Raw genomic sequence first — 72,089 nt, 5'->3', positions numbered from 1 at the left:
AGGGGGTGATGCTGAACATTTTCAATTTTAGTGCTCTGGAACAGTTGAACTACTGGACCCCAAAGTGCACGGCTGCTGGTTGAACTCCCACCTTTGACGTCCTGTCCCTGAGTAAGCAGATTGTATGGTCTCTGCTCTAACCTGAGTATCCTTATCCTGTAAGTCACCTCGGCTGGTGACGTCAGCCAGATCTTCTCTAACATACACAGCTGAGTGTGTTTGTCTGTTGAAGTTCTCTCCACTAGATTTTGCAGAGATTCTCTCCTATTTGTACAGGGGGACACCACCGCCAATGTTTTTCTTTTCAAATGCTTTCATCTTGGGGGACTTCATTCAGTGAACACACTTGTGCGTTATTAGAGAAGTAGGTGGCATTTCTGGGACTTGATTTTGACCCTGGTGTACTTGCTAGTGGTTTCAGTATCTCAGAAATGGATGCCCACCTGGAGTTTTCACAAACTCCAATCTCTACAGTGATAAACAAAAAAAGTCAGGCGAGTGGAAGTTGTGGCATGACAACCCCTTGTTAATAGGAGAAGGAGATAGAGAGGAGAGGGGTTAGGAGCCTGAGCTGACCCACCATAGACCAAGCCCACCTGTCTAGGGATCTGTGCCGCCAATCGGAAGGTTGCCAGTTCAAATCCTGTAAACGCCAGGAGTGTTAATAGGAGAGGGCAGACTTGGCCAAGGTAAAAGAAAGGCCACAAATATTTATATGACAGTTCTTTACAAAAGTGGTGATCTCTTATTGAACAACATATGCAGCCTTCAAGTGGTTGGAGCAGTAGGAGGAGACCCTGCCAAGAGCTGCTCCTGTCAGCTAACAGCCGGAGGACAAGAGCATGGTGAGCATGCAGCGATCAAACTGGTCAGACAAAACTCAGCTTCAGTTGTGATGTGCACAAAGAGCAGCATTAGAAGTCAATGGTATGAACTAATGGATTCCTCCTGTATTGCTTCACAGGTACAAACTGCTGGAGGCCCTGCTGTGATGTGGGACATGCTTTCTTGGTGATAATCTGAATACCAGGTGAGCATCATTTGAATGCCCTAGCCCACCATAGCATTATTGTTGACCATGTGCCACCCTTTATGGCCACAGTCTGCCCCTTCGTAAGTCTCACAATGAGTGCATCACCTCAAGTTGATCCCACAGGAGTGATGATTGTGTCAGTTTGCTCCACTGGCCAGCATCATCCCAAGATTTCAATTCACCAGAGCGTCGTTTGGACTGATGTGGAAGAGGAGGCTCACATCCTGAATGTCTGGTCAAAGAATCTTCAGGGTGCTACTGAGACAGTATGGGCCTGCGCCTCGTTGAATCTGACAGACCTAATAGAGCCGCCATGGGGGCAACTGTGTAAAGATGTGGGTGTGTTGTTTGTTGAGTAAGTAATAACAAAATGAAATCTATTATGCACTGTTTGCTATCCAAGGTTAGATTTATGAAATGTTATTACCCAGTTGAGATGGTTGTTTCTTATGTCATCAAATACAAAAATACAGGAGTGAAACAGTGTTCACTTTCTTTTCTAAGTCACCATGCATTTATAAATTAACAGAGTGCTTTTTAATGGCAGTAAGCAATTCAGAAACAAAAAACACAGCCTTCTCTGCAGAAACTTAGGAAGATTATTTTGCTTTTAAAAATATGAGAGGGGAACTGACACTGCTTTCAATACTAGAAAGCAACAGGATATATGGGTGATAGCCAGTCACGGAGCAAGTTATTAGGACCATAGATAGATATGAAAGACACTATATAACAGATAGACAGATAGATAGATAGATAGATAGATAGATAGATAGATAGATAGATAGATAGATAGATAGATAGATAGATAGATAGATAGATAGATAGATAGATGTGAAAGGCACTATATAATAAATATTTAGATAGATAGATAGATAGATAGATAGATAGATAGATAGATAGATAGATAGATAGATAGATAGATAGATAGATAGATGTGAAAGGCACTATATAACATAGATATGAAAGGCATTATATAGCAGATGTGAAAGGCACTATATAATAGATATGAAAGGCACTATATAATATATAGATATCGATAGATAGATAGATAGATAGATAGATAGATAGATAGATAGATAGATAGATGTGAAAGGCACTATATAACATAGATATGAAAGGCATTATATAGCAGATGTGAAAGGCACTATATAATATAGATAGATAGATAGATACTATATAACAGATGTGAAGGGCACTATATAACAGATAGATAGATATGAAAGACATTATACAACATATAGATTTGAAAGGCACTATATAACAGATAGATGTGAAAGGCAATATATAATAGATATGAAAGGCATTTTATATCAGAGATAGATAGATATTATAGGGAACTATATAACAGATGTGAAAGGCTCTATATAATAAAAAGATGTGAAAAACACTATATGATTAATAGATAGATGTAAAAGGCACTATATAACAGATATGAAAGGCATTATATAACAGAAATATGAAATGCACTATATAACATAGATATTTAGGTGTGAAAGGTATATAACAGATGGATGTGAAAGGCACTTTGTAGCAGATAGATAGATAGTTGAAAGGCACTATATAACACAGATGGATGTGAAAGGCACTATATAACACAGATGGCTAGAGATCCAGACAGATATTTTCTGAGTAGGTGTGCACTGAACGTGTTGGTTTAGAACTCAGAAGAAATGCCAAATGGCCTAAATGTTATTCCATCAAAGTGCTCTGTCAGTCATTTTAAGCTGCTTTTTAGTTTTTATTTGATTTGCTGTTTTTGATCTCACTTCAAAAATTAAGCTTACATGATTTCAAATATAAAAAAATATATGTTAAGACAATTTAATAAATTCCTTTGCACTTTACTTTTAATGAGAAGCAATCATAAAATCAAAACGTTTACAAGCAAGAGGAGAGCGTTCACTCCATTGAGCTCATTTGCTTAGCTAATGGCTCCGTCGCTCCAGTCAATGTTACCATAACATTTTTTGTGTGCTTAATTGCACAAAATGCATCTCCCTTTTGACTTGGCAACCCAAAGCTCTGAAAAGTTATTGTCTTTTTGTTCGAATAAGCAGCGGCACAGACCCGCCTGACTTTGGGAGCGAGCGATCTGATTAACAGAAATGGAGCAAATTAAAAGTGCAAACCCTTTTGAGACTCGAAGCTAAGCATATTAAATTGCAGGGGGAAAAACATCACAGATTTTAAATCTTGTTGCCTTTTGAGGGGAACACAACAGAAGCCCTGTGTGAGCGCACTCAGAACAAAGACCCCTGCCTCAGACTGGCCACAGCTTCGGCCAATTAACATTCCTTCAAGCTTTACGGCCAAATTTCGGCCCGCCCCTTCACTCTCACCTCATAAAAGTCACAAACATCAATTCTTGTAAACCATAACTGTCATTATAATCCCATTAAAAACAACCCGCCGAGCAATTTACAGTGTAAATGAAGGCAAGGCTGCCAAGCGTGGATCCTTTAGTAGGACATTCAAAACATAGCACAGCAATTAAAGGAATATTCTAGAATGTAGTTTCCCACCAAGGCGTAGTTCAATTTGACATTTTTAACTTGTTTACTGTCTTTTCACTGCAGTGTCCTTAAACATGGCCAGGGTTGTTTTCATATTGTTACTTTAGAACAAAAGGTCTGGTTTTCCCGAATGAGTGTCCTTTGCAGAAAGGCACTTGTCTCACAATATCGTCTTTCCTGAGTCGACCATTACTAGCTGGTGTCGCTCACCTGGTTTCAGTTTTAACAAGCAGCAGCTGAGTACTTTCCCTTCATTTAGTTGCCCCCCCAATTGGGCCTTGCTGCATTTCACTGCATTGCTGTCTCTTTGTTTTGTTTTTGGTTGATGTGATGGAATAGAAGTGAAGCCCACTGTATGAATATTACATCAACTCTAAGAGGGCGCATTTTAACAGTCGAAAAAAGACCACGAACTGTAAGAGGGGGCTCTCTGTCCTCCTTAGGCTATTCCGTCTTTAAATGAGTATGAGAACGGGTCTTCTGTGACATCCGCACTAATTAAAAATCCTGCCTGAAATGTTTTAGGCGAGCACTCACACTGCCCACACTCTTGCCAGCTATACAGGGGGTGGGCAAAAGTAGGTTTACAGCTGTTTGCATAAAAAAAGACAAGCAGTTTATGATTATTACAATAACTTTATTAATGGCACAGTGCCACAATGCACTTACAGTAGGTACAGTCTTGTTAGTGCTCACTATGCCAGCCTTGCATACTCACAAATGTAGGCCTACTTTTGCCTACCGCTGTACTTTTCCCGTGCTTTCCTGTGATATTAGCATCCTCTAACCATGTAAAGGTACGGGTTGGCTCCACACTACAGGGTCCTTCCAGGGAGCCTCTTGAACCCGCTACCGCCGATAACGTACTCTGGGGATGAGCCAGCGGATGAGGGCACAACGCACCAACATAGCAAGGGGTAAGGTGGAACAGTACCAGTGCGTTTATTAGTGTCCAAATAAAAAGTGCAGTGCTCAAAATGTGCAATAAATAAATAAATAACCCTTTAAAAACGTTTGGTTAAAATCCAATAAATAATCCATTAGAATCAGGTTAAAAAGATAGGCAGGAAACTGTCCTTTACAATTCTGAGCTCTGGTACCTTTTACAATTGATGTCTCTCCATCTTACCCTGATTGGGACCGACAGCATAGGGAGACGACCATCCAACAGGTGCAGACAACCTTTAATTTCCGACCCCTTGGCCCTGCTGCCAATCCTGAGGTGTTCCACAGGGAGCCACCAAGCTCTGACTTTAACTGGCTCTTCCCAGCTAGAGTGTGCTGTTCTCCCATCACTGTTAATCAGTGGCCCCTCCCACCACTGCCAATCACTAGCCCATCCCTCCACTGCTAATCGCTGGTTCCTCCCACCCCTTCGAATTGCTGACTCCTCCCACCACCACCAATCGCAGATTCCTTTCACCACTGCCAATCACTGGCTCCTCCCACCACTGCTAATTAATGAATCCTCCCACCACTGCCAATCACGGCTCCTCCCACCATTGCCAATCACTTGCTCCTCCCACCACTGCAAATTGCAGACTCAACAGGAACGACCACCTCAGCTACCCCTCCTAAGCACTAGCGACACACTTCTTCCTGGGGCTCCATTTCCGTCTTCCTGCTTCCTCCCGTCTCACTCCTGCCTTTCTCTCTCCTTCCTTTAACCTCCTTTACTTTCATTTTTTCTGCTGTTCTTTTTTCATGCCAGCTCCCACTTGCATGCCTCAGTGGGCGCAGCGTTTCGATCATGCCCCGTAGAAAGCTGATGAAGCAACGAAGAAAAAGCGCACCCTCACGTGCAGGTGTGTCTCCCCTGAATTACCTCACCAACCTCCCACAGCTGCGGGAGCACGCACACCCACAGAGAACGAGCCGGTCATTGCATTATTTCTTTTTTTATTAATCCCACAAACCTGCATAGCATTCACTTGTGTGACTGTGTATCGCTGGGAAACTGGGCAGAACACTGTGGATAAAGTCTGGGCATCAACATATATGGAAAATTGAAAAACAAAATCTGATCTGCACCACACAAAATGAATGAAATGGCATATTAAACAGTGAGCTCAGAAAGTATTCAGAGGCTTTCGCTTTCCGTACACTTTGTTGTGTTGGGAGATGTAATTTCAATGGATAACTGAAATAACCCATAATGACAACATGAAGACATGCTCAGAGAAAGGATTTCAAGTTTATCTTTCATTCTTGTAAGTATTGAGACCCTTAACTTTGCCGAAGCCCCTTTAGCCACAATTGCAGCTTTGTGAAAGTCTCTACAAGCTTGGCACGCCTGGATTTGGACAGTTTATCCCGTTCTTCCTGGCAGATCCTTTCAAGCTCTGGGAGACTGGATGGAAGCGCCTGTCATGTTCAGGTCTCTTCATAAGATGTGCTCTGGGGCTTTGGCTGGGCCTCTCACGGACACTCAGACACTCGTCCTAAAGACACTCCAGCACTGTTTTAGCTGTATGCTTTGGTCATTGTTGTGATGAAAGGTGAGCTGTCACCCCAGTCTGAGTCTGTGTGCCCTCTAGAGCAGATTTTCTTCCAGGACCTCTCAGTACTTGGCTGCATTAATTCTTTCCACAATTCTGAACAACCTCTCTGTCCTTGCCACTGAGAAGTACCACCATAACATGATGCTGCCACCACCATGCTTCACCATAGGGATGGTATGAGGCAGGAGATGAGCAGTGCCTGGTCTTCAGCAGACACAGTGCTCAAAGTTCTGCACAAATTGTTTAATTATTATTATCACATCAGGTCAGAGAATCTTTTTCCTCGTGCTCTGTGAATCCAAGTTGGCTGTCAGATGCCTTTTACTTAAAAGTGGCTTCCATCTGGCCACTCTAACATAAACTCCTGATTTATGGAGTGCTGCTGAGATGGTTGTCTTTCTGACAGCTTTTCCTCTTTGCAGAGGATTTCTGAAGCTCTGTTAGATGTGACAATTGAGTTCTTGGCCACCTCCCTGATCAAGTCCCTTCTTTCCTGGTAACACACACGTGTGCTTGGGAGACAATTTCAGGGATCATCTAAAGGTAATTCCACCCCAAACCAGGGGGTTGGCACTGTTACCTAATGGCTTCTCTCTTCATCCCTCTAGAGACGTGGTGATTGACAGTGGCATTCCTAATGGTGTCACTTCCAGTTCCCAACCTCCTGAGCCTGCCTTCTCCTGTCCTCCAGAATGAGAAATGTCTCCATCGCCATCTTGGAGTCAGTCAGCCATAGGCTCAAGTCTGAAAAGACCCACACTTGCTTTTTTTCAATTGTACTTTGGACACCCCAATTTTATGAGGACCACCTACGGTGTCCCAACTCTTCATCTAGTTTCTTCTGTCTTTATTACACTGGTTTGCTCAGCTTGTCATTGCTATGCTTGTAGTTATGATCTCATAGTGCAGGACCATAAAGTGCCTAGATGGTGTTATCATCGCCTACCACTGATAATGAGCACTACCCCCAGTATTTAAACTCGGGATACTGGGTGATAATGGGAAGTATGTTTAAAGTCCCCCATATCATAAGGTGGAAGCAGAGAGATTTATATACAGTGGATTCATTTTGCTTGATGTAGAAAAAAATGAATTTGAATGATTTTGCCCAAGGCTGTAACCTAACAAAATGAGACAACACTGAGGGGATGTGAAGTCTTTCTGATTCCACTGTATCTTTCTTTATCGTCTCCCTGTTTCCAATTATGATGACCAGGTGCCCCAGGGATTGCCTGTACTTTCAACAAAAGGCTGGAGTTGAAAAGGGCTGTTCAGGGGATCTCTTACAGGAGGACCCCGGGGACTCCTTAGCCTGTTCTTGACCTTAAATGGTAGTATCTAGTGTAGGCTTTCCCTAGACGCATATCCAGAAAGGGGGTTTGTGAGGACCTCCACATCTCAGACCCGACAAACGTAGAGATACAGTTCTCTGGACTTAATGTAAAATGTAGAAAGTCGCGTATAGCAAAACACACCAGAGATGCAGTTATCAGTTTGACGTGGTTTGTCTTTTATGTTTTATTGCTCTCTTTATTCATTTTGAATGCATATTTCTCTCTCCTTATTTTATGTCTGGTGATTTTATATATGACTCGCCGTTCCCCCAGTGTCATAGCTAAACAGGACAGCGAGGAGGACCCTGCCCGGCTCCCCACTCCTGACGTCACTCTTCCCCCTCCCCTCGGCCCGCAGCCTCTGTCTCGGATTAGTGCGAATAAATCACTCCTGGAAGCAAACGTGATTCTTAGCATAATAAGAGAAGTCGCAAAATCAACTGGAATGTTCAAGAAAATTCTAGAAAAACACACAATCTAAATCCATTAAGTACTTCTCTCATGAAAAGTGGACAGGCGTTGGATTTTATATAGAGAAGACAGACAGACAGACAGACAAATGTTGGATTTTAAATATAGAGAGAAGACAGACAGACAGACAGACAGACAGATGAACATTGGATTTTATATACATAGAGAAGACAGACAGACATTGGATTTTATATACCAGTATATAGAGAAGACAGATAGACAGACAGACAGATGTTGGATTTTATATATATAGAGAAGACAGACAGACAGACAGACCGACATTGGATTTTATATATATAGAGAAGACAGACAGACAGACAGACAGACAGACGTTTGGTTTTATATATACATATACAGAGAAGACAGACAGATGTTGGATTTTCTATATATAGAGAAGACAGACAGACAGACAGACATTGGATTATATATACATAGAGATGCTAGAATTGTGTATTGTCCCTTTAACGCTACACGACGCATGAGCTTGAGGATGCTGCTGCTGTGAAAGCAGTGTGCCATCTATACAAAACCACAGATGGCAACAACAGCACAGAATGTCAAAACAGTGTGTAGGTCAGTGGTTCTCAACCTGTGGGGCCCCCTTAGGGGGGCACGAAGTAACAAAAAGGTGGTGCGAGAGGTGAAAAAAAGTCAAAAATATGAAAAATACATATATTGAAACCAAAACAAATTAACTTAAACTACATTCTGATACTAGAAAAATAAATATAGAGCTAGATAAATGTCGATAAAAGTTAAGTAGGTACAGTATAATAAAATATGCATCTATGATGTATCATTAATTAAAAAAGAACAAATTGGTATTAGTGGGCTCCTTTCAAAAGAACGTTAGGGGGGCGCGATTAAAACTGTTATGAAAACTGGGGTTGCAAATACTTAAAGGTGGAGAAACGCTGATGTAGTGTATCATGTCATTACGATGGGGGGATATGTGACACTTGTATTGCCTATGCGAGAAATGGATGAAAAAGAGCATCATGAAGACATTTACATGTCAGCATTTAACCACACGGAACCATTCATCAAACATCGACACACGCAGATTGATCCTGTTGGAGCTGCAAGCCTGCCATCACATATTGATTATAAGCAACGGCAACGATGTTGACATCACATACCAAAACTTGAACACACACGCCACCAATATTTTTTCTGGTACTGCCAACTCTTACATGTGTCACATTTATTTCTGACACGTAAAAAGGAACACTGGGAATGCGTAGTAGCCATGATGTGTGTGCGTACACGTTCTGAGCGTGAAGTATAAACCGGCCCTTAAACTTTCAAGGAAAAATGTTATCTGGTTTGGAGATTTCTAAGATTTCAGCCTGTTTAATCTAAGCAACACTTCTCCCTCGTGCTCAGAAGAAACACTGGGAATGCATGGCAGTCATGATGTGTGAAGTGTTATACTTATACTGCCTGTTCTTTTTGTGGGTGGGGCCCTAAGAGGCGGGGCCATCCTGATGTCACTACTCCTGGGCCCTCCCTCTGGCCACCACATAAGTGAGCTCAGAAGACTTTTTGTGTGGAGTGTCAGTGAGTGTTGTTAGATATTCTGGCTTTTCTTGAATTATCGTGTTTTTGAGAATTATTTATGAACACTTAGAAACCATTTCAGGCTTTTTTTTTTTTTTTTGTCCATCACCTCCTGACTTGCCAGTATGATATGATGCTCAACTCATCTTGATATCTAGCTATGCAGGACATCAGGCTTTTTGGAATTCCCACCTATTTTGGATTTCCCGAAAAGCCTTCATTTCTAGGCCATTTATTGTGCAGGAACTTGTTCCCTTATGATAAAGAGCAAACTAGTAGGCATCTTCAGCAAAAACAGCCAGAAGGACTTGAAGTTGTGCAGACCGCATTTAGCGCACCCAGGGGTTCACCCCCTTAATGGGATACAAGAAGTCAAAATAACTCTTTTTAATAAAACTTTTGAAAAAATGGGATTTGGTACTGTAGGCAGGTGGAGTGGCATTTTATGCTATTTCATGGTTACTGATCATGAATATGAGAATATTTTTGATATTTCTAACCGGTGGTCCAGCCCTCTTAGAGCCACTCGTGGAAGGTTAAAAATAACAAATGTGAAATATAAGCATGTGGGGTATTGTTTTATAGACTACCAGTGAATCCACTTGACTTGAGCATTCCTGAATTGAGCATTTTCATCCTCTTTCTCTGTACATTTTACCATTCGTTTGCTCAGAGGTTGATGCGCTTGCTGCTTCCTGAGCAGCTCTTCCATCCTCCACCCTAGCGGCCCGCTTCTTGTCTTCTTTCGTCGGCATCTTTTTGCGTTAAAACTGATTAAGTCAGTGTTTGTGTTGCAATTGCTAAGTGCCATTTCTTTAATTTTTCACTTAAGCTGGAACTTAAGTCTTCAATCTGCCTCAAGAATTATTTAAGATATGAAGAGGTAGAGGAAGTGACAGGGAAGGTGATAGGGAATGAGAACAGCTCCCATACACATGCACCGCAAGGCTGCCCTGCTGGCCTCTCAGCAGCGAGAGTTGATTCTACAATAAAATAAAAAAATAAAAAGAGTTATACAATCATCACCCCAAAAGTGGACAATATAGGTCATGTAGTATATGTGTATCAAATTTCAGGTCAATAGGTCAAATGGATTGCGAGCTACAATTGAAAATCCTGGACAAACAAACGGATAGCCACAGTAGCGTATTCTATAAGAAGATTTAAAGGTCAAGGATTGTGAGTATGGTGTTGTTTTTGACATTTGAACCTTTACTAGGGGCCTAGCCCTCTGTGGACCTCGATCATAAAATCAGACATCTTCTTGCCTCCTCCAATCTCACACCAGTTTCTCAGACACATTGAATTTTATTGCAGCAGCGTGGTTACCAATTTCTTTCACCACTTCAACAATGTTAAATTTAAAACCAGCTTCATATTTTCTTCTGATCGAATGCTCCATCGTAGATAAGGGATTCTCTTACGATAATGATGTATGAGGGTGTGAGATACAAAAAACACAAATCAGTGCAAAACCGTTGCTTCGGAATAGTCCGGGTGTTACCGTGTGGTCACTTAGGCACAATAGAGAGAGGGAGAGAGAGGTTAGGAGCACACGCTGATACAGCGCATTGCACACCCATATAGAAATAAAAGGCCGTGTGCTCCGGGGTTACTCTTTCAGGTGGGCGTTAGCATGTCATAATCTCTTGGACCAATAGTGTGAGTTTTCTGCATTCAACTTGTACGACTGACATTATAAAATACTAGAAATTATACAGTGAAATCAAGTCCCGACTTATCCACAGGAGAACTTATCCACGAGTATATACAGTAATTTCTATTACAATTGAGAATATTTAGACTTTAAACATTTCAATTGAAACATACATCTTAATATTTCAGACGTTTGATGCAACAAGAAATAAATCATTATGTTTCTTATGCACACCTTGAATTTGGGCAGCTCACACTAATTCAGACTTTTTTTTGCTACTGTTTAAATTATTCTCCTTTCTGGTTAACTTACTGAGATTGGGTTCACCTAAGATTTCCTTTTGTGCAACTGCTTCATTCTGCTCTAGGATTTGTTCTTTCTGGTCAAAGGTTTTACAGTTCCTTTTCCTAATAGAGTGTATTTTTGAGTATGTTGTAGATTTTTGGACATTATAAGAGTTTGTTTGGTTCTTATTTGAGTCCTCCCTGTAAAGGCAGGTGGACAGGCTTCTGGGGTGAGGCCTGTGTTAGGCCAGGCCTGGGCTTTGAATCCTCCTGAAAGCCTCGCATCCTACTTGCTGATGTCATAACAGACACTGACATCTAAAACTGCAGCATCATGGTGAAGACGATCTTTGTGTGTCATGAAATTTTCTCTTTGTTGTTTGTGTTTTTTTTTGTTTAATTTATACTAAACGTTTGAAAGACATTTCCTGACCTGTGCTACTTCTTGTGTTACTCACGCGTATCATTTAACTCAGTTACAATCACCATTAATTTTACTGAATCAGCCCGGAATCTAGGAGTTATCTTTGACTCTAGCATGTCATTTAAAGCGCACATTCCAAAGTTGTCCAAATCATGTTTCTTCCATCTTAAAAATGTTGGGAAATTAAGACGCTTTCTAAATAAACAGGATTCTGAGAAATTAATTCATGCATTTATTTCTGGTAGGATTGACTACTGCAATGTGGTGTTCACTCCAGTTAATCCAAAATGCTGCTGCAAGAATTATTACAAGAACAAGAAAATACGAACACATAACTCCAGTTCTTAAATCCTTACACTGGCTCCCGGTTAAGTTTTTCCTTGTCTTCTTAGAGAGTCAAAGCTGGGGGGCTATCAAGAGGCACGGCCCGTTAAAGCCCACTAGCCAACCCGCGGCGTAGCATACGCCGCATAATCAGGCCGCTTTTTAAATGATTTTTAAGCACAGAGGAAAAAATAAACATTTGAAAAATCCGTAATTTAATAAACCACCAAGAAAAGTAACATTGCAACAATGCACGCTACGAACCAACATACAATTGTCCGTGACTGAAAACCGGAGGAGCGCGCCGCGCTTTCTCCTTCCAAAGCGAAGGACGGGGTGAACGGCGCTCGTTCAGTACGCACTGCCCGCTTATGTGCCCGCCCCAACTCCCTACCTGAGTCGCTTTCGTCTGTGTACAGTCCACACGCACCTGTGAGTCACGTTGACTGTTAATTTTCCAAACACCGCCTCAGTCGGTTTCCACGTTGATTTTTCATTGTTCTTTGCGGTTCCGGCTGCTTTTTTTTATATATATAATCCACCAAGTCACCCGACCATGGGGGGCTTTACAAAGGGCAGGGACCTAATCAGTGCGAGCGTATAACCCGCACGTACCGGGAATTTCGTTCGTGGGGAACAATTGGAAGCCACGGTCTCCATCACGAATGGGGTTCAACGGCTTACCCACGCCTCCCCGCGCCGGGTAGACACACATTGATCCATTCAGTGTAGCGCGTGTGCAGAACCGGACATACAAGTGCATCACAGACCTGTTAATGCTCAATCTCACGTGGCTGAAAGCCACTTGTCCCTCTAAGAATTTGGACACTGACTGCTGTTGGGTCGTGTAACTATTTAGCAGGCGAGAGTGTCGTTCGTTTTCGGAAATAACCAGCCAAATCGCTCCACCAACTAAGAACTGCCATGCACCACCACCCACAGAATCGAGAAAGAGCTATCAATCTGTCAATCCTGTCCGTGTCCGGGCCGGGTGAGGTTTCCTGTGTTGAGTCAAATGAAGCGAAAGGCTCCACACCTGGTGGTGCCCTTCCGTCAATTCTTTTAAATTTCACCTTTGTAACCATACTCCCCCCTGAACCCAAAGACTTTGGTTACCCGGTTGGCTGCCCGGTGGGTCATGGGAATGACGCCGCCGGATCGCCTGTTGCGGGGCCTGCATTGGTGAAGCTGGTGAGACGGTAATGAAACAGAGGCACAGGGCTTATTGGTTTTTAAAGACTGCTTCCTTCATTGGGTTTTAACCAATGCACGGAACAAACCAACACACAATCGTCTGTGCGGCGCTCAGGGTGGAACGGGAGGAGAGGAGAAGGACATCCACTCCGCTTCCTCCGTCACGCTAGTCTGCTGATTTCTCGTTCAGTATGCACTGCTTGCTCATGTGCCCACCTTCAACTCGTCACTCGAGTCGTTGTCGTCTTTGCACAGTCCAGATGCACCTGTGACTCACGTTGACTTTTCATTGCTCTGTGCAGTTTTGGCTGCCTTTCTATATATAATCCACCAAGACACCCGACCACGATAATAGTGAGGTGGGAGGGGGGGTGTGTACAAAGTGCAGGAGTATTTAAGAAGACGCATGTTTGTCGCGGATGCGAATTGCTGTATGTAGCGTGTAAAACAGTTTGCTATAGTGCACACGGTCGTGCGTCGTAACCGAAAACTCGTTTTTTAAAGACTGCTCACTTCATTGTGTTTTAACCTCAGTTGTAAAGGAACGTTTTAAGGATCCCATGGGATACCCCTCGCAAACAGTTTTGCACGCCGCATATGGCGATTCACCTCCGAGAAACATGCCTCTATTAACAGTCAACGTGGGTCGGAGCTGCATGTGACCTCTACGACAGACGAATATAAATGATGCCGGTTTTTCTGTGTCGTCGCATCCGAGTTGGTGGGCGTGGCTCTGTGAGTTGTCGTCGTATCCAATGGTCTTGGAGTTGGTGGGTGTGGCTCCTTCCTGCATGCGCCATAGGTGTCTCACTTGTTTAGTGCTTAGTGTCATGGTTGTCTTGCCTTAGTAAATTATATATATAGATTGTGGCACTCCTTGTGTGATTTTGGGCTAAACAAAAATAAATTGTATTGTGTTGTATTGTACTCCTGAACCTTTGCCGTTCTAGTAACTATAATTTAGGAAACATCGAAGGTACACAGCCACAGTTCAATAAACCAAGAAAATAAGAATAATAAACAGAAAACTGCACTAACAGAAACAAGAAAAAAGCAATTCCCCAGAAATAAAAAGGTAATATGAACAGACGTAAACAAAAAGAACAAATAACTTTAACAATATCAAAGAAAAGAGCAGCACCAGAGCCAATCATGAAATTCAATACTCAAAGTCCAAAGACTCCCAAAACTGAGAAGAGCACATAAACCTTTAAACAAAGGGAAAGTGTTACGTATCAGTGTGACTTTATGTGCTTCAATATTTAGTGTTGATTATTGTTCCTCATTTCTTTATTGCATTTCTCTTGGTTTCAGTTGTAATTTTTCAAATTACGCTCTGACCCTTTGAATGTTCTTATTTTCCTTGTTCTTTGTAGAGAGAGCCCCAGGAGGCGGGGCCACCAAGATGCTACTCCTCCTGACCCCGTCCTCTGGCTATGTATGTCTGCTGAGAAGGCTCAGGAGCTGGAGGTCATTCTTTTATACTAGAGTTTGTAAGTATTCTTGCTTTATGTTCATTCCAGTGTGTTTAGACCAAGGTGTTATTTGTTTGTTTGTTTATTTACTTAACCACCAATTTCTGTATTTATTTATTTAAAGAGCTTCTATAAAAAGCCAAATTTCTCCCTATCTATCGTTTTCTATTTCAATGTATTGTTTAGCTATTTTTTTTTCGGGGGTCTTTTCATTACGATCTTTCTATCCATCATTAAAGACATCGTTACAAAGCATTGCACTCCCCTTTCCCATGGTGTCTTCATCCCACTTCCAATCTGGCACAAAGCTCTGTAGCCTTCAAACTCTTTTTGCCAGGTTCTGAAACAGCTTGTACCTGTCTCTGTTAGTGAATCGAGAGAATCGGGGTCATCAGGTGCTATTGATAAGTACAGCTGTGTGTCCTCAGCATAGCTGTGGTAGATCACGTTGTAACCTGAGATAATCTGACCTAACGGAAGCATGTAGATTGAGAAGAGCAGCGGACCCAGCATAGAGCCTTGTGGAACACCATATCGGATATCATGTGTCAGGTAGGATTCAAACCAATTTAAGACACTGCCAGAGAGGCCCACCCATTGACTAAGGCGATTTCTAAGAATATTATGATCAATGGTGTCAAATGCAGCACTCAGATCTAAGAAGATGAGAACAGATAAATGGCCTCTGTCTGCATTTACCTGCAAGTCATTTACTACTTTAACGAGTGCAGTTTCTGTGCTGTGATTTGTTCTGAAGCCTGACTGAAATGTATCAAGAATAGCATGTTTATTTAGGTGGTCATTTAACTGCATAATGACTGCCTTCTCTAGAATTTTACTTAAGAAGGGCAGGTTGGAGATGGGTCTAAAATTTTCAAAGGCAGAGGGTCAAGATTATTTTTCTTGAGCAGGGGTTTAACTACAGCAGTCTTAAGACAGTCTGGAAAGACCCCCGTATCTAATGACGAATTTACTATGTCCAGAATATTGTCAATTAGCACGCCTGATATTTCTTTGAAAAACCTGGTTGGTATTGGGTCGAGGACGCAGGTGGAGGGTTTCAGTTGAGAGATTATACTATGTAATTCAGGTAAATCTATCCTGGTGAAAGCACTTAATTTGTTTATAATGGAGTACCGGGGCTTTGGAGGTTCTGCAGTGTTGAGGAGATGTTGAGGACTATGTTATCTCTAATATCATTAGAGTATTGACCTGGTATTGATCACAGTGTTATAAATCTCACAGCAGCGAGTGTTGTGTTCTGCAGTGCAGTGAGAGAAGACAACTGCTGCGCTGACTTCTCTGACCTGCCACGGTGTTGTGGAGAGGGTGACTGCTATTGTCACGGATGGCCTGTACCTTCTTCCCCACACACCTTTCCACCAAAATTCCCAGTGAGTCCACAGTCCTTTCCAGCACCAAGCCAGACATCCTCACCAGCTTGTCCAGCCTCTTAGTGTGCCTTTCTGTCATACTGCCTCCCCAACAAATATAAAAAGAACCCAATTACCCCCAAAAAACCTGAGAACATGGGTAGGAAAGAGAAAGTTCACAGAGGCAGTGACCAGGTCAGGATTTGACCCAAGAGCCCCAACCCGCACTCTGCTCCACCCAGTCTACAACAGAGACGTTCCTATAATTTTTGAGTACAGTGGCAGATTCTGAGGGGCCCACCTCACGCCATCCAAGAAAGCACTCAGAAAGCCCACCTAGGTATGCCCCGACACCATACTGTGTCTTAGAAATGCTGCTGCTTTCTGTCAAGAGACACTTTTATATGCCGCCCACTAGTCATCCGTCGACCTCCCACTCACTTTAAAATCACTGAGGCCCGCGGAGGCCATCGTATTGTAAAGCTGTTAATTGGCTTGTAAAGCATCTTATGGCTGTACTTGCTGAGAAAGGCACTACATTAGATAACAAATGCAGGATTTCCCATAATCTTAGGGCTAGGCTCGCATATCACTCCCATTCTTTTTATGCTAGAAACAAAAGGTGAGACTGTGTTTGACAAATGAAATACAAAGGGTCACTACGGAGGCGGCCAGCTTGTCGTGTCTCTAGTTACACTTTGTCTGAGTGGTTCCAGAGATGCCTGCTACTTTATTCAAATAGAAATCGTCACACAGCACGTACACGTACTGTACATTTGGGATGATCGGGTCTTGTTGTACACTCTGCTCGCACATTGAGGCCTCTAGCATCCGCTCTTGTGATGCTTGCTGGCCATTTTTCAGCCCTCAGAATTTGCCTTCCTAACTTCCAGTTTTGGTTCAGTTTTTCTGTACTAGTGAAACACACAGACCTACAATCCTAAAATAAAACGCAGATACAAACCAAGTTAAAGTGAAGGAGCTGTTGAAACATCCTATGTTTTCTGCATAGCTCCTTCTTTCATTTCCTCGAGAAGTCACAATGTATTTTATTACTTCTGGTGGCTAAGCTGCAGCAAACAGAGCTTTCTATTTTAGCAGCACATTTCTTTTGATTTCAACATTAAAAAGTGTGGCTTGACGTTGATCCCATCGCTGATGTCACTTTGCTCTCACCACCACCTTTTAGAAGGTAATTTGTAATACTTGTAGTAAAAATAAAATGCATTTCATTTGTCATTCCAACAGGTGGCACATCATTTGTAGCAATAAAATGCATTACTGCAAATGTTTGTGATGCACCATCTGTTGGAATGACAAAAGCATTGCCTGTGTCTCTGTTATATGCCATTTGGTAGGAGAATCATAAACACAGTGTTGATGTTTGTGATGTGCTCTTCAAAGAAACATTATGTAAGGATGTAAAAGCAATGCTTTCATATGGTTGGAAGTTTTGACTATGAGCAGATCTTCTTGATTATCACCTTGCATTTCTGTCTCCTTCCCATTCTTGCATTCTGTATCCTGGATTTTGCCCTACATGTCTAAGATCCATCGTGTTTATCTGCTGCACAGTTACTTCATATTCAGGATTACGTCTCGCTTGGCAGTGTGCTTCATCGTCATGTCTTCTTATTCTCTCTGGCTCTTGGTCACTTCTGCGATTTGCCTGACGCTCAGCAGATGTTGCTGTTCCTTTTTTTCTATCATTATGGTGTTTATCACTTGGTTTTGCAATCACATCGCCGTAAACACCCAGCCACAGGTCACTTTGCTGTCCTTTATGTTGCCACTACTTAAAATCTGATTTGCAGGATTACTCTGTGCTTGTCTATGTCTTTCTGTGTCTTGTTTTCTAATTCTTTCTTGCTCATCATCACAAGCAATGTGCGTGATGCTCAGGTAATGTTTCTGTTCTTCTTCTTTCTGCCATTATGGTGGCCATCGCTTGGTTTCTCAATCACTTTAATATTAACACACAACCACAAGATTTGAATTTCCAAAACATATCAGGTCATAAACATTTGATTAAGACCAGAATCATGATTCTTGCCCCAGTAGTTCATGAGTAGGCACGTGACATGTAGACCTTAGCATTTTATATATTATACAGGGTGGTCCACGAAAAAGTGGCCTGCCTTCACGGAGACGACTGCATTATGTGATGAAGAGAAAAATGGTCATGTTTGGTGCTCACATTTACAGAAGTAGTTTCCAGGGGTCAGACGGCAAGGAAACAAGGCAGACGACACGACTCCAGCTGCCTACCCGGTGGCAGACGAGATGGGAGTCATCTCAGTGGAGGCTGGCCACCCAGTACTAACTGTACTACCTGTCTAAGACAGGATGAAATCTAAGTAATTAACGTAGACCTCAGTGCTAAGATTTGCAGTGAACTATCTATCAGAAGGTATTGTGTAATGCTTGTAGTAAAAATCAAATAAAATACATCGCATTTGTCACTCCAACAGGTGGCACATCATAAGCATTTGTAGCAATAAAATGCATTACTACAAATGGCTGTGATGCACCATCTGTTGGAATGACAAATGCAACGCCTGTGTCTCTGTTATATGCCATTTGGTAGGAGAATCATAAACACAGTGTTGATGTTTGAGATGTGCCATCTGTTGGAAGGACAAATCCAATGCATTTTATTACTACAAATGTTTGTGGTATGCCATCTGTTGGAATGACAAATGCAGTGCCCGTGTCTGTTATATGCCATTCGATTGGAGAATTGTCAATGCAATGCGTATGTGTGTGATGTGCCATCTGTTGGAATGACAGAGACATAGTAACTGGATGGTCAGGCAGATATACAGACACGTGCTTTTGTTAAGGTGGAAGTAGCTTGTGTTACTCTACTTTGAAAGCAAAAAAAACACTGAAATACGTCACTTAAGAGTAGAAAGAGCTCAGTGTTTATTAAATTACAGATTTTTGGTTGACAGTAGAGTGGGCAGAACTTCTGCTTCACAAATCTCACAACATTACTTGCTCAAGTCTAGAGCCTGAACATTGCCTGTCTGGAGCTTGCATGTTCTCCCTGTGTGTTTGTGGGCTCTCCTTCAGATATTATGTTTATTTTTTTCACTCTAACTCCCAGAAATATAAAGGTAAGCTGAACTGACAACTCTACATTGGTTGTGTGTGAGTCTTGTGATGGACTGGTGCCCCTCCAGTTCTGGACCCCTGCAATCCTGAATTGGAATAAACAGAATGAAATGCATTTATTGATTGCCTCCACTGTAGGAACTGAAATGAGTGATCAGTCAGCCCAAAGAGAAGTCCATGTGAAACTCAAATGCATAGACAGAGGTGCATAATCAGGTGGCACCAGATCTTTCAGAAAATGCCTAAAAAGAATGATTGCAATTGTTTTTGTGGGAAGCCCAAAGTGTTGCTCTTTAGATATCAAACTGTAACCAATAAAATAATATTTTTAAACCTGCAGATTACAATTCTGGATTGTGATGATCCAACTCTGGACACTCATTTCTTTGGTGACCCGGGACCAGGATACCTTAAGAATAAGCCACTTAAACATGGGGTGAACAAGCACAGTGCCCAGGAGCAGGACTCTAACCCAGGACCCCAAATCTATGAGGCAGAAATGTGAAGAGCTACAGTGTACCACCCTGTGTGGCTCCTACGTGCTCCAATGTTTAGCATTCATCATATATATATAAATGATATAAGACCTTGTATATTTTAGTGACAATTTATCCATCAAAAGTAAATCAAAAAACTGACAGCATTGCATTTATTTTCTGCAATGTGAATCTTGAACCACTGAGCAGTGCTGACTGACATGAATTTAAAACCCAAACCGTTGCACTTTTCATAATAATTAAGCAGCAGAAAATAGGAGATAAAACAATACAAACTTTTAAGATATCACTGTGTTCAGATGTGCATATTAAAAGCTCTCAAAGTTTTCCACCCTCATGAAGTCACATCCTGATTGCAAAGGTAAGGGGAATGTGTAGGTAAAAAAAATGAGGAAACAAATCCACTTAAGTGACATTCTAGTGGCCTCTAGTGGTAAATAAAAGCAATCACAAACTTTCCCTCTGTGTCCTTTTTTCTTTCTATCTATCTATCTATCTATCTATTGTGGCAGGCAGTGACTGGGTCGAGTATGAGGCAATTGTCCCAGTTGAGCAACTGTGCTGCCCGGTCCTACATGCATTCTAAAGAAATACAAATAAAGGCATTGTGTATTGACATAGCTATATAAAACACAAGCAGATGTATATATTTGTCACTGACACTTGTATATTGATATTAAAATAACTTTTACTAAAAAGAAATAGATGTGAAAGGCACTATATAACTGATAGATAAAAGACACTATATAATAGATAGATATTAAAGGTGCTAGATAGATAGATAGATAGATAGATAGATAGATAGATAGATAGATAGATAGATAGATAGATAGATAGATAGATAGATAGAAAAGACAATATATAATAGATAGATAGATAGATAGATAGATAGATAGATAGATAGATAGATAGATAGATAGATAGATAGATAGATAGATAGATAAAAGACACTATATAATCTGCGGTAGACTGTCACCCCACTCAGAGTTTGTTCCTACCTAGTACGCTGTGTTAGCTGGGATTGGCTCCAGCAGACCCCGTGACCCTGTGTCAGGAAATAGTGGGTTGGATAATGACTGACTGACTGACACTATATAATAGATATTTAACTTTTTACAAGAGTTCTATAATTAAATAAATATATAAATACATAGAAAAAAAGAAAAGTTCTGAACTGGTGGTCCCAGTCCCAGTGAGGCATTATGCAGGTGTATTGCTGTTGGTATAAAGGAGCCCCCCATCGTGTTTCCTGACACCCTTCTGCTGAACCATTCATTAGCTACAAGTCCTGTGTTGGTGGGTCAGAGAGAGGATGTCCAGCATTTTTCATAATGGCACACACATTTGTCTTCTTCCTCTCCTACTCTGCTACCTCCAGAGGGCCCAGAGTGTGTCCCATAACTGAGCCTGCCCTTTTAATTAGCTTGTTGATTCGTTGGGCCTCTCTTGAAGGGATGTCACCAGTTCAGTACACCATAGTGTAGTAAACCACACTGGCCATCACAGAGTTCTCACATGCAATGGAAATCCCTAGTAAGTGCCATTTTTTTCAAGATTGAGTTGTTTTTAGCTTTTTGAGTTTCTAGGTCTTTCCTGATGTTTTCTGGTAGTGGTGATGGCCAAATACGTCTTCATTATGGTCACAGCATGATGGAAGAAGCTCGTATGTACACAGTATTTTATGTACTACAAGACAAAAACCTAGTAACTCCACTAACCAACGAGGAAAGACCACCTACCAATGAAAACATTGGGTTACTATCATGTCATTTAAATGCTGTGATTGTGTAAATTAAATGGCAGGTGTTGTTGATTTATGAAAAAAATATATATATATTTTGTATATGAAGCTCAGGAAAATGAAATCTAGAGATTGTTAATTATAGGGGTGACAATATGTGACATACTAGGCTTTTCCATAGCTGGTGAGAGTTCTTGAAGATGTGAAGGATGTCACTTCCCACATTAAAGGAACACAGTCTAAAGAAGAAGAGCCTGCTCTACCCTTTCTTATTTAGTTCCTTTGTGTTCTGAGAGCAGTCCAACCTGTCATTAACGTGGACACCATTAACTGTGGATCACCTCTATATCTACATCCTAAATAGTGACGGACATTGGGGTTCTCTGGTGCGGTGTAAGTGAATCCCACTGGCCGTCACAGAATTATAGAAGATGTGAGGGATGTCGCTTCCCACATTAAAGGAACTCAGTCTCCTAAACTGGGCCTGCTCTGCCATTTCTTATAAAGTTTCTCTGGATTCTGAGACCAGTCCAGCTTGTCATTGACGTGGACCACCAAGTACTTGTAGGAGCTGGACCACCTCTATGTCAACTCCATGAAAGCTGTTTGGTGATTTGAAAGCCAATAACCTGTTCCTTGCTTTTGTGTTTTGGAATATATAGCATAACACGTTGTTATTATTTTAAAAGATGAACTGATGAGTAAAGAGTGTTAGGTTTGAATTAAGGAATGAGAACGTTGAGCAGAAGGTTGTGTTTTGAGGTAGGACATTAATGAGCATCAATTTGTACAGTCACAGAGATGCTGTTGAAGACTATTTCAGAGCATAGCGGGCAGCGACTCTGAATGATCTGTCAAATCCCACAGGAGACAGACGTGCAAGAGGTAAGAGGAGGAGAGATTGTCTGTTAAACCCAGGTAACACAAAGGAATGCCCCCAGAATACTTCCAGTGAAACCTGTGAGAACATTGCTGTATTTTTCAATCAAAAAATTAATGATATTAGAGATAACATAGTATATCTCCCCAACACTGCAGAACCTCCAAAGCCCCGGTACTCCATTATAAACAAATTAAATGCTTTCACCAGGATAGATTTACCTGAATTACATAGTATAATCTCTCAACTGAAACCCTCCACCTGCGTCCTTGACCCAATACCAACAAGGTTTTTCAAAGAAATATCAGGCGTGCTAATTGACAATATTCTGGACATAGTTAATTGTCATTAGATACGGGGGTCTTTCCAGACTGTCTTAAGACTGCTGTAGTTAAACCCCTGCTCAAGAAAAATAATCTTGACCCCTCTGCCTTTGAAAATTTTAGACCCATCTCCAACCTGCCCTTCTTAAGTAAAATTCTAGAGAAGGCAGTCATTTTGCAATTAAATGACCACCTCAATAAACATGCTATTCTTGATACATTTCAGTCAGGCTTCAGAACAAATCACAGTACAGAAACTGCACTCGTTAAAGTAGTAAATGACTTGCAGGTAAATGCAGACAGAGGCCATTTATCTGTTCTCATCTTCTTAGATCTGAGTGCTGCATTTGACACCATTGATCACAATATTCTTAGAAATCGCCTTAGTCAATGGGTGGGCCTCTCTGGCAGTGTCTTAAATTGGTTTGAATCCTACCTGGCAGGGAGAAAATTCTTTGTGAGTTGTGGTAATCAAATCTCAAAGACACATGATATCCAATATGGTGTTCCACAAGGCTCTATGCTGGGTCCGCTGCTCTTCTCAATCTACATGCTTCCATTAGGTCAGATTATCTCAGGGCACAACGTGAGCTACCACAGCTATGCTGATGACACACAGCTGTACTTATCAATAGCACCTGATGACTCCGACTCTCTCGATTCACTAACACAATGTCTTACTGGTATTTCTGAATGGATGAATAGTAATTTTCTCAAACTAAATAAAGAGAAAACTGAAATTTTAGTAATTGGCAATAATGGATTCAATGAGGTTATCAGAAATAAACTTGATGCACTAGGATTAAAAGTTAAGATGGAAGTAAAAACTTAGGGGTAACCGTTGACTGTAATCTGAATTTTAAATCGCATATTCATCAGATCACTAGGACAGCATTTTTTCACTTAAGAAACATAGCAAAAGTTAGACCTCTTATATCTTTGAAAGATGCTGAGAAATTAATTCACGCGTTTGTTTTCAGTAGACTAGATTACTGTAACGCACTCCTCTCAGGACCACCCAAAAAAGATATAAATCATTTGCAACGAGTGCAGAATGCAGCTGCTAGAATCCTAACTGGGAAAAGAAAATCCGAACACATTTCTCCAGTTTTGATGTCACTACACTGGTTGCCTGTGTCATTCAGGATTGACTTTAAAATTCTACTTATGGTTTATAAAGCCTTAAATAATCTCGCCCCATCTTATATATCGGAATGCCTGACACGTTATATTCCAAATCGTAACCTTAGATCTTCAAATGAGTGTCTCCTTAGAATTCCAAAAGCTAAACTTAAAAGAAGTGGTGAGGCGGCCTTCTGCTACTATGCACCTAAAATCTGGAATAGCCTGCAATAGAAATTCGCCAGGCTGATACAGTAGAGCACTTTAAAACACTGCTGAAAACATAACTTTTTATAACTTCACTTTAACTTAATCCTGATACTCTGTATGCTCAATTCATCACAATAACTATTCATAGTGGCTCTAAAATCCATACTGACCCCAACTCTCTCTTCTGTTTCTTTTTCCGTTTTCTTTGTGATGGCGGCCTGCACCACCACCACCTACTCAAAGCATCATGATGCTCCAACATTGATGGACTGAAAGCCAGAAGTCTACATGATCATCATCATCAGGTCCTTCCATGAAAACCCTAAATCCAAAGAGGACTGTTTGACTTATGTTAGGTGGATTGCCCAGAGGGGACTGGGCGGTCTCATGGTCTGGAATCCCTACAGATTTTATTTTTTCTCCAGCCTTTGGAGTTTTTTTTTCTGTTTTTTCTGTCCACCCTGGCCATTGGACCTTACTTATTCTATGTTAATTAATGTTGACTTATGTTTATTTTTTATTGTGTCTTCTATTTTTCTATTCTTCATTTTGTAAAGCACTTTGAGCTACATTTTTTTGTATGAAAATGTGCTATATAAATAAATGTTGTTGTTGTTGAGAGTAGAGCAGTGCCCGAAGATCTGAGTGAGCCGTGGCAGAGAAGTTCAGAAGTGTAAGAAGGAGCGAGGCCTTTTAGAGCTGTCAAGGTAAGGATTAGGACTTTATATTCTATATGAGGTGCAATAGGAAGCCAGTGGAACTAAAATAGTACGGGTGTGGTGAGGATCAGTGGTGTAGCCTGGGGCGGGCGGATGGGGCGCCATTATTGGCCAAAAGGCTCAGTACAATTCGCATGTAAGCAGCTGGGTTCGGAAAAATATCACTCATGAATGAAAAAAGTCAAATTCTCTGATTTTTATTCACAAATGATTCAAAAATAATTTTCAGACCGTCCTTCTGTGACAGCATCAGACAGAGCAGTTGAAATTTACTAATTTAAGTAAAGCTTTAAGTCTAATTTACAATTTATAATTTTGTTTCGTTATCAATCCGAATGTGTTCTTACTCTGCACAGAAAACATCCCCACCTATCACTTGTACACTACATTGGTTCAGGTTTTTCAACCATAATTATATTAAACTATACATCATAACACGGCTTCTCAGTGCGTCTATACTATATTCTTGTCTAGTTGATGCTTATAAATAATTATATGTGAAAAATTATTGCTGTTTCTCTATATATGAATAAATCTCTGCAAAATTTATTTTAATTTTTCTCTATACGTCATTGTAAGAGCCAATCTTAGAAAGTTAAAGTTTTGAATTAGACTCATATTAATGTTTGCTTAATTTGAATAAAATATAAATTCTTTTCATAGTCATAACTTATGGTATAGTCTTTTTCCCCTATTAGTTAGCAAGAGATAGAACCTTCTTACTATAACTGAGTAACAGTGTGATAATATGCTCAGTTTGTTAAGTTTGTCCCAGTAAAGAGGGACTTGAAAGACCCATTTAAGCTTAGAAATGGGATAAGCATACAGTTTTCTGACCGTTTTGAAATGGTTCAGAAATGTTAAGTAAGAAGTAACGATTTGAGATGTAACAAGATTAAGCTTAGAACTGAACTTTTCTTGACATTAACTTTTCCTTTTTTGTTATTTTAATTTTCCTTTTTGTGTGAACTGTTTTACTTCAAAACTTAACTAAACTTTCAAAAACCAAGATATTTTGTCTGTGGAGTCATTTCTGAGCGTCAGGCTTTTGTTGAATCCCATTTTTTTGAGTTGAAGCTGCAGAACTTTGGTCATTTTGGGAAAACGCAGCTATACTTCGTCAGAAAACTTGCGCTCTAAGGCCTGAACTGGAATCTACCATTCGAGAACAGAAGATACTTCTGCTACAGAACTCGTCAACGAAGGAAAAGAACTGAATCATTCAGAAGGTACTGTGATATTATCTACTATCTTCGCATGATCATAAATGAAAGCAAGGTCGCCGTACCTTAAAAAGATTTGAGAGACTGTGATATTATTAAAGGACGTCTTGGAAAAAGACATTTTGGATGATTGGATGTGCCTTTGCCTGAGTCATTGGAGCCTTGTTTCAAGAAAGTAATCTGCCTTGTTGGAACGTCCCTATTGTGACGAAATTGCTGTCAGGAAACGTCCTGTCATTTGCTTGAACTGTTGTCATGGCAAAGTCTAAACAGAGCTCAAGTGAGATCGGCAGTGATCTGAGTACAGACTCGAAGTCAGAAAATATAATTAGGGATCTTAAAGATCACATAAGTCAGAGGAAAGATAAGCTTTTCGTGTTCATAACTGAAATAGAAAGCCTTAAAGACATTCCAGGAAACCGCTTAATTGTAGTAGAAAGATTTCGCGATTTTTGTGCAACGCACAGAGAGATAGAGGAGTTAAACGAAAAGCTACTAGCTACTTTAAATAAATAAGGAGCGATTAAGAAACAGAAAAAGACATTCGCGGAAAGCTCTAAGAAATGGAATGAATTTGCTGCCGCTACAACGGCATGGCTGAAAGATGCAAATAACAGCTAGTTAATCAATTCGAAGAAATGCAATTTCAAGAACGAGATCACTCAAAGTCAAAGGCACGAAAGGCTTCTCCTCAGTTAAAGCGCGCCCTTGATATTAAATGTGATTCTTTACAACAGAAAGGTGCAGTAGCATCAGCATCCTCTTCGACTGTCACACTTGAGCGGACGGAACTCGATGGAATCCTACAAAAACTTCATGTGCTTGAGTTTATAGTAAAAAAACAGGAACGATCGGAACAACCTTCGACTAGCGCAGTAACAGGAACGCAGAGTTCTAAAAATAATATAATAGACATATTAGCACAGAATCAAGCTGAATTTCAGAAAGCGTTCGCCGAAATGGCTAGAGCGTTAACTGAACAAAAAACAACACCTGCTCAAACACCAATAGTACCTCCGGCGCCGCGTGGCGAAGTACCACACAGACAGGTCCCTTTATTTTCAGGCGACCCACTGACTTATGCAAAACTTATCAGAACCTTTGATCACGCTGTAGGTGACATATTAGTAGACCCACAAGATAAATTAGATTATTTGATTCAATATACAAGAAGACCAGCTCAAGAAATGATTGAAGGATGTGCGCGATTGCCACCAGATGAAGGATATGAAAAGGCTAGAAAACAGCTAGAAAGTTACTATGGCAACCAAGCGTTCGTAATAGATACATATGTAAACAAAGCTTTGAAGTGGCCTCAAATAAAACAAAATGACGCGGAAGCCTTGGGAGATTATGCAACCTTTCTTGATAACTGTATGGATTCCATGACCAAAACAAGAAATCGAACAGCATTCAATAGCAATGAAAATATCCGTCTATTCTCTTGAAGCTCCCATATTCTATACGAGTGGAGAGACGCAGCTTATGAAATTGAAGATGAAGAAGAAAGAGAGATCGACATTCACGATTTAACTGTCTTTTTACATAAACAGGCTAAGAAATGTATGCACCCCGTTTATGGCGACATAGAGAAAAAAGAAAAAATCGACAAAATTAGATCCCCTCTTAAGTACGGACAAAAATCAGGAAACATTTTTACTACAAATATATCTGATACTGCTGAAAAGGAGACTCAAGAAATCTCTGTCTTAACAAATGTTAACGATATATGTGCATTTAACAAACGCCGAATGTGGAAAAATCAAAGAACTGCCACATAAAGAAAGAATTGACTTTTTAAAATCTAAAGGTTTATGTTTTCACTGTCTCAAACAGGGTCATCTAAGTAAGAATTGTAAAGAGAGAATGAAATGTCAGACATGTTCCTTACAGCACCCAGATATCCTGCACATTGAAGGGGACAGTGGAGCAGTATTTAAAGCTATAAGGCTAGTGTGGCAACATCTACAGTGGGATGCAAAAGTTTGGGCAACCTTGTTAATAGTCATTATTTTCCTGTTTAAATCGTTGGTTGTTACGATAAAAAATGTCAGTTAAATATATCATATAGGAGACACACACAGTGATATTTGAGAAGTGAAATGAAGTTTATTGGATTTACAGAAAGTGTGCAGTAATTGTTTAAACAAAATCAGGCAGGTGCATAAATTTGGGCACCGTTGTCATTTTATTGATTCCAAAACTTTTAGAACTAATTATTGGAACTCAAATTGGCTTGGTAAGCTCAGTGACCCCTGACCTACATACACAGGTGAATCCTATAATGAGAAAGAGTATTTAAGGGGGTCAATTGTAAGTTTCCCTCCTCCTTTAATTTTCTCTGAGGAGTAGCAACATGGGGGTCACAAAACAACTCTCAAATGACCTGAAGACAAAGATTGTTCACCATCATGGTTTAGGGGAAGGATACAGAAAGCTGTCCCAGAGATTTAAGCTGTCTGTTTCCACAGTTAGGAACATATTAAGGAAATGGAAGACCACAGGCTCAGTTCAAGTTAAGGCTCAAAGTGGCAGACCAAGAAAGATTTCGGATAGACAGAAGCGACGAATGGTGAGAACAGTCAGAGTCAACCCACAGACCAGCACCAAAGACCTACAACATCATCTTGCAGCAGATGGAGTCACTGTGCATCGTTCAACCATTCGGCACACTTTACACAAGGAGATGCTGTATGCGAGAGTGATGCAGAGAAAGCACAAACAGAGCCGCTTGAGGTCTGCTCAAGCACATTTGGACAAGCCAGCTTCATTTTGGAATAAGGTGCTGTGGACTGATGAAACTAAAATTGAGTTATTTGGGCATAACAAGGGGCGTTATGCATGGAGGAAAAAGAACACAGCATTCCAAGAAAAACAACTGCTACCTACAGTAAGATACGGTGGTGGTTCCATCATGCTGTGGGGCTGTGTGGGCAGTGCAGGGACTGGGAATCTTGTCAAAGTTGAGGGACGCATGGATTCCACTCAGTATCAGCAGATTCTGGAGACCAATGTCCAGGAATCAGTGACAAAGCTGAAGCTGCGCCAGGGCTGGATCTTTCAACAAGACAACGACCCGAAACACTGCTCAAAATCCACTAAGGCATTCATGCAGAGGAACAAGTACAATGTTCTGGGATGGCCATCTCAGTCCCCAGACCTGAATATAATTAAAAATCTGTGGTGTGAGTTAAAGAGAGCTGTCCATGCTCGGAAGCCATCAAACCTGAATGAACTAGAGATGTTTTGTAAGAGGAATGGTCCAAAATACCTTCAACCACAATCCAGACTCTCATTGGAACCTACAGGAAGCATTTAGAGGCTGTAATTTCTGCAAAAGGCGGATCTACTAAATATTGATTTCATTTCTTTTTTGTGGTGCCCATTTTTATGCACCTGCCTGATTTTGTTTGAACAATTACTGCACACTTTCTGTAAATCCCATAAACTTCATTTCACTTCTCAAATATCACTGTGTGTGTCTCCTATATGATATATTTAACTGACATTTTTTATCGTAACAACCAACGATTTATACAGGAAAATAATGACTATTAACAAGGTTGCCCAAACTTTTGCATCCCACTGTACCTTTACAGGGGCCGGAGAAGAATGTGCACTGCAAGTAGTTCCTGTTAAGGTAAAATCCAAGAAAAGTGAAAGGTATGTAGAAACATACGCCTTTATCGACCTCGGGAGTACAGTAACAATTTGTACTGAAAGGCTCCAGAGACAACTGAGCCTTCAAGGGAGAAGGACGCAAGTATTCCTCAAAACTATGAATAATTACGATGATGATTCAAAAATGCTAACCCAATGTTCTGTTTTATCAGATTTACAAGTCTGTGGTCTCAATGATGTTGAATATATTGATTTGCCAAAGGTCTTCACACAGGTCTCCATTCCAGTGAACAGAGAAAGTATTCCACTACAAGAAGATATCGATAAGTGGGCATATCTTAAAGAGGTACGTCTGTCTCATATTGACTCTGAAGTTGATCTTTTAATAGGAATCAACTATCCAGAAATCTTCAAGCAGTCACGAATCATACCAAGCCAAGGAGGTGGACCTCACGCCATGAAGACTGCACTTGGATGGGTAGTTGGTGGACCATACAAAGAGATAGATGACCTTGCAAAACAAAGTGGTAAGATGTCTAAACATTCAATCAATCATGTGTCGATAACAGAAATTGAAGATATGCTGCTGCAACAGTATAACACAGATTTTCCAGAGCGCAACTGTGAAGAAAAGGAGGAGATGTCACCGGAGGACATCAAGTTCATGTGCATAGCTTCAGAATCTGCAAGACTGGTAGGTGGCCACTATTGTTTAAATTTGCCTTTGAAGGATGAAACACTTAAAATGCGAATAACCGCTGCATTGCTGAACAGCGTGCTATTGGACTCAAAAGAAAATTGAGCAAAATTCAGGTTTCCACGAAGACTATAAAGCCTTCATGAAAGACATTATAGACAATGGTTATGCTGTTAAAGTACCCAAAAAAAGCCTGAATTGCAATGAAGGCAGAGTGTGGTACATCCCACATCACGGTGTGTATCATCCAAAGAAAAATAAGATTCGAGTGGTCTTTGACTGCACTGCCACCTACCAGGGGATTTCACTTAATGAACAATTACTAAAAGGCCCTGACCTAACTAACACACTCATTGGCGTCCTTACAAGATTCAGAAAGGAGCCAGTAGCCTTAATGGCAGACATTAAGTCAATGTTCTACCAAGTTAAGATACCAGACAAAGACACAGATCTTTTACGTTTTCTATGGTGGCCTGAAGGTAATCTAAGTAAAGACCTAGAAGAATTCAAAATGACAGTACATCTTTTGGTGCTACTTCTTCACCCAGTTGCGCTTCTTATGCTTAACGTAGAACAGCCGAAGATGCCAGAGATACATTTCCTGAGGAAGCTGTTAACACCGTTCTCAACAACTTCTATGTGGATGACTGTTTAAGGTCAGTGACAACAGAAGAACAAGCAATAAAGCTGGCAAAGGACCTCCAAGCTCTATGCCTCAAAGGGGGATTCCATTTGACTAAGTGGGTGAGTAACAACAGAGCAGTTTTATTGTCCATACCTGAAGAAGACAGAGCTCATGAACAAAAGGACTTAGATTTGAGCCACAGTCTCCTTCCCACAGAGCGTGCCCTGGGCATCCAGTGGTGCACAGAAACTGACAGTTTCAAATTTCAGATTAAGTTGCAAAACAAGCCCGCTACAAGGCGTGGTATCTGTCTGTTGTTAGCTCAGTTTATGATCCACTTGGTTTCTAGCACCTGCCTTACTGCCAGCAAAGCTTATTCTAAGAGACTTATGTAAAGAGAAATTGGGTGGGATGAAGAAGTAGAAGTCAAACACATTCAGAAATGGAAAAATGGATGGATGATTTGAAGTTACTTACAGACTATAAAGTGAACAGATGCTTCAAACCTACTGGGTTTGGAACCATAAAGACAGCACAAATGCACCATTTTGCAGATGCTAGTGAAGATGGATATGGCACTGTCACTTACCTCGTTTTAACCGATGAAGAGGGCAAAAAGCATTGTTCATTCCTGATGGGCAAGTCAAGAGTTGCACCATTGAAGCAGGTCACATTCCAAGAATGGAGCTGACAGCAGCCGTCATGGCAGTAAAATGGACAAAATGCTTAAAGGTGAGCTTCAAATGCCCTTACAGAATCTACATTTTGGACTGACAGCACCACGGTGCTAAAATACATCTCAAATGAAAGCACTCGATTCAAGACCTTTGTTGCCAACAGAATCTCCGTGATCAGAGATCATTCACAACCTTCACAGTGGAGGTATGTCACATCTGTCCTTAATCCGCTGATCAAGCTCTAGAGGGCTAAGCATAGAAAACTTTCTCAAGAACACCACATGGTCACATGGTCCAAGTTTCTTATTGAAGTCAGAACGTGAGTGGCCAAAAAGACCAGATCAACTGAATGATTCACTTTTGAAGATGATCCAGAAATTAAAATTTGTGTAGTTAACATGACAAAATAGAAGAGACAACTGAACCCATCAACAAACTAATCACTTACTTTTCAGATTGGCATCGCTTGAAGAAAGCAGTAGCTTGGTTTCTCAAATTTAAAGACATACTGTTACATTTAAGAAATGAAAGAAAAACATTTCAACTAGAAGCCAGTCAGACTAAAGGTAATCCAAAGAACAAAATCACTCATCACAAAGCACATGAAAAGTATAAACGGACTTTAAAACCAAGTCAATTTCTCTAGATGACTTAGTTAAAGCTGAAACAGAGCTTATCCGTCTAAGTCAACAGCAAGAATTTCCAGAAGAATTAAAAGCTCTAAAGAAAAGACTTGCGTTAAAAAGAACAGTCAAATCTATAAACTTGACCCGATCATACAAGATGGAATATTAAGAGTTGGAGGAAGACTCTGCAAAGCTGCAATGCCCGAAGAAGCTAAACATCCCGCAATTCTACACAAACATTCACATGTTGCTTCTCTCATATTGCAGCACATTCATAAAATCGGACATTGTGGGCAATTATGTGCTCGCACAATTACGCCAGAAATACTGGATACCTCAAGCAAATTCAGCTATCAGAAAAATAATTTCAAAGTGCACAACATGCAGAAGATACAATGCGAAAGCAGGTGAGCAAAAAATGGCAGATTTGCCAGAAGATCGCCTAGCATCAAACCAACCACCGTTCACTAATGTTGGAGTTGATTATTTTGGCCCTTCCTAGTCAAAAGAGGAAGAAGTCTAGTCAAGAGGTACGGAGTAATCTTCACATGTCTTAACAACAAGAGCTGCCCACATAGAGATCGCACATAGCTTAGACACTGATTCTTGTATTCAAGCCATTCACGGATAGAAGAGGACAAGTTAAAATCATGCGCTCAGACAATGGAACAAGTTTCGTTGGAGCATAAAGAGAGCTACGAGAAGCTATTAAAAAATTGGAACACAAAAAAATCAGTGACGCTATGATGCAAGAACAAATCAAATGGATTTTAATCCACCATCAGCCTCTCACCAAGGTGGAGTGTGGGAAAGACAAATCAGAAGCATAAGAAAGATTTTAAATTCAACACTAAACCAACAAACACTTGATGACGAAAACCTTCCTACAATGATGTGTAGAGTGGAATCAATACTCAATAACAGACCCCTTACGAAGACATCAGATGACCCAAATGATTTGGAACCACTCACACCCAATCACTTGTTATTATTGAAGACAAAACCTGAAATACCACCTAAACTCATTTCAGAAAATGAACCATACCCAAGAAGACGCTGGAAACAAATTCAATACATGGCGATTTGTTTTGGAAAAGATGGACAAAAGAGTATTTGCCAATACTTCAAAACGTCAAAATGGCTTGCACCAAGAAGAAATTTTGAACCAGGGGACGTTGTTCTAATTGTAGATAAAGCTACACCTCGCAATTCCTGGGTAATGGGTCGAGTCATCAAGACAATGCCAGATGCCAAAGGTGCAGTCAGAAGAGTTTGTGTGCAAACCAAAACCAGCACACTGGACAGACCCGTGAATAAACTGTGCCTGCTTCAAGAAACAGCCAATGTTTGAAATATGAAATTTTAAAATGTTTGTTTGCAGTGTTATTGCTAATGATTTGAAAAGAATAGTTAATATAAAGGTAATTGGCTCATATTGAATTAAAGTAAAGTAATTGTCTTAGCTCCTGCATAGCCAATTAGGGGCCGGAAATGTAAGAGCCAATCTTAGAAAGTTAAAGTTTTGAATTAGACTCATATTAATGTTTGCTTAATTTGAATAAAATATAATTTTTTCATAGTCATAACTTATGGTATAGTCTTTTTCCCCTATTAGTTAGCAAGAGATAGAACCTTCTTACTATAACTGAGTAACTGTGATAATAAGCTCAGTTTGTTTAGTTTGTCCCAGTAAAGAGGACTTGAAAGACCCATTTAAGCTTAGAAATGGGATAAGCATACAGTTTTCTGACCGTTTTGAAATGGTTCAGAAATGTTAAGTAAGAAGTAACGATTTGAGATGTAACAAGATTAAGCTTAGAACTGAACTTTTCTTAACGTTAACTTTTCCTTTTTTATTTTAATTTTCCTTTTTATGTGAACTGTTTTACTTCAAAACTTAACCAAACTTTCAAAAACCAAGATATTTTGTCTGTGGAGTCATTTCTGCACGTCAGGCTTTTGTTGAATCCCATTTTTATTGAGTTGAAGCTGCAGAACTTTTGGTAATTTTGGGAAAACGCAGCTATAGTCATTTTAATTTTATATTTAAATAGGTTAACATGGGCGGCACAGTGGTAGCGCTGCTGCCTCGCAGTAAGGAGTCCGGGGTTCGCTTCCCGTGTCCTCCCTGAGTGGAGTTTGCATGTTCTCCCCGTGTCTGTGTGGGTTTCCTCTGGGTACTCCGGTTTCCGTCCAAAGACATGCAGGTTAGGTGCATTGGCGATCCTAAATTGTCCCTAGTGGGTGTGTGTGTGTGCCCTGTGGCGGTTCCTGGGTTTTGTTCCTGCCTTGTGCCCTGTGTTGGCTGGGATTGGCTCCAACAGACCCCTGTGACCCTGCCTGTGTTAGGATATAGCGGGTTGGATAATGGATGGATAGGTTGGCATATTCAGATATGTTGGAGGGCAGCAAATTGAGACGCCACAGAACGTGCAGAATGCCCAGCGTGACTGAGTAACGTGGATGCAGAACTGTGTGATATATTGCAGCTTATTTAGAGATTTGGCAGGCAGACCTGAAAACAGTGAATTACAGGAATCTTCATGAGAAGTGAGAAAGGCACAACATGTTTGGTAGCTCTTTCCATTAAAATACCCCATAGTAGTCACTTACAAGTCCTTTCTTATCTTCATGCACATTTAAGAAAAGTTACTAAACTCCATAAAAATAACATAGAAATGTAACCTCCTATATGTAATAAATACGAATACATTTGACCAAAGGCTTTTTAATCATCTTCTCTTCTCAAATCAGTGCAAATATCACAGAATGCTACTCTATGTGCTCCTGGATTTTCAGTTTATCCTCCATATTTCCTGGGCTCCACCATCAGTAGTTGTTTTCTAAAATCAATTTTTTTCTTGCACCATTTCACATTCATCAAACTCAGTGCCTACAAACGTACAGCAGTACAGATCTCTAAAATAGGAAGCATGCATTATGTGTATCTGTTGGAACTGAATGGGATGGAAGAAAAACAAATATACTGCAGCAAAAGAATATTAAAGATGTTTTTATTACCAGCAAGGACCCCATAGAGACTAGGGGTACGTGAACATCATTCGTATTACAAACGGGTGTCAATCTGGTGCACGTCTACTGCAGGTTTCTAGGACCTCCCATGTGGTAGTCCTGCCGTCTAATCAATCAGAGCATTTTTCATCCTTTAAACCAAGAAAAACAGAAAGTAAATATCAACATGTAATTACGCCGGGTGGGTTATTTTCAATTGCCACAAACAAGTCTTTGGATTACTTGGAAATGTCCATATAATGGGCTCCACCGTTCTTCATGATGTGTAGGACGGCTCCATTCTTGCTCTTGTCTGTCACCAGTTGCAGAAAACTTTCAGCCACTTCTGAAGGTCTAAAGTAGGGATGAGATTGGTAATAGGGCATGTCAGTAGAATATCCATCCCGATATTAACCGTACAAATCATAAATAATAATCTTAAAAACTGCATAATCCAATCCAATGTCAATGTCAATGTGAAATTTATTTCTATAGCACATTTAAAACAACATAGGAATGCTGTGGCCAAAGTGCTTTACAATAACAGAACAAAAGAAAACATACAATCTATATATATAATTCACTAAGGCAAGACACCCATGGAAAGCACGCCGGAAGGGACGTGGATTCACTAAGCCGCCGACAAGTAAGACACCTGTGGCGTACGCAGGATGGAGCCACGCCCACCAACTCCAAGACCATTGGATACGACGACAACTCGCAGAGCCACGCCCACCAACTCAGACGCGACGACACAGAAAAAACGGCGTCATTTATATTCGTCTGTTGTAGAGGCCACATGCAGCTCTGACCCACGTTGACTGTTCATAGAGGCATATTTCTGGCGGAGGTGAATCGCCATATGCAGCGTGTAAAACGGTTTCCGAAAGGTATCCCATGGGATCCTTAAAACATTCCTTTACAACTGAGGTTAAAACACAATGATGTAAGCAGTCTTTAAAAAAAATCTTAAAAATAAAATAAATAATAAATAAAAGTAATGTTACATAATCACAATGAGGAAACCATCAGTATTACTGAAGGTCATGGAATGCATAGAAGCAAGTCTTTAATCTCGTTTTGAACAGTTCAATTGTAGACGACTCCTTTATGTGACGAGGTAAAGAGTTCCACAGGCGAGGAGCAGCAGCAGCAGCACAAGCCGTGTCTGTCCCCCTTAGTTTTACACTTACTACGAGGGACAACAAGAGACAACTGACCAGAAGATCTAAGCACTCTGGATGGCTGGTGTAAAACACACAATTTGGATAAATAGGCAGGAGCAAGACCATGTAAAGATTTAAAAACTTAGCAACAAGGTTTTAAAATCAATTCGAAAACTGACGGACAGCCAGTTTAAAGAAGCTAATATTGGAGAAACAGAATCAGACTTTCTTGCCCCAACCGGAAAGCGAGTGGCAGCATTCTGGACCAACTGTAACCTGCATATCAGGGATTTACTAATTCCAGAATACAGAGAGTTGCAGTAATCCAGTCGAGAAAAGATAAAAGCATTTCGCAGCTTTCTCAAGATCCCTAGAAGATAAAAAAGGCTTGATCTTACCTAATAGACGAAGCTGGAAAAAGCAACTCTTGACTACAGAATTAATCTGTTTCTCAAAAGAGAGGTTACTGTCAAAGATAACACCAAGATTGTGGACTTGAGGTTTGCAAAAGACAGAGAAAGAGCCGACATGTCCAAGACCCTTTCCAAGTTGGAAATCCGACCTAAGGGCTCATTTCAGTTAAAAATTCTGACTCTCCATTCAAATGGAACACAGCATAAAACAGCAAACCAAAAAATATCACGCAGGAACTTTTTGTTGTTTATCCACAGTAGTGATGACTGAACTCAGTTGAATTCACTTTATCTTTTGTGGAAATGTTTGGGAATTTCACCAAACTTGGCAAAATATGTTGAAGTCAATTGGCAAAGAGGGACTGAACGAGTTCTGATTGGATTATAACTGTGCAATGGTCTTTCAAGTATCCCTGAGGGTGACAGAAACGTCTGCCAACTATGCCAGCCCAACCATTATAACCAAAAATGTGACCAGACCTGAGAGGCAGCAAAGCTAACTACTGCACCACCCTACCTCAAACAACAAAACGCTGAAAAATGATAACCACAAACAAAATACAACAAATGGCCATAAATTAGCAAATAAGTAAAAAAAATGACATGTTATTTATGTATGTATACAAACATATACAAAATCTAAACTCTACTTAATTATAATAATAACAAAAGATTTATTGTTATTTACAAGCCATTTCTATCTTTTTTGATGGAAGAAAAAAATGCAAAGCATCTGCTCAGATTAATCGGACACAGCTGGCAAAGCTGGCACATTTTCTTTGTTTCCAGTCTATGTGTGCAGATGTTTTGCATTTCTTTTCTAACCATCAAAAAGGTAGAAACACCATGGAAATAGCAATGCATCTGTCATTATTATTATTAATATTATTTTACAGGGTCTCATACGCTCTCTGACTCTGACTGAGGTCTCCTTTAATGTTTGTTTTGACTTGGTGCCACGTCGCATTGATAATTGCGTTTCTATTCTGTCTACACCCTCTCCCTTCATATGGACTCGGTGCATGGCTACCAGGACTCACTTGGTCTGCACTGCTTTGTACTGGCACTTCGCTGTTTGAGCTTCATAGTACCGGGAGATAATATATAATATATGATAGATAATCTACGTGTACTGGCACAACCACAGTGCCGGTGATGCAAGGACTCAGTGTTATATATTCAGGCGCTGTGCCTGTTCACTACCCAATCTGTGCTACATAGTGGGGAGCATAACAAGCATGATCCAGCAGTGAAGATATAATAAAAAATGAATCTATGCAGACATTCTCATTATGATCAGCTAATGTACTCCTCAAATGAAAACAGTGCAAGTTTTCCTTTTTCTTTTTGTTTTTTTTTAATGCATGCAGAACACAATTCCGTCTAAACTGGTGACCTCACACAAGTGCAAAGCACATCAGGCAGCAATGTAAAATGCATGAAAGTTCTGTACACAGATGCTACACCTCTGTGATGCCACAATGGGCTCACAAAGCATCATGGGGCTCTGGGAAAAATTGTTCATCTAAGCTGGCTGCACAATACATTTTCAGGAAAATATTTGGCAATCATGGTCACAGCAAACGTTTGTAATTTTGACGGTCAGCTCTAATCCACAATTTTGGGTCCCGTCAAGCAAGTGGTAGTACCTTATAAAGCACTGCGCCAGTTACAACATGTTGTGTGACTTCTGGAAAACCTCCATAACTGTGCAACACATTATGGCAACAGGACTACAATATGATAAAGATAATAATATTTACACAACTCCAGAAAAGAATAGAGAGAGAGAAATTATAGAGACAGAAACCCTGATAACTCAAACCACTAAAAGTGTGAAAGAACATCCCAGACAAAAACGTATTCTAAGAGCAAGAAACGTCTCACTTTGTTTGCATCATAACAGGTGGGGTCAAAGGGAAGCATCCTGTTAGAGGAGAGGAGCCACGGATGGAGTTTAGAATACAAACTGACAAGGGGAAGGTTGGCCACATGAAATTTTCATGGGGGCTACCTTTGGTCCTAAATTTGTGACATCCTGGAGTTGACATTTCTCGACTTGTCATCACTAAGCCCATAGCGCTGCTGTCACAAGTGCTAATTAGTTAGAAACGGCTTAAATCAGTGGTTCTCAAGCTCAATCCAATGGACCACCATAAACAAAAGTGTTCATCCCAACAATCTTCTGCTTTAATTGGTCTCCTGTCTTCATTGAGCACACTGTTGTTCTGCAGATTCTGTATCCTTTGTGTCAATCCAGAAATTTGCAATATTTTTGTAGACTGTAGCAAGCATGTGTGTGGGATATGGAATATGTGTTTTTCTTTGTCTTGCATTTTAAGACTTTGCTTTTTTTAATGTTCTGGGTATTTAAGTCTTTTTTTATTAATTGGGCTGCACTGAACTAGTTGTTCCCCTTTAGTGTTTTGTGTCATTTGCACCTGTGTCTGCACTGCTCATCAATAAAAGTCAAATATTGGGTACAATAAAGGAAGCAAATGCCACTGGAAAAGGTGATTTGGGAAAAGAAAGTTAATAATTTAAAGCTATGGCCAAAAAAAATATTCTTAATTTCTTCTGAATGTAAATATACTGGCACATTCTTCTGAATCCAAAAAGAATAAAGACTAAAAGCTGTCTAATTAAACCATCAGATTGATTTGAATTAAGCCTGAGCCATTAAATTGGGAAGCTGGTTGGAATGCAAACCTTCAGCCACATTGTAGGTAGGACTAAACCTGAGCAAACCCCGGACTACAACACATCATAAATTACCTCCAAGACGTTCCACTAATGCTAAATGTGAAATAGCAGTTTGTCACGTCACTTTATAAAACACTAGACACGCACAAGGGAAATGCAGCAAAAATTCTGAAGAAAAGAATAAAAAAAAAAGTCTGAATTGACAAAAGTTGCCCTAATTCAGGGTATCCTTGAGAAATGTAATGATTGACTTGATGATGCAGAAATGCAAACACTCAAAAGAATTAACTATTGGGGATGTTCAATTTATGCATTTAATTTAGAATACTTTAATTTAAAATAGTTATGTTTGCTGCTGTTACTAAACTTTTTCTAGTTACACTGACTTAAGTTTCTTAGATGTCATACTAACACAATTCCTTTGTGTTTGAACAAATCAGTCAGGAGATTTTCTTTCAGCAGAATCATAATCTGTCACTGGGACTGCTGTCGCTACTCACTTATTTTGTGTGATTTTTCCCTTTTCCCTCTACACCACGGGTGTCAAACTCCGGGCCTGGAGGGCCGCTGTGGCTGCAGGTTTTCATTCTAACCCTTTCCCTAATCAGTGAACAGTTCTTACTGCTAATTATCTTGTTTTCCCTTCATTTTAATAGCCCTATTTTTAAGGATTTGGTGCTCTGAATTGATTCTTTTCTTCATTAAATGGCAGCCAAACAGAAATGAGATGTGTTTATTCAGATGTCATGGAAACACATCTAGTTGGACAGTACCATGTGTGCAACTGATTTAATGACACACAAATAGACAGAAGTGCTAATAAACAGTATAATACTACAGCTTTCACTAAAGGTCCAAGTTTCCAAGTTGGAAATCCGACTTAAGGGCTCATTCCAGTTAAAAATTCTGACTCTCCATTCAAATGGAACACAGCATAAAACAGCAAACCAAAAAATATCACGCAGGAACTTTTTGTTGTTTATCCACAGTAGTGATGACTGAACTCAGTTGAATTCACTTTATCTTTTGTGGAAATGTTTGGGAATTTCACCAAACTTGGCAAAATATGTTGAAGTCAATTGGCAAAGAGGGACTGAACGAGTTCTGATTGGATTATAACTGTGCAATGGTCTTTCAAGTGTCCCTGAGGGTGACAGAAACGTCTGGCAACTATGCCAGCCTGACCATTATAACCAAAAATGTGATTAAATGGCAGCCAAACAGAAATGAGATGTGGAACAAAAGATGACCAGCTAAACTGGGGCTTCAAACTCCGGCCAATTTCACTCCAACCAGTTCTTTAATGAGAAGCCAATTTTAATTAAAATTAAACCAATTGCTTAATGCCACGGCTTGTTGCTGCTCTTATTCTGCCACAGCAGACATTTCCAAAACTGTTGATTTACTTTTTTTTCTAAGAACACCGTCAAGATGTTTTGGTGACCTGACAGATCACCCTTACTGAGGCCCTCACCTTTCTTTATGTTCAGATAATGTGGCTAGCTGGTGATGTGGCAGCTTGTTTTGTGTCTCATTATTGTTTGGCTCCTCATCAAGGAAAAAGAAAACTTAGGGGTCTGAGTCAAGTTAATTAAAACAAAGGCAAAAGAAGTTAATTGGCAGGAAAAACTGGTCACTAATGAAGAAGATGGTTAGAATGAAAACCTGCAGCCACTGGAGTTCGACACCCCTGCTTTACACAGTCAAATTAAGTTGATTTAACTCAAAATAATAAAGTTTTAAGTACACGACTGTCCCAGATTTGCATAAAATGTGATATTTTGCATAAAGTACTGCCCCCCCTTTTTTGACAACACATTCTGAGGGATCTTCACGTCTTTGTATACTTGGAAAGACAGTTAAAGACTTTTAGTAAATTGATTTTTTCCAAATGTCGTGGGTTTTGTGGGGTTATAGAAGCCAATTTATGAGACCTTGGATACTCGTCACTCACCCTATGTCAGAAAAGCATTTTTTTCTTTGTTTCCAATTCAGCAATTCAATTAATGTTCAGATTGCATGAAAAATGCAATCAACCAAAATGTAACTTGATTACCTTATGTAGCAATAATTGAATGACTGCACTCTTAATAAAGTGAACAATGTTGATATACTGTAGTTTGAATATTTATTACACAAGATATAATTCATTTGCATTGCGGTGTAGTATTGTTTTACTGTTTGAGTTAGACGTGTGCATAATCATTCGGTGCAATGTCACAGTTCCAACAACGTGCAAATTTGGGAAATCAGCTTCGGATACGCTAGCAGCACCGCAGCACTATGAGTCTCCAATCTGTAAATGAACTTGATGTTAGCATGTTGTGTGAACTGCGACATTGCGGCGAATGACTATGCACACGTCTAACTCAGACGGTAATTAAAACAATACTACAAGCCGAAACCAATCCAGACCTGTTGAAACTGGTCTACAGACGTGCTGCGCTCCCTCCACAACACTGTGTGCGTAATCTGCTCTCTCGCTCTCCCGCTATATCACAATTCTGAGAACTTGTTGAATGCCCCTTGTATATCAGATTTACCCTAAGAATCAGTAGATTAAGATGAAAGGTAACTTACTGCAAAACACCAAACTGGTGGAAAAGTTTATTCCTAGCATCCTGAATGGCAGCCAAAGTTTCATTAATTTCAGATTTAAAGAAGTGGGTGTCCACAAAAGCTGGACATAAGACATTAATCCGAATCCCAAGGCCCAAAAGGCTAGATCCATCCTGAAAAAAATAACATGTATATTACAGTTCCACAGGTATTAGGTTTTGTACTTGAAAAATATGCCAAAAAGTTTAAATTAATTGGTGAGTTAATGGCAGTAACAATTGTGAGGTCATTTTGCATCCTCTCCTAAATGCTTACCCTTATCTTTAGTTGGACATTTAGGCTTAGGTATGTCACGAGTTTTTGGTTTGGGCCTCTTAGAAATTGTTTCTGCACTTTTATGTACGTTGTTACAAGTATTTCTAGTCAGACCGCCATATTTACTAGGAAAACAGAGAAGAAGATGAGATGGTGAAATGAGAGATTTCTAGTTGTAAATTGTTTTTATGTGGTTTTGTGCAATGCTCTTTGACACAGCTTCTCAAACTATAAGCCGCAGTCAAAGATGAGTCACACGATGCCACCATTGGGTTGTTACTCACCATGTATTGTATTCAAAAATGGGGTCCGTATGGTTTGTGTCTCGAGATGGGTTGCAGTGGCTTGTTTTAAGCATTGCTCCTCTGTGACGTCAGTGGCAATTCTGCAAGTGCGAAGACCCATCGCCCCCTGCTATGACTATCGGCAGCAATTACCTAGGGGGGAAGCTTTCTCCAAGGGGGGCAATCTGATGGTCATCATGGACTGGATTGTGAGAAAAAAGGGTGTGAGAAACCCAGCTGTTTTAGATTTAGATTTCTTCATGGATGCCGGGCCCTGTTTTTGTTTTTAATGTCTGCTGCCATATTATTTACTGTTGTGAAGCTCGTAGTTTGACATGCAAGTTTGGAAAAATATGTTACACTTTATTAAATATGAGAGGGTTCCCCCCTGCTCGCTTCATTCGCCAGACACTTTGCGTCTCTGCCGCTTGTGTTGTGAAGAGGGGGTCTCAACGCACCCCAAGTAGACAGGGTCACTCCTCAGAAACCCCCTCTTAAATGGTAACACATTGGGAAACAAATAACAGTTTTTTTTTTACCTCCTCTTTGCACAATCAGCTGCTGGGTTGCTGCTGCCGTGCTGCGTGATCTGCATCTCACGCGGTGCTTTGAACATTTAAAAGCCTGTACAGCAGCTGTCCTACTCTTTGTCTTTTATTTCCAGCCCCAGGTGTGCTTAAATCTGATGGCACAAAGTCGGGATGTGAGTCCTTGATATTTTTTAGTTTATAATTTAAAAACGGAATAAGAGTCTGAAAATCTAACATCACATTAAAGTTCGATAAATTCTGAAAAGAATGATACCAAACATACATATGTAGGTTTTAAAAGAAGCCAGATTTAAAGCGTGACATAAAAACGTCACCGTTGCACTTTTAGGCTTAGGATTTTATGTATAGAGAGTAGATTTTTCAGGTAGTCTGTGCACTGTGTACATCTTTGGTTATGTTATAATTTAAAAATGCCATTTTCAAATGTAAATGATCGCTGTCTTCACTAGTGTTTTCTCATAATTTACGAAAAGCATCTCCATCGCCACTAAAATGACCAAAACCCAAATGACGTAGGTGTTCGCTTACATTGGACACACTTGCATTGGGGGGAAAATGACTTCCATGAAGGGTCGGCAGTAAGGCAATGAAAAGTTTTTAATGAGCAGAATTATAATAAACACAAACAAATCAGTGTCTTCTTTTTTGAATGTCACACTTTGTAACACAGAGGCTGAGTTTTCAGAAGTGTACGACTCTGGAGGTCATTTTCAAAAGTCTTCGTTTTTTGGGAATAGAAAATGCTGGGGTAGTGTAGATGAAAGGTAAAAACGGAAATTAATGTCTGCATTTTTAAATGAAAATGTTCTGTGCATGTAGCCTTAGTAAAGCGAGATTGGTCACATTCTGTAAACTTTTTCTTTGCTTTGTACTTCATTCTAAAATTTACTTGAGCTTTTATTGATCAAGTTATTTACTGCCCTTCTCAGGACACACCTTGCAGGCTCGTAAAACTTTGACAAATATGGAAAATATTTTGTAATTAAAAAAGGAAATGTTAATACTGCCATTTCACCTAAGCACAGGACTTTTCATGAAATGGCATGGGTTGAACTATAAAGATCACTTCTGTCAAAATTTGATTTTCATTCATTGTAAGGTGAATAGACCTCCTGTGAGCTTTTAAGTAAACGCTGGCAACATTCGCTTGAACAAAGAGTGAAACTTTTCTTTTTTTATAAGTGTTTTGGGGTGAAAAATCCTGCTTTTTTATAGTTTGTTAAATAAGACTCATAATATGTAATTTGTGTGATGTGTTAATAGAGGAATATGGGATTATATAGATAAGAGGCAGCTTCTAGGTGAATAAACTGTGTAAACAAGACTATGATTGTTCAGTTCATGGGGGAAAGTCGGCATTATTTTTGATTGTGAGTTTTTAAACAGAAGTTTAACAGGCAAGGAGTTCTTTGGACAAAAGGTTTGGTCAGATAACACAGAACAAGAATGAGCTCATAGGAATAAGTAAGTGTTCTTCAAGATGAACAGGGTAATGACTGATGAATATAAGGATATATGCTAATATAGTGTGATAACTATTATGTTGTATAGTTGTAGGTTGTATTAGTTCTTATTTTCCTTCTTCTTTGTGGCTGGAGCCCTAGGAGGCGGGGCCACCAAGATGCTACTCCTCTTGACCCCGTCCTCTGGCTATGTATGTCTGCTGAGAAGGCTCAGGAGCTGGAGGTCATTCTTTTATACTAGAGTTTGTAAGTAATCTTGCTTTATGTTCATTCCAGTGTGTTTAGGGGTGTCAAACTCAATTGCACAGGGGGCCAAAACCCACACACTTTAGGTCGCGGGCCGAACAGGATAAACATTTATTGAACACATTAAAACTAAACTTTTAAAACTTTAAACCTTTTAAAACTTAACATTTTTTAACATAAATATGAATAAAAACAGACAGGAATATTATTCCGGAATAAATCAACTCAAACCTTAAATAAAATAAAACCATAAAATTTTGCTCTCCATATAAATATATCCTGTCTAAATTATACAAGTTAGAAATAAAGTAAACGATAAAAGAACAAACGTTCAAATTTCTTTACTCTTATGTCATTTTATATAAAAAATAAACTTAAATTTTAAATATCCCAAAAGATTTTGCTCTCCATAGAAATAGATCCTGTCAAAATTATACAAATTCAAAATAAGAACATGCTGCATAACAAAACCTGGAAATATAAATAAAATTTGTGCTTTTCAGCAATAACAAATCAAATCATTCAGTTGTCTTTGCTCATATGTCATTTTAGAGCTGGACGCCTGGCTTTTTTTTGGGCAACAAGTTCATTTCTGTTTGGTGTGAGGTTCTGTGTTGTGGAGATTCTCAGGATGGACAGCAGGTGCTCATCAGTGAGGCGACTCCTGTGTGCTGTTTTGTTAGCCTTCATCACTGAGAAGAGCTTCTCACACAGATATGTGCTACCAAACATGCACAAGGTTCGAGCCGCATGTAGACGGAGCTGAGCATTTCTGCGGGAATGGAGTGAATAAACTGTGCGGGCCCTGCAGTATCGTACTTTGCCTTCAGTGTGCCATTACACTGCAGCTCAATCACCTCCATCTGAATCTGCACAGGTGCAGTTTCCACATCGACGGCAAATGGGTTGTGAAACAACTCAAAATTCTTTTTATTTGTTCTTCAAAGTCACCAAAGCGCAGTGTGCTCAGTTTATCAGCAAAGTGCGTATTTGGGAACACCGTAGTGACGACTTGGTTCAACATTACTTGGCAACAGGGAAAGTGGGGCAAGTTGCACTGGTGCATTTGTGTCTCCCATAAAAGCAGCTTCACTTGAAATCACTTTGTGATTGTGCACGGGTAAAAACGTCTGCTGAAGTGTCAGATTCTTCTTTAACTCTTCTGCTTTCTGTATCTTGTGCATTGCATTCAGGTCTTTGAGTTTATCTTGATGTTTGTCTCATAGTGCCGTCTTAGATTAAATTCTGTAATTACAGCCACATTAGCTCCACAAATGAGACACACGGGTTTACCGGCAATGTCAGTAAACATATACTCAGCCTCCCATCGGTTTTTAAAGGCTCTATTTTCAGAATCAACTTTTCTCTTCGGCATTGTAAGGGCTAGCTTCGCAATAACTTGCAGCATCATAAGCTAGACTTGATTAACGCGGTAAGTGTTCGGCAAGGCAGCTGAAGCGCTGCATTATGGGATCTGTAGTTTATTGTGTTACCAGCGCTTCATATCGCCGGGCCATTAATAACAACAATTAATAAAATGATCTCATGGGCCGGATATAATTACACGCCGGGCCAGATGTGGCCCGCGGGCCTTGAGTTTGACACATATGGTTTAGACCAAAGTTTTATTTGTTTGTTTGTTTATTTACTTACGTAACTATCGACTTATGGCTTTATTTATTTATTTATTTAAAGAGCTTCTGTAAGAAGCCAGATTTCTCCCAATCTATCTTTTGCTCTCTATTTCAATTTATTGTTTAGTTTTTTTGTTTTTTTTTGGGGGTGGAGGGGGGGTTCATTAGGACTGTCTTCATTCCACTTCCATCTGGCACAAGGCCCTGTAGCCTTCAAACTCTTTTTGCCAGGTTCTGAAAACAGCTTCTACCACTGGGCATCTGAACTCTGTGCTGCTCCCTGCCTGTAGAGCTGCTTTTATACTCTATTTATATACAGTACATGTACTGCCACTGTTGTCTTTGTTATTAGTTGTTGTTATCATCGGTAATAGAGTATACTAGAGGTCTTGACTTGTCTTGCACTTCTCCTGTGTTTATATCTGCTGCACTGCAGTCCTGGAGAAAAAATTACTTAGTGCCACTGTATGCTGCAGTAAGGTGTAAGGATGGTATGACAATAAAGTCACTTGATTTGAGATCACAGGGCACTCACTCTGACGCTAATGTGCACATCTTTGTGAAGTGGATAGATAGATAGATAGATAGATAGATAGATAGATAGATAGATAGATAGATAGATAGATAGATAGATAGATAGATAGATAGATGTGAATGGCACTATACAACAGATATATATGAAAAGCAATATATAATAGATAGATAGATAGCAACCTATCTATCAGTTATATAGTGCCTTTCACATCTATCTATCTATCTATCTATCTGCTATACAGTATAGTGACTTTCACATCTATCTATCTATCTATCTATCTATCTTCAGGACCTAATTATCTCTGTGTAGAATTGCTACCATTCTACAAACTCTGTGTGTTTTCAAGCATCAGCCACTCATCATAGGTCCATGCAGAACATCTCAGTGTGGTTCAGGTCAGGATTTTGACACACTTGTTTCAGAGCTGTACATTTATTTTTCTTCATACATTCAGAATCAGACTTCTTTGCGTGATGTAGTGGTTAAGGCTTTGGACTTCAATCCCTGAGGTTTTGGTTTCAGATCCCACTACTGACATGTGTGACCCTGATCAAGTCACTTGAGCAGCCTGTGCTTCAATTGGAAAACCAAAGGAAATGGAAACAATTGCACCATAAAGGTTGTAAGTTGCCTTGGGTGAATTCGTCAGCCAAATAAGTAGATGTGTGTTTTGTATTGTATTATTGCATCACCCAGCTGGGATTCAGGTTTGGCTCATCAGTGGGTAACCTGACAAATTCCATGATATCAAGAATCAAACATGGGACAAATACTTTTGCACTGCACTGTATAAATTCTGGAGTTAGGTATCTTTCTTTTGCTGTTCTGTTTATGATCTTAAACCAATGTTCATCCCTTACAAACTGATTTATTATTTGGGTTTGGAGTGTACAGCACACACACAAACACACATTTATAATACTTCTTTAGTAAGAAATACATAGTCAGACAGAATAAACCTTCAAATATGATGGGAGCACCGGCCTGGATACTTACAGCTAAAGCACGACTGAATCCAACAACGCCATGTTTAGTTGCTGTGTAGACAGGTGCGGAAGGGAGAGGCCCAAGTCCTAAAAGAAGAAGTTTAAAATAATTAGACTAAGAATGGCAGAATGCTAAAGTTTTTTGTGGAGAGAGGTAAGCACTGGGTAACATTACAGTTTATTAAGGACAAGGAGGATGAGACCGAGAGTAGGAGTCAAGTGGAGAACTTTGTTCTTTGGTGGAAAGAGAATTGTCAACAACTCAGCATCAGCAAAACCAAGGGATTGCTCATTGATTTTACATGCACCAAAAGCCTTGATGTCCGGTCAGTATTCAGGGAGTGGATGTGGAGGTGGTACACTCCTTACAAGTACTTCGGGGTCTATTATCAATGACAGGCTTGAATGGTCTTGTAAAACAGAGGAACAGAATGAGAAAGAACAGAGCAGTCTATCTTCTTGTAGGAAACTGCATTCCTTTTAGGTGAGCAATGACATCCTTCACATCTTCTACAACTCTGATGGCCAGTGGGATTTTCGGTGCTGTGGTGCACTGGGCTGGTAACCTGACTTCAAGAAAGGGCCATTAAATCAACAACCTTAATTAAGAGGGCAGGTTCAGTTACGGGACACGCTCTGGACAAGCTACAAGATACGCTCTGTAGATAGTAGAGGAGCAGAGAATGAAGACAGAACCGAGTGCCATTATGAACAATTCTGCACACCTTGTCTCTGGCACACTAACACTTGAGGACTTTCAGGTAACACATTATTCAGCAGAAGTGTGTCAGGAAACACAACTAGGGCTGTTAACTGCAGTAGGCCTGCATAATGCCTCACGGCGACTGCTCTTTATATCTTTAGCCAAGTTGGATTTTTATTTTTAGTAATTCTGCTGTATAATCCTTAACAGTAACCTGGTTAAGGGTTTACATGGCCACATAACTGGGAAATCTATCTCTGTATACATTCTGAATCCAGCGTATGTTTTTAGCTCACTTACAATGTCATTGTCTTCTTAACAAACTGAAATGTCACAAGAGAAGCATTCTGCATTTGTTTCTGACACCAGGTCAATGATCAGGTTATCTGGGATTTACACCTTGGAGTAGCTGTAATGCTTTATAAAGATAATTTGAATAAAATATTGTTGTATTTGGGTGGAAATGGGGTTCACTAACACACATTTGTTCATTTAATTTAATTAGAAAGAAAGAAAAAACAGCAATTGGAATTTGTTTCATCAAATTAAAATATAAATTCACACAAACCTGCCAAGGACGAAACATTGACTATTACGCCACCTTCTTCTTTCTTCATGTGCTTCAGGCCCAAAAGCGTACCTCTGATAACTCCATTCTGAGAAAAGAAAAGTGGAACATTTTTACTTCACTTTTTCTAATTTAAACATAGTCTGCGATTCAAATGAAACAGGAAATAAGACGAGATAAGCTCAGTGGCTCTTAGTGTCGAAAGAATGTGTAGCTATCATTTTAGAGTACCCCTTTGAAACGACCCTCGCTGCAGACTATGGAATCTTTTAAAATTTACACAGAAAACTTTGGGCCACCCCACAGCACGATTAACCCAAATTCTTAAATATGAGAAAAATTAAAATGCCTCCCCAATAAAAGCATCTTGAGGAAGCCCAAGACAGAATGCAGCTCTGCAGACTTAAACTCAAGAACATAACACACACAGTTCTGAATGTTACACACATACACTCACTCAGCGCACTCCAGTACACCTGCTTATTTATGCAGTTATGCAATCAGCCAATCATGTGGCAGCAGCGCAGTGCAGACAGTCATACAGATACACGTCAGGAGCTTCAGTTAATGTTCACGTCAAACACCAGAGTGGGGAAAAATGTGATTTGGACCGCGTCATGAGACGGGCTACTTTGAGTATTTCTGTAACTGCTGACCTACTGGGATTTTCACACACAGCACTCTCTAAAGTTTACTCAGAATGGTGCGAGAAAACAAAACAGCAACCAGTGGGCAGTTTTTCTGTGGACAGAAGTGCCTCGTGGATGAGAAAGGTCAGAGGAGAACGACCAGACTGATTCAAGCTGACAGAAAGGCTACAGTAGCTCGGCTATCTACTCTCTACAACTGTGGTGAGCAGAAAAGCATCTCAGAATGCACAACATGTCAGACTTTGAAGCGGATGGGCTACAACTGCAGAAGACAATTTAGGTTCCACTCCTGCTATCCAAGAACAGAAATCTGAAGCTGCAGTGGGCGCAGGCGCACCAAAACCAGACAGCTGAAGACCAGAAAAGCGTAGCCTGGACTGATGAATCTCAATTTCTGCTGAAGCACACAGATGGTAGGGCCAGAATTTGGCAACAATAGCATGAATTTATGCACCCAACCTGCATTGTGTCAACAGTCCAGGCTGGTCAGGTCAGGTCAGGTTGGAGTGCATGCACTAGTACAGCATGTTGCTGCACCCTCCACACGATAAAAAAGCTCAGGATCTTGGTTGACAAACAACTAGGCAGCCACGCAGTCCAGTCCCACCCACCCAGTCCCATGATCCTCTATTTTCCACAGCCAGGTGTTATGTGGGTGTCCTCTTGGCCTGATCCAGCTACTCGGGGCCTCAACAATGTGGATCCTGTGAGCACATGGCCATAGTGCCGTAACTGACGCTCTCTCACAATGCAGGTAATGTGCCTCATTCTGGACTCCATCAGCAACACAAAGTCAAACCAGCAGTACCCAATGATTTTCCGAAGAGACACAGTACCAAAGGAGTCCAGTGTTCGTCTCAGGTCACTGGATAGCGTCCATGTCTCGCAGCCATATAGCAAAACAGGAAGCACCAGGACTCTGAAGACTTAGACCTTCGTCCTTTTGCATAGATATCGGGAGCGCCACACACCCCTTTCCAGTGACCTCATGACCCCAGGTTGGTGGTGTGGGGATTGTTTTCTTGCTGCACGTTCAGCCCATTAATACCAATCAGTCACATCTTGAATGTCATCTTCTTGTTGACTGCGTGCATCCCTTAATGGCCACAGTCTTCTATCGGCTACTTCCAACATGATAATGCACCAAGTCGCAAAACAAAACCTGCCTCAAAATGGTTTGATAAACATAACATTCAGGTGTTATTCAGTGGCCTTCCCAGTCGCTGGATCTGAATTCAATAGGACACCTTTGGGTTGGTAGAACAGGAGATTCACAGCATGAACGTGCAGCTGAGAAACCTGCCGTAATTGTGTGATGCAATCATGTCAGCATGGATCAGAATCTCCAAGGAGTGTTCCCATCATCTTGTGGAATCCATGCCATGAAGAACTAAGGCTGATTTGAGAACAGAAGGAGGCCCTCTCCAGTATTAGTGTTGTGGTCCTAAGAATTTGCCCAGTCAGTGAGTGTATAATAACAATTAAACACATAATATTTGAAAAAGTCACAACCCTCGAGTAGATTAAGAGGGTTAATGAAAATACTGAATCCTGCCTGTGAGCTTTTTTACAAGGAAGACTTCAGGCATCATGTATGTAATGTGTGACGTGCTAAACGAAAATTTCAAGACTCCTAGAACAACAACAACAACATTTATTTCTATAGCACGTTTTCATACAAATGATATAGCTCAAAGTGCTTTACAAGATGAAGAAAAAAAGGTTTATAAAAAGTAAAAATAAGATTAGGCAATAATAAAGAGCGAAGAATAAAGTAAGGTCCGATGGCTGGGAGGACAGAAAAAACAAACAAAAAAAAAAAAACCTGCAGAGGGCTAGAGAAAAAAAACAAAACAAAATCTGCAGGGGTTCCAAGGCCATGAGACCAGCCAGCCACCAGAAAGCCACAACTGCACCAGAGGCCAATCCAAACCAGGACACCAGTCCACTTTTGGGGTTCATTCACATGCATTAATGAACACACCCTCACTCACTTGGGGCCAGTTATAACAATTCATTTCAGACATATTAAAATGATTTCTAATCTATAAATGTCAGATATCTACAAAACAAGGTACAGAAAGGCTGAAACGGGGCAGGTGCTGAAATTCATTCTATATTTGCTGCTTTGATTTTATAGTCAGCATGTTATATTTCACAATAAGGCATTTAATTAACACTGGATAACAAATATTTTGCTTCCTGAATGCTTTTGGGTGTATCTTACATGTTTTGATCCACTGACACACCACAAAAATCACCTTTACCTTTTCCTATCTCAGGGCCGTCTTAAGAGCATCATAGGTCCCCGGGCAAAGTACCGTGCTGGGGCTCCTGCTTTGATAACAAAACAGAAACATACATAAGCATCAGACAAATTGTGGACTCCTATGCTTCTGGGGAACTCGGCCAGTGCCCATAGATTAAGATGGCAGTGTTCGTGTACCAGTCAGCAGCCATACCATCTGCATTTCAGAGCAGGCAATCCACCTGCAGCTGAGTGCACTTGGACCAACCAGTACTTGGACGGGAGACCTTGTAGGGAAAGGTAGGCTTGGTGCTGGAAGACGTGTTGGTGAGACCATCATGGGCCTCTAACCCAGTTGTCTGTGTGTGCATGTTACAGTGCTGTAAAAACTGCAGCCGTTCTTCGGGTGATACATGAGCTCCTGACTCTCTGTGGTCATAAAAGCATCTTTCAAAAAGAGTGTTCCCTGACTAAATTACCCAGCACAGCCTGACCACTCTGGTCCCCTAATCACTCACTGCCCCTTATTGGCTAACTATCTCTCTTGACCCTTCACCACCTAACAGACGATGTGTGGTGAGCGTACTGGCACTAAGATGGCTGCCATCACATCGTCCAGGTGGATTCTACACAGTGGTTCTGGTTGAAGTGATTCCTCCTCGTCTATGTAAAGCAGTTTGAATAGTGAGAAAAGATTTGCTGTATAAATGTAATGTTTTGTTATTAGTATTATTATTGTTACTTTTATTAGTAGTATTATAATTCAAATGCCTATTTTTGTAATTTCCTGTCATATTTTAAGTATAAATACAGTTTGTTTTTTTTCTTTCCTCCTGGCCATCAGACCTTACTTTATTCTATATAATTTAGTATTGCCTAATCTTATTTTTATATTTCTATTTTTTATAAACTTTTCTTTCCTCCTATCTCATAACGCACTGTGAGTTAGATAATTTGTAGGAAAATGTGCTATATAAATAAATGCTGTCATTGTTGTTATTACGACAGCTAAAACTGGAACATTTGTAATGATCTAAAAGTAGTGCCACTGCTACTAGGAGTGTAGCTCGGATATCCCAAGTGCCACTGTTTCATTTGCAAATGGAGACTGCCATGCTAACCATTAAGCCCAAAGACAGAAAAGTTATACACCCCTTTCATATAAATCACTAATGAAAGAATTAGTCCAAGGAAGATGAAGGATTTTGAGGTTTGAGACAGATGTTACCACGAATAGAGGATGACAAGATTCAGAAAGGCATTCTTGTTCATCCACAAATCAGACACGTCATCAGTGACAAGCAGTTTGAAGATCTGCTACTTGGGAGGCATTCAGAGGGGTTGTTGGGAATTTTCTTGGCATCTATAGAGCATCAAACTATGTCCAGCTGTGGACAACATGCTTCAAGCATTCACAGCCACGAAGTGAAACATGCCACTAACCTTTGTTTTCTGTATTCCCACTTGAACTGTTTCCATGAGAATCTTGGTGTAGTCCATGAGAAACATGGTAAAAGGTTTCACCAGGACATTGCAACAATAGAAAAGTGGCATCCATCAGAGCTAGCTGACTATTGTTTGACACCAAAATGAGAAGATTCAGATACTGACTACAAAAGAAAACTCAACTCAATTGAGCTAATGCAATGTGTCAGCATCATTAAGTGATTAAACACACTAAACTTGATCAAAGTTAATTCTGTGTTTCTTTAAACTCCTATGTGATACAATTAGTCTGAAATTAAATTTATATTTAGCTTGAAACAGTCTTATCATAACCACCACATCTTTTTTAGGGAGCAAAACTTTTGAAAAAACAATAGTCCAGTGTTACCAGTCCACATTAGCCACTGTTATTGTAAAGTCAGCAGCTTCTCGAAAGCAGCAGTGCAAAGGTGGCAGTTACTCAGGGAGCGTGTGTCTGAAGATAGTGGCGCCTCATATTTTACAATTTTTTAGTTATTTCCTACATGAATATTTCATTTCTGATCAGACAGCTCAGCTGAGCATTTTGAAAGGCTGGTATTATAAAGACGTGCTTTTTGGTTAATTCATCCCTGAAATGTCAATTCTTTGTATTCATTTTCCTCTTAATACATTTTGACAAGACATAATTTGCAAGCTAGCTAGCTTTGCAACATGAATTTTAAATGTTAGTTTCAATCTAATTTTAATTTGATTGAGTACACTGTTGATTTGCTTGAGAAAACTAAAATGATAAGCGCACCAAAATGAATTTAGTGCAATATATGCTAGATCAGGGGTGCCCACACTTTTTTCGGCTTGCGAGCTACTTTTAAAATGACCAGATTGAAATGATCTACCTACATTAAAAATGATATACTGTATATATATATATATATATATATATATATATATATATATATATATATATATATATATATATATATATATATAAAGAGAGAGAGTATACTTTATACATAAAATATATGTTGTTGTACTTTGCCTAACTGAATAACCTTTATGGCACAATAACAATTCATTACATTTATGTCACTACTCTATTTGGATTTAATAATCGTCATGTGGGAAAAGGTTGACTCGCATAAATAAGTAGAGTCGAATAATGCAGTCAAGGAGCTTTTGAATTCAGCCGAGTGAAAAATGACGGCTGTCCGATTAACTGCGATTTTAGTTCCCTCTCCTTTCTCTTTCTCAGATCGCTTTTCGGAAGGAAGTCAGTTTCGTACTTTTTATGAACAGTTCAAAAGTTCCTTTCCACATTTTCCTTTTTTGGAATAGCAATGATAGATTGACAGATCAGACAAACGCACTTCGATTGTGACATTGTAAGAAAAAAATTGCTCTTCCAATTCCACATCCAGCCCATACCCTCCCCAAACTATTTTTTTAAATCCCTTCTTTAGTCAATATGAATTGGAAGACTAACTAGATCACAGCCGGAGTTTTGCAGTAGCTGGTGCGTTTGATCGAGCGTGCGGGATGGCCAGTGTGTTAGAAGAAAAGAGATCTCAGACTGGCCACCCTGTATGCCAATCAAGTTACAATTGCCATAGGCAGGATATATAATAGACTAACGTTTAAAAAAATTTTTTTTGGAATGCAACGCGATCTACCTGCACCACCTTTGCGATCTACCGGTCGATCGTGATCGACGCATTGGGCATCCCTGTGCCAGATCATTTCTTACTTTATGCGGTGTCACGTTCGTGTGCATTGGAGACAGCTTAAGTGCTCTGGTGATGCTAGTTACCCGCTAAACCAGAGGTCGGCGCTGTGTTCTACGAGTTCTCTTAATGTGTTCTTGTAATGCCTTCTCTTTCACTCCCTATGCAGAACAGATGATTGACGGCCGTTCCACCACTGACGTCACTTCTGTTATCCATCCTCCTGGACCCGCCCCTTTCTGCCTGGATCCCATATGACTGGAGGTTCGGCCATTTTCAGGCAATTCAATTCTGAGCTCCCACCTGAAAAGATATTATCCACAACCTTTTGTGTGTTTTTCATGGTTGCCTTCTTTCAGTGGGTGGTGCCCCAACCCCCTGACGTTGCTTAGTCTTCTCCTTACAGTAGATATAATTTTGACATGTCTGAGTTGACTTAATGTGTGTGAAATACCACATTAATACCACAATTGAAAGAGTGTGGTATTGGATGTCAGTGTCCAGGAGTAAATGAGCGTGCACTCAGTTATGGCAGGGGCCTGGCCCAAGTATGGCACTCGGTCAAATCTGTGTGAAGCCCCTGATGTACAGCATGTCCTCCAGTAATTTCCCACACAAGTGTAATCCATTACCAAGCAGTGAGAATTCTTAAGGTGGCATATTGAATGGTGGATTCAGAAAGTATTTAGACTCCTTCACTTTTTGCACATTTTGCTATGTTGAAGCCTGATGCTAACATCATTTAAATTCATTTTTCCTAATATCAAGCAACACTCAATACTCCAGAATGACAAAGTGAAATCAGAATTTCAGGACTTCTGATTAAAAATAAAAAAAAAACCTGAAATCTCACATTAACACAAGTATTCAGACCCTTTACTATGACACTTGAAATCTGGCTCAGGTGGATCCCATTCTCTTTATCAGTGTTGATGTTCCTTGTTTGGAGTCCACCTGTGGTCAATTCAATTGATTGCATATGATAAGGAAAATCACACAACTGTCTATAGAAGGTCACACAGTTGCCAATGTGTGTCAGAGCTAAAGCCAAATCTTCTAGGCCTAAGGAATTGCCTGCAGAGCTTAGAGACGAGATTGTGTCAAGGCACGGATCTGAGGAAGGCTACAAAAATCCCTGCAGCATTGAAGGTCCAAGAGAGCACACTGTGGACCCCATAATTCTTAAATGGAAGAACCACAAGTTTTTCTAGAACAGACCACCTGGCCAAACTGAGCAATCATGGAAGAAAATCCATATTAGGGTAGGTATTAAAGAAGGATTTTATAAGAGAGTGGCCAGACAGAAGCCTCTCCTCAGAAAACATGCCTGGAAAGCCTGCTTGGAGTTTGCAAAACAATTGTGAGAAGATTCTCTGGTCTGATAAAATCAAGCTTAGTGTTATGTCTGTTGGAAACCAAGCAGTACACCTCACATATGCAGTCCCTGTCCAACTGTGAAGCATGGTGGTGGCAGCATCACGCTATGGGGTTGTTATTCATTGGCAGGGATTGGAAGAGTAGACAAAGTTGAGGGAAAGCTGATCAGACCAAAGTTAGGAGATATCCTTAAAGAAAACCTACTTTAGAGTCCTCTGGGACTCAGACTGAGCCAAAGGTCCTCCATCCAGCAGTGCAAGGACCCTAAACACAAAGCAGAGATGACGCAGGAGTGACTTAGGGACAACTCTGGGAATGTCCTTGAGTTGAGCAGCCAGAGCCTGGACTTGAATGTAATCAAACGTCTCTGGAGTAACCTGAAAATGACGGTCCACCAACAAGCTCCACCCAATACTTGTGATAATGTAATATTTCACTTTTTGCTTTGCCCCCTCTCCCACCATAATCTATCAAAAGCTTTAGATTCGTCTCCGTTTTAGGGTCCCCTGATACCGAAAACATCAATATCTCAATGATGTGTGTGTGTGTGTGTGTATGTGTGTATCACAGTTTCTTGAAGATGGTCTAGAGCTAAAATTGTTGGGTGGAAAAGTACCAAACTCGAAACTTAAGCATGTTATGAGATGGCAATGTGCTGATTCATTTTTGAGCTAAATTGTGCAAGAGAAAGAGACACTCTAGAGGAACCCTTAAATACCGTAATTCTGCAATTAATTATGAATTCTTCTCATCAATTACTGTCATAATGACCTATTTTATGACCAGAAAGATCAGAATCAGAGCAGTAAATAATTACTGAAATGTTATCAAACAGTTAGGGTAACATGGCTCCTAGGGCTCAAAGCCTACTGATGCTCACATCCAGATTTTTTATGATTAATAATTAAATACAAATTCTAAAATCTTGTTTTTGTCATTCTAGGGTATTCATTGTTTTTGATAAGGTAAAATTTTAATTTAAATTATTTGAGCACACGGCTGCAGCATAGCATGATGTGAAAAAGTGAAGGCATTTGAATGCTTTGTGAACCCACTGTACAGTATGCAAGCAAAGTCCATCTTGTAGTCATTGATGGAAAGAGCCAAATTGTTTTATCTGGAAATTTCTTTATTCATTTATTACATTTCTCTTTGATTAAACATCAAGTGCATAGCGTTGTAGATTACGGAGGACAAAGTGTTAAATTGGTATATTTCATGTTAAATATCTGAGAAAATGTGCAAAAATTATTTTTTATGCATGCAGGCAGTGTGGTGTAGTGGTTAAGGTTTTGGACTTCAGCCCTTGAGGTTGTGGGTTCAAATGCCGCTACTGACACCATGTGACCCTGAGCAAGTCACATGACCTCCCTGTGCTCCAATTGGAAGACCAAAAGAGATGTAAATGATTGTATTAGAAATGTTGGAAGTTGCCTTGGATAAAGGTGTCAGCCAAGTAAGTAAAGTAATGAATGCTTTGTCAAGTGCATATGTGTGTGAAGGGGTCTGCTGAATAACACAGGAGTCCCCATTAGGAGACACTGGCACTATTTACTTAAAGGAAACTTTCAGCCATCCTCGCTAATCTTTTGCCTAACATAACACAGTAAAGTGCACTGTCTTATCAATGATAAAGCCAAATTGTCTACATTTTGCTGCAGGACTTTGGGATTTCATTATTATTTAAACAAACTGACATTTATTTTAAGATATAAAGTGTCCAAATCCACAGCAGCATTTTACCAATGTCCAAAAATACTGAATGATCTGCTACAGGATTTTGGATATCAGTGAAGAAATTGTCAAGAAGCACAGTACCAGATTGACAGAAACCATTTTTTCCCAGTCCTTTTCATCCAGTATGCCAGCATTATTGCAGATGATGTCCAGCCTTCCAAATGTCTCTATTGTCTTCTGAAATGCGTCTGGAAATGTCAACAAGAAGGAATAAGTATAAAGTAATTTTTACATTCAATCAGTCCATCTTCTAAATATGCTTATCCGCCAATTATATTGATATCAATCAAATAGCAAATTCTATTTATTTATTTATAAAGCACTTTAAAAATAACATTAAGGCCGACCAAAGTACTGTACATTAAAACCCAAAGTATTAGAAAAATAATAACCAAAGGGTAAAAGAAACTGAAACATAAAAAGATAAGGGCTAAAGAAATTCATGATAAAAAGTACACAGATAGTCAACATATCATATTGGGTTAAAAGGCCAGTGAGTAAAAGAATGGATTTTAAATAGGATTTAAAGACAAGTGAAGGAGGCTGCCTAACGTGCAACGGCAAATCGTTCCCAAGTTTTGGAACTGCAGCTGAAAAAGCCCAAACACATCGGAGTTTGCATCATGTCTGAGGAACACGTAAAAACATCTGGTCTGTTGACCTCAGAGATCGAGACTTGCAATAAGAAGCCAGCAGTTCTGACAAATAAAATGGGGCACGACCATTAAAGGATTTAAAAACAAATACAGGGATCCCTCACTTTCGCGCTTCGACTTTCGCGGCTTCACTCTATCAGGGATTTTAAATGTAAGCATATCTAAATATATATCACAGATTTTTCGCTGGTTCACGGATTTCTGCGGACAATGGGTCTTTTAATTTATGGTATATGCTTCCTCAGTTTGTTTGCCCAGTTGATTTCATACAAGGGACGCTATTGGCTGATGGCTTAGAAGCTACCCAATCAGAGCATGTATTACGTATTAAATGAAACTCCTCAATGATATGCGATGTGCTTCCCAAGCGGTGCTTGATTGTTTGCTTTTCTCGGTCTCTCTCACTCTCTCTGACGTTCTCTGTGCCTGACGGAGGGGGTGTGAGCAGAGGGGCTGTTTGCACAGAGGCTGTTTGCCTAGCAGAAACGGACGCTATTCTAAAAATGCTGAAAGACTAACTTCACATTGCTCCCTTCTGTTGCGGCTGCTTTATCGCGGTGCGCATATCTAAAAGCCCAACAGCACGTATTGATTTTTTGATTGTTTGCTTTTCTCTCGCGCTCGCTCGCTCTCTCTCTCTCTGACATTCTCTGCTCCTGACGGCGCTCCTTTGAAGAGAAGATATGTTTGCATTCTTTTACTTGTGAGAAAGAACTGCCATCTCTGTCTTGTCATGGAGCACAGTTTAAACTTTTGACTAAAGGAGGTTACTTCATGTCTAGAGGGCTATAATAATGTTAACAGTGTGGTAGAGTTTATAATGGCTTAAAATATATAAAAATAACCATACAAACATATGGTTTCTACTTCGCGGGTTTTCACCTATCGCGGGGGGTTCTGGAACGCAACCCCGGCAATCGAAGAGGGATTACTGTACAAGGATCTTAAAATGGATTCGAAAACGAACTGGAAGCCAGGGAAGGGAAGCCAAAATTGGGGTAACATGCTCATGCTTGCTTGTACCAGTTAAAAATTGAGCAGCAACATTTTGTACCAGCTGTAGGCGAGCGATGGAGGCCTGGCTAATTCCATAAAGAAGCGCAATGCAATGGTCTAGACGAGAGGTTATAAAAGCATGTATTGTTGTTTCAAGGTTGCATTTGGACTCAAGAGGCTTGATTTTTGAAAGTCACCTCAACTGGAAAAAGCAGGATTTTACCACTGCGTTTACATGGCTATCAAGTTTTAAAGTCGAATCCATTTTGACACCTAAATTTGTGATCATGGATTTCTCATATTGAGCCACAGTGGAAAGGTCGATGAAGGGGGTCTTGCTGGTGCCATTGGGTCTAAATAGCATGACTTCTGTCTTGTTCTCATTAAAATTTTGAAAGTTTAATGCCATCCAACTCCTGATGTCAATAAGGCAATCAAGCAGGGGCTGGACAGAACACGGACCAGGGTGCTTCAGAGGGAAATAAACCTGATAGTCGTCCACATAAAGATGAAAGGAAATACTGTGTTTCCGGAAAATAGCACCGAGTGGCAGCAGGTACAAGGAGAACAGAAGTGGTCCCAGGATGGAGCAATGTGGTATCCCCTGAGGAGAGGGCAACAGGGGTGGAAGTAAAATCATCAATGCTGACACAAAAACATCTATCTGAGAGATAGAACCTAAACCACTGGAGAGCCGAACCTGTGATGCCCACCCACTGCTCCAGCCTGGAGATAAGGACTTCATGGTCTATCGTGTCAAAGGCAGAAGAATGAGTAGTACACAGTCACCAGAGTCCACTGTTAAAAGAATATCATTAAAAACCCTTAACAAAGTGGACTCAGTGCTGTGGTGAGTTTTAAACCCAGACTGGAACACTTCCAGAATTGCATGTTCGTCCAGGAAGGACTTCAGTTGGGTGTAGATGACTTTTTCCAAGAGTTTGGACAAAAAAGGTAGCTTGGAAATAGGCCCAAAGTTTGACATAACAGAGTAGTCTAGACCTTTTTTTTCAGCAGAGGTTGCACAACAGCATGTTTTTAAATTTTTTAGGCACCACACTAGAGGTTAAACTACTATTAATAATAGTAAGACTAGAAGGACCCAAGGTAGAAAAGACCTCCTTAAGAAGTCAATGAGGGACAACATCAAGAGGGGAGTCAGATGGCTTCATACTGGAAACCAGCTGCTTTAAAAAGGGGAGAGTGTGGTGTGTGGTCAAGCAGAGCCAAACAGGGTATTAAAATGGATGGATCATGAGAAGGTGTTTACAACCTTCTTCATTCTTTCAACCTTCTGTAAGCATATTGTGCTCCTGTTGAAGTTCTGCTGGGCGGTTAGCCACTGTGCAGTATGCGTCAGACCATCCGTCTAGCAGACAAAGTGTGGACTGGAAACCACAGGGTCACAAGGTTACTCTCTGACTCGCTGAGTGACTCATTTGTTCTGAACAGGCCTCACTTGTAGAATTACGCAAATTAGAGAACTTTACATATAAATTGTTTCACAATTGTGTTTACTACAAAAACTGTGGTAAGTGAAAATATAAAGAACGTTTAAAAGGAACATTTATTTTAAATATTGCATATAGAAACAAAACAAATAGTTCCCTTCAATTTCAACTCATTTTACAGGTTACAGTATTTCATTTTCTCAATCAAGAAATGTTTTTTGGTAGCTTGTTTCATCAGTATTGCATGCCACCAGCGATCCTTTCATCACATTGCTATCTTCTATCATTAATTAGTTCTTTAAAATGAGCGCAATTGTAAAATACAAAAGAAAATCTCCATTACCATTTAGTTCAGTTTCAGATGAAACATCACATCGGATGAAGCATGTCCTGCCTTCACCATAGGCACTATCAAACAATGTTTTAAGTTCATTTCCTTCTGATGTATTTATATCCAAAAGACTCACCTGAAAAAAAGGTAAGGAATATCCTGAGTTAGCACAGACATTTGTTTGCTAAAAAGTGGATTAGTGGATATTTGAAAGAAATAAAATATGATGATTAAAACCTGGGAGAACTCATCCCATTCACCAAATGTCCCCTCTAAATCCCTAGAAAACCTCTTATTAATGTCATTGTGCTCATTTTCTGTGATAACGACTATCAAAATGTCAATCTTTGTTCTTTATTCTCGACTAGTGGAACACTCTGACCTCCGGTCCTTGAATGAAAAGGGGTGAAGTCTACCAAAAGAATGTTAAACGTGATTATGAATTTTGAACAAGAAGGCACTTGTGTTTCCATCCTTGGAGAGTCGAGCGCAGTGACACTTTAACTTTCGATCGAGAAGCTAGCTGTTCTGCTATGCAGTGAGGGTGAAAGTTGTAATTGCTGAAAGCTGGATATCGTGTGTCTGTGTCTGTAGTTTTACTTCTTCCTCAATGTGCCTTGTACTTGTAAAAGGGTTGGGTGAAGGGACTGTTTGTGTTAAGGAAATCAGGCACTTCTGCAAGGAAATGAGGAGAAAAGTACTTGCTTAAGCTCATCATCTGAACAGTTTTGCAGATGCTAATTTAGTGAAGCTGTCACGTGTCGGTGTGTGGAGTTTCATTTTTTTTCATCCTTAACTGATTTGATTGCACGTGTATGTCTTGGATGTGAAACATATGGAGCTGTTCATACTGTGAATGTGATACTGTGTATTATCTTGCACTTCCTGTGTAAGTTATGGCTGTGCTTTCAGTTTGGTATATGTAGCAGTGCCCCGCTGTCGTATCGTGACAAGGATCGTGCTGTGTCTCGCAATCAAACAAGGTGTATGACATTTTTAGCGAGTGGAGTTCGTATAGGCAGCTGTCAGTATTTCTTTCATGTATCTGGTGTCCCATAGTCGTCGCACATATCACTGGTGTGTGGAATGTGCTTCACTGTTTGCGACATTCACAGGTGTATTTCATCTTAAACTTAAGGCGCATCGCTGTGCGTTTCCCGAAGCGGCTCTTGGTGTGTGTTCCACAAAGTTGTTTGCATGTATTTGGATTTGTTCTGTGTGTGTGCTACACGTGTGGCATCCTCGTAGTTTTCAGGCCCAATATGTCATGCGTGCATGTGCTGCTCTGCATTTCCTGTCATGGGATTCACTCCAATGCATCTTCATTGACCGTGAGAAGAACTCTAAGCCAAATGTCGGGGCATCCATGAGCTACACGTCAAATTCATGGGTGGTATTGCCTGAGTCATGCCATAATCTGTCAGATAAGGCCAAGATCAACTTTCAAAGGCCAGGGGTGTGTTGAGTTTTAGAGTGACAGACAGAAACCCCTTACAATTTTATATATAAAGACTAGCCATTCCCCATGGCTATGATTCTTAGCAAAATTTGAGAAGTCGCAAAATCAACCGGAATGGTCAAGCAAATTATAGAAAAAAAAAAGATCTTAATGCATTCAGTAGTTCTCTCGTTCGTTAACTATGCGAAGTTAAGTTTACACCCCAAGGCAAACGCGTGAGTGAGGAGGTCCCCGCCCACCTCCCCACAGCCCAATGAGTCTCTCTCGGATTCAAACTAATAAATTGGCACCGCAAGCGAACTGTGATACTTAGCACAATGAGAAAGTCGCAAAATCAACAGAATGTTCAAGCAAATTATAGAAAAAAACACAATCTACATCCGTTAAGTAGATATCTCGTGAAAAGCCGGACAGACGTACAAACGGGTCTAAAAAAGTGCAAGAAATTTCATGCTTGGACCATGAAATTTTTAAAAACGTTTCTTAGTGAGCACCTATGGATCAAGGGTAACCTACATTCCAAATTTCAAGAATTTACAAGATTATACTGAATGATATCAAAGTTGACTCCAAAGACACAAACAATGCAAAAATGGGCACCCAAAGGTCCAGTGTATTGTAAGGTATTAACTGTCCCTGATTAAATGAAATAACAGTCATTTATAAAACACATTAGGGGTAATGTCAGCAGCATAATATAAATAATAGCAAAGAAAAGCTTCATAAAGAGAGCCGCATTTGGTAGGAGGCACATGCTGTCTGGAGTATAGGTTTTAGACCTCATAATGCTAACAGCACAACACACACACACACTTCATAACAGTGCTTGAGCTAACCTGCATTAACGTCTTGAAACAAACAGCTGTGGAGATACTAAATTCACATCAACAAATAAGAATCTGAGCTACAACAGGATTATGGGTGAGGTTCAAGCCTGTGGTTGAGGTCTTGGTTCTTCAGTTGTGCACAGGCAGGTGGCTTTTTGGAGAGAAAGTCCAGGGGCCAGTTACCTCGATGACTTCTAACAAGACAGCATGTAGACAGACAGAGAGCAAGTAAATGAGCAGGATCTGCAGGCCCCCTAATCTTATTCAAGATATTATTCATAATTGTGACCCGACATTTGCGTGATAGACATATGGACGGCGACAAAATAGCGCCGATTAAAACGCGCCGTCAAAATCGCGCCGACAAAACCGCGAAAGTTTCATTAAATATGAATTAATAGTTTAAAGCATATATAATAATGTTTATTTTAGAAGTCAATATTATGAGACGCGGCATGCCATCAGCACGGCACGCAGATAGTCCTTAAGATCACCCCAGCATATGTAGGAAGAATTGCCTTCAAGGGCGTCCCACTCTCTTGGCCTCTCTCGCGATTTTGTCGGCGTTCATTTGTCAAAAAACAGTTAGCGGTTTTGTCGGCGCTCATTTGTCGGTCGCGGTTTTGTTGGGGCGCATATGTCTATCGCGCTTTAATAATTATTATTGTAGCGCTATAAATTTAATGTAAATATGGTTATCCAATAAAATTTTATAAAAAAAAACAGTTTCAACTCAGTTAACACCATTATTGTTGTTAGGCAAAAATAGATGACAAAAGGAAAGTGACCAGCTGATGAGATGAAGTCATTTAACAAAGCTAGAGTGAGAACCAAAGAAAATCAATATGTCAAAACCAGAACATTAAGCAAAGTTTGAAGTCACAAGTACAAAAGAAGGGGTTCAAAACCAGAGAGATAATTTTAGTACACAAAGGTCCAGATAATCTGTAAATCACATTAATTCCTGACGTTTTAATGAGTCAGAAGGTCCATGATCCCTAGAAACTGGAAGCCTAAAAGAGACTAGTTGCTATTTAATTAAACAGCAAACCAAACTGCATGCTTATAGGCCTACCTCTCAGTTTGTAAAGCGAAAACCCAAAGAAGGCTCTAGTTGCAGCCCGCAGCTCTACACAACAAGAGACAGTCTTACTAAATGGCACACCAACGGCCAACAGGGACGCTGATTTTCAGCCCATTACCTTAGCACCATTTTTCAGAAGTATTTCTGAAAAGGCTCTTCCTATTCCTTTAACAGCTCCAGTTATGAGAGCAATCTTTCCATCCAGAGACATTTCTGTTAAAACACAAAATAAAGAACAGTGTTACTGTAAATGTTCATTCCTCTTTCTAACATGTTAAACCAGAATTATTCCACATAGACAGTACAGTAAATTACATTAAAATCTGTCTGAACCCATCGAATGCTGTCATGTTGCTTACGAATTCACTCTCAATAGCGACTGTTTACTTAATAATAGAGGTATATAAACATTTATTTGTTGGTTTGTATTATTATCAACTATTTTTAGGAGACATGCAAGTAAAAATTTCCTTGTACTCTGTACACAGTACTATATAATATGTAGGCAGTCTGCTCATGTCTGTTGCACACTCTTCACCAACACGTGTTAGCTTTGCAAACGCTTTCAGCAGACACGGGTAAAAGTGTCCACAAGATAAATTTCCGGAAGCAAATGCTCAGGTGATCACATTATTCCTCCTCCTAACTAAAGGAATTCTGTCTCAGTATTTCAGAAATCACTAAATTTATGTTGATCAGCTGAAAGTACAATGCTAAGCTCAGCAGCACAATCTCAGGAGCTGTGTTGGGGGTATCATGTGTGTTATGCGTTATGTAGTCAGATTACTTTTTAAAGTAGAGAGTAGTCTAATGCATTACTTATTTTACTGAAGTTAAAACACCTGCATTATTATTATTATTATCCGAGCAGCACTAGGTTGTAAGGCAAAAGGCACACATACCAGAATGGCGATCCTATGCAGGGCTCAGTCACACAGCCAAGCAGAAAAGAGAAGCCTATAAATAAAGTGTCACTTTAGGTTTCATCCAGCCGCTTGCTATAGACATGTTGAAACAGTGTGATTTGGTGGTGCAGCAGCTGACTCATATTGGTTCATTGGTGGCTCAGGTTGAGGATGTAGAAAAGGGAAAGATGTTATTTACTTCACCGCCCATGAAGAAGTAAACATATTTATATAGCACAAGAAAATTATCACAGGCTTCATACTCATTTTTGCTGATGCCGCTTAACTCTTTTTTTGCACAGTTTAATGACATTGAAGCATTATTCCAAAGGAAAACTCCAGAAGCATACATGTAAGCTGAGGTTTATAAGAGAAACTGGTTTCCACCTTATCCTGGTTAGTGTGTATGCAAACACATCATTGGGTGCCAGTTAAATATCAGAACCGTTATAAGATTCTGTTACTGACATACACTCACCAGCCACTTTATTAGGTACACCTTGCCCCTTTTGCCATGCCATGCTGTAATTCTTCATGGCTTAAATTCAACAAAGTGCTGGAGACATTCCTCAGGGATTTTGGTCCATACTGACATGAGAGCATTGCCCAGTTGCTGAAGATTTGTCAACTGCACATCCATGCAGTGAATCTCCCATTCCATCACATCCCAAAGGTGCTCTACTGGATTGAGATCTGGTGACTGTGGAGGCCATTTCAGTACAGTGAGCTCATTGTCATGTTCAAGAAACCAGTTTGAGATGATCTGAGCTTTGTGACATGGCATGTTATCCTGCTGGAAGTAGCCATCAGAAGATGGATACACTGCAGTCATAAAGGGATGGACATGGTCAACAACAAGACTCAGGTAGGTTGTGGCATTTAAACGATGCTCAGTTGGTGCTAAGGGGCCCATAGTGAACTGTCCATACAAGGCTGGATGGATCAGTGCTTTCATGTTAGATTTTTTGTTTTGTTTGTTTGTTTTGTTTATTTATTTCTTTTTTAAAATTTAAATTTAATTTCTTTATTTGGTTCATTCTTCATCTGTCTATTCCTCCAAATACCATTCTCTAAATTTTTAAAATTGGTGCTTTTGGATGTCATCTACTTTACCGCCAAACGCACTGAGTCTGTGTCTTAGCAGTAATGCAATCCGTGTGCTGTAAAGCTTTTCAGGCCAAGTATCTTGGATAAGGATTATTTGAAAAAGTTCTGATATGAAAGAAAGACCTTCTCACTGATATTGTAGAAGATTTTATAAAGTTCTAAAGCCAGACACTTTAAGCTGGGTGCTGGATGACTGCATTGGGTGCAGATTTTTGTTCCATGTGTTTTCTGACTTAAAACACGCATATGGTTAGTTGGTTCTCCCATTCCTATCTATTCTAATACAATAGATTTTACTTTTTGGAGAACATGACTCTGTTCTGTGGACTAAAGCTAAAAAGTATTTTTTGATCTTTTACTTTTCTAGTATTTCCAGATGTTTTAATAAAACAGTTTATGATGTGAATACAATTGCAGATTTAAACAATGTAGCTGATGAGCTTTTGGTTGTCCTCTTTTTTTGTGTCTCGGTGTTAACTGGAGGAAGTTAAAAAACAAGAAGCAAATAAAAATGGTGAATAAAACTGTTTAGGCTACTGATGGGTGTAAAAACTAAGACAAAGAGGCTTGCTGCATAAGCATCAGTGACTGGCATCTAATTAAGCTTTTGGTTTGAATGAAGCCCATAATTACTGTGACCTTAGAGGACCAACACCTACATAGGACCAATACTCAGTCTGATTTAGATAACTAAACATGATAAAACCTAGTTAATCCAGTCCAAGATGGCAGGTACTGGAGCCTGCCCCGACAACAATAAACAAAAGGCAGGAAACAGTCCTAGAAAGGCCACCAGTCCATCGTAGAGTCTATTCACAAACACACCATGGCTCACACTCTCTTACAGTGAATTTGTAATGGGAATGTCTTTAGAAATATTAGAGGAAAACCTATGTAGACATCAGGATGTGCAAACGTCACAAAATAAACAAGCCTGGCTTTGAAACAACGGCTGAGGATCCATAAGGTAAAAGCGTTATGTGTCATCCTGCTAACCCAGAAAATATCCAGACAATTTCGTTTTATACAGCACAGTCAGCACTAACACAAGTTTCTCTGCAAAGCAAAAAAAATGCAATATGGATTAGATTAGCTATATATGTAATGCACAGTGTGTCGGGTTATATTCCAACTGTATTCGATTACAACTACAGTTAATTATACATACCGGTACTTTAAATCATAACGTCGCGCGCGCTCCTCTAAGAATGGTGTTTGTTACTTACCGGGCTGCTGGTTCCTCTCAATAAGATCTCTTCTTCTTTTTCCCTTTCTTACCCCGAGTGCTAACTGATAAGCTGTGCGAAGGGTGAGGTGTTTTCAAGATTTCGTCAACTTCCAGATCGGAAGGAAGGAGCAACACTTCGCTTTCATGTCATTTACAAGAACAGGAGTGGATTCTCATTGACACCGTTACTGCACTTAAAGTGGCGCCATTTTTGGTTCCCAAAAGACACTTTCACATGAAGGTTCCATTATAGCGACCCTTATCTATTTTGATTCATATCCATAAATAACCATGAATATGATAACAGATGTGTGAAATGTGATTTTAAAGGGACTCTTGCTGCATTTAACATCAAGGTTGCGCATCCTGTTAGGTAGCCTATAGACATTAAAGATTTCTGTTTTGTCCACATAGCTGGACCCTTTTCAAAGCCCAAAGAACCAACTGCGTGTACAAATATTGCCATTCGATTCATTGTAAAGCAAGAGGTCTGCGATGAACTACACAACTCAGTAAAGTGTAATTACAGAACCGTTACGTTTATTTTCACATTCTTAGTCCGCTTGCTTTGTTCCGAATCAAGGAAGAGCGCCTTACTTTGTTTAAATTTCCAGTTTATTCGGTAGCGTTTCACATTGCAAACTTTCGAACTGAACTAGGCATACCAATAAATACCCCGCGGGCGTATCGAGGGCGTCTTTCATTCGGCAGAAACAATTTTCCCGGGGGGAAAAAATGCCATTACGAGTCGAAAACAGCTGTGTTTACGCACCGCCGCATTTTCCGGTATTTTCTGTTAATATACTAAGCACAAGCGTGTGAACAAAACGCCTGTTACCGAACAAACGGAAAACAAGTAAATTTTAGCTAGGTGCTACTGCGCATAGTACGAAAAGGGCAAGTTTAAAATAGATGCTCAAAAGAAGGCAACCTCTGCTAAGGGCACACACTGAGGTGCTCAGTTTAACACAGACGTGTCCAGTGAGTTTCATTTAACTGTGTGATGTTGCGCATTTGCTCTCCAGTAGCCACCTTATCAACGGAACCCATATTCAAGTTACCTCAAATCAGTAAAGTATAATGTTGTAACTCCTCTATGGTGTTTTTTTAGGAAAGTCTGATTAACATTTACTACAGGTCTCAAAGTTACTGTGCCTTAGATTCCATACAGCGCCCGCACCTGCGCACATCACTTTCAGGGTTTGGTCGTCGGTTTCACAGGGCACTGCTGTCCGCTTCTCGCCACCGATTTACTTTTTTTTTTTGATCGTGTGGGCGAGGGCTATGTATCAGGTTCTATTTTTCTGATAGACTGACAGTTATGCGAGTTGTTCTATGGTAATTGTAAGACGTGTGTACCTTTGTGTGTATTAATCTTATTGTTTTTTTAATGTTCAATGTTTACCCTCAGACAACAGACGCTTATAATGACTGTCTCAGCACGGGCAGTTTCTCCCAGAATGCATTGTTTTTTTTTGTTTTTAGATCAGTCCAATGTCGGATCACGTTCACCTCATTAGAACCTCTCCAGAAATGACATAGTACCGCAGCGAGAACGCCCTTTCTGAAGGGTTCGGATGTTTTGGTACATTTGGTATGTTTTGGTGAAATTGGCGTGTACGAATTAGACTGCGGGAAAATTGAACCAGAGGTCGAAAAAAAAAACACACCAAACGAACAAAATTTGAAAAAGAAAGGGTGTACTTTGTCGCCCAATGCATTTGTAAATACTAAATCACGGTTCTTATCATGTAAGCAGCTACCCGAAATTGTATATGGAAGAGATGAAATACGATTAAATAACTCCCGTTAGTTAGGCCATGCGCTTTGGTGTGCCATGCTATTGACCAGCAGCTCAGTCCAGTGCACTACACGTCCACGCCTAGTGCCTGATGACTCTCGGATTTCCCTCATAATTGATAAAGGGGGTCAAAATAAAAGATGGTTAAAATGAGGTTTATTTCAAACTTTTATATACATCACATTTACGTGTTTCCCTGTAATCTTATTATTTTAGTAATGGCCACGGTGTTAGTGCGCTCTCACATCTTACATCTCACATCACAATGAATACTTGAAGCCATGGATCACGGAAGGCATAGTGTCTCTTTTATGGATCTTTACTGGGCTGTGTGGCTCCTCGTAGCACCATCCCTTGACTAAGCACCAGGGAAGAGTTCATTGCATATGAAGCTAGTTTTTTGTGCTTTTAAAAACTTCCTTATATGTAGAAAAAAAAATCTTTAATGTTTGGTACTTGTAGGTACGGAAGTGTATTAGGGCCACGGTGGAAAAAAAAAAAAAATACGGACGCAGTGAAGAAAAAAAGATCTAAATGTTGAGATTAAAGTCGACATGTTGACTTTATTCTCGACATTTCCACTTTATTCTCGCCATTAATGTCGAGATTAAAGTCAACATTTCCACTTTATTCTCGTAGTTTATTTTGTCAGTAGAATGTCGCAAACTAAACTTCATCTTAAAATGAATGTTTCGTTTACTAGATTTTCTCAAACCCCGTCATAAATTAATGTAGCACATTAAATCTTTATATTAAGTGTTCCCCGACCCAGTTGTTAATCTCTACGCGCTTCTTCAACTGACTTGCACTGAGAGGCGCCGGCAGCGATCACCGCACATTGACTTCATGAAATTCCTGCTCTATGAACATTCAGAACACTAAGATAAATACTTGATATCTGTTTTACGATGAACTGCATTAAAGCGTGTATTAAACATGGGTGGCGGGGAGCACGGTGGCGTGACTGTTGTGCTGCTCCCTTGCAGTATGGGGTCCTCAGGTCTACGTTCAGTGTAGATAACTTATGGCAAGTGTGACGAGGCTCCAAAAAAAAGGATATGTGAATGGGTATCGCACAGGTTTAACTGAAATATAGTGTAAATGTTGGGTTCGTGATGTGGTGGTTGGACACACAAACGCAGAATTCAATGGATGTTCTTATGAGCAGGCTTTCTTTATTGCATGCGTGCTGTCTCTATCTGACATACTAAACCTCCAGTTTTTATCCTTTCTTTTTCTTTCTCCACATAACCAATCACCACACGATAAACGTCTTTGTGAAATTAAAACTAGTTATAAACCTAGACCTCTATATCATTTTTAATGTAGGTAGATAATTTCGACCTGGTCATTTTAAAAGTAGCTCGCAAGCCGAAAAAGTGCGGACACCACTGATCAAGAGAAACAAAGCCTATTGGAATTATTCATGAAACAAACGGCACCATCTACTGGCATGAACTAATACTAGGCAATATCATCTTCTTCTTTCGGCTGCTCCCGTTTGGGGTTGCCACTGCGGATCATCAATTTAAAGCAGCGCGGTATTTCACCACCGGTGAGGGTGCTGAGTTCTCATTGGTCATTTCGACGCATTTCTTAGCGTCATCGCTTAATTAATTAATTTTTTTATTTATTTATTTATTTAATCTCATTTGTTAATTACTTTAAATTATTTTGCTTGATATTGTGAATTTAATAATTTATGCAGTATGTAAGTGGAC

The 72,089-nt window shown here is 40.0% G+C and overlaps 1 protein-coding gene across 2 annotated transcripts; it reads right to left on the bottom strand.

Moving 5' to 3' along the window:
* Positions 1 to 35,221: 35,221 nt before the first annotated feature.
* On the bottom strand, positions 35,222 to 68,617 carry LOC120543079 (15-hydroxyprostaglandin dehydrogenase [NAD(+)]-like). Of its 2 annotated transcripts, none has more exons than XM_039775929.1 (9): positions 68,566 to 68,617; positions 65,446 to 65,540; positions 61,970 to 62,093; positions 58,605 to 58,711; positions 49,363 to 49,450; positions 48,102 to 48,178; positions 42,099 to 42,250; positions 35,480 to 35,590; positions 35,222 to 35,388 (listed from the first exon to the last, which is right to left on the bottom strand). In XM_039775929.1, the coding sequence occupies exons 2-9, from the start codon at positions 65,536 to 65,538 to the stop codon at positions 35,364 to 35,366; spliced, it is 777 nt and encodes a 258-aa protein (XP_039631863.1). In that variant the 5' UTR covers positions 65,539 to 65,540; positions 68,566 to 68,617; the 3' UTR covers positions 35,222 to 35,363. The 2 variants fall into 2 exon arrangements, with proteins under 2 accessions (XP_039631863.1, XP_039631864.1); XM_039775930.1 differs by lacking the exon at positions 68,566 to 68,617 and adding an exon at positions 66,230 to 66,295.
* Positions 68,618 to 72,089: the final 3,472 nt, after the last annotated feature.

This window comes from Polypterus senegalus, chromosome 13 (assembly GCF_016835505.1).
Source record: "Polypterus senegalus isolate Bchr_013 chromosome 13, ASM1683550v1, whole genome shotgun sequence".
Lineage (NCBI taxonomy): Eukaryota > Metazoa > Chordata > Cladistia > Polypteriformes > Polypteridae > Polypterus > Polypterus senegalus.
The sequence above is the reverse complement of the archived record's forward strand: the minus strand, read 5'-3'. Positions and strand labels throughout refer to the sequence as shown.

Excerpts from the sequence above, each read along its gene's own strand:
- LOC120543079 (XM_039775929.1), bottom strand. The coding sequence starts at position 65,538 with ATGTCTCTGGATGGAAAGATTGCTCTCATAACTGGAGCTGTTAAAGGA. Across the intron at positions 48,179-49,362 it reads CAATGTTTCGTCCTTGGCAG|GACTTGGGCCTCTCCCTTCC; the intron begins GTTTGTGTGAAT and ends TTCTTCTTTTAG. Across the intron at positions 35,591-42,098 it reads CACCAGTTTGGTGTTTTGCA|ACCTTCAGAAGTGGCTGAAA; the intron begins GTAAGTTACCTT and ends TCCCTACTTTAG.